The following is a 72089-nucleotide window of genomic DNA, read 5'->3' as shown; positions in this document are numbered from 1 at the left end:
AATCCATACTACGTGCAACCAATCCTTGCAAGTTCCACCCACCAAATCCCCAAAGTATGCCATAAAAAGTACACAAGACAATTAAAAAGATGGCGCGGCAAAAAAAAACCTTAGATATAACATGCAGGTAGTCATACAATCAAATACTAATTCTTGCTCTTAAACCCAGCCCACTGTTCTTTATAAAGTGGCTGTTATAGGTATTATTTATTTGCATTAATAGCGTCATAACCAACAAGCAACCAAATGGTCAGAGCCCAACAGCTTCTCAATACTTGGCTACTTGGCCCTCCAGCGAGTTTGGTTTGAAAAATTACAAAACCCGCTAGAGGGTGAAGTGGAGAGGAAGCTCTGTCCATTGGGTTTAGCGCACATTTGGTGGTTGTTTGATTATGACATTAAAATGGACATTACTTTGTACTAATGCACAGACACTTTATAACGAACAGTGAGCATGAGTTCGTATTTTGATTGTATGCCTCCCTGCATGTTATATCTTGGTAACGTAAGTTGTGGTGGGGGGTTTTTTTTTGTGGTTTTTTTTTGTTTTTGTTTTTTTGCCCCTCTATCTTGTCTCTTGTGTACATGAATTTTATGGGATACTCTGAAGATTTGAGAAAAATATAATTTTATGTATTTTTTTTGCAATTGGGGGAGTTTTTGATCGAACTTGCAACGATTGGTTATAGATATAAACAGCCTTTCGGCAGAGAACAATGGTTTTGGTAGTCTAATATAATACAATTGAAGTACCAGATTCTGTTGTATTGCTGAACAGTTTTGTTGTTAGTACAAAACAAATAGTTTCAAGGCTATGTTCACACAATGTCCTTTTTAAAGCTGTATTTTTGGACTGCCATTCACCAGGCCCAGGCTGAAGCACTGGAGGCGGGCCGACCCACCCTTAGTGGGAGGAAACCCCGCCCCTCTAATAGGGTTCCATTGATTCTAATTGAGTCACATCATGGAGGGGCTGGGGTTTCTTACCACTGGAGGTGGGTTGGCCCGCCTCCAGTGCTTCAGCCTGGGCCTGGTGGTAGTCACTTTAAGGCAAATATATGTCCATACTTAAAAAATTAGCCCTGTTTTTGCCTCGGTTCATGAACATACCCTTTTAAGCACATGGTAAGTAATACATGGGGAATGTACTGTGCTAAGTGTTTACAAATGACCCCCCCCCCCCCCCATTCCTACAGCTGTAAATAATATACACTGCTGTAAACAGTAATTCTGTTTTGTTTTCTAATAGAAAATGGACCTTGTCTATCATACATGTGATTCCTCAATGTAAGTATTCTATAACTTGTGTTCATTATAGGGTAATACTACAATCTGTAAAGGTTGTACTCTTTAAGCTACAGGTCTCGGTGTAAGCCAAATTATGCTTTGAAACACAAATATTAGGGGGTTAGGGTTGTCTGGGGAATATTATTGTGCTGGAGGCCCATTAAACATAAAGAAGCTTTACTCTCCTACCCTGATTCTGTCTCCTAGTCACTGCTATTTTCTGGTTCCTGTTGGTGCATTCTCGGCAGAAGCCGCCAATCATTCAGAGGTGTGACACCGCTGTAACCAGAACAGGCAATTCCTGCTGAGACTGCCAACAGGATCCAGGAGATGGCAGGGACCAGAATACCAGACTGGGAACTGCAGAAGATGGAGGTAGTTGAGTATAGCTTTTTTAACACCCCTACCAGAACAAATCATCTTTTAGGACGTTATGTTGCTGGCCAGATAAATTCTATGAGACAAACTGTCTTATTTTGTCCATAACCAATTGTCGCTCAGCTTTCATGTCTTGATGAGCTCTGGTGAAATAAAAGGTAAAAGCTACAATCTATGGTCTCCATTCTTCTCAGGGAAACCATAAATTTCTCTCAGGACTGCACTCTGCATATATTTGGAGCCATAGCCAGCATGCTTTCTCCCTTCCTTGACTAAGGACCTGTTCACACTATGGAATTGGCTTGCTGTCGGCTCATGTAATGGCACTGGCAGGGAACAAGGACCTGACAGGTCGGCACTCTCTTGCCCCTCCAGATCGGCCAGTGTAATAAGGGCTTAACTGACTTTGAGCTCTGGGGGCTCAACCCTGCACCTAAAGTGTCACTGTTATAACCTTCATAATCTTAATCAACTGTAGATGTAATATAATAAAAGTTTGCAAGTTACTTAAATTTTTTTTCCGATCATGCTGTAAAACAAAGCTATACTTGTCTGAAATCTAGGTCCAGTCTTCTGAGGGCAGCTTTTTAGTCTTGTGCTGGTTGAAAGAGACTAAACAGTCACGGCTCAATGTGTCCATCAATAAAATGACTGTCTTCTCTGAGCGTGCAGATGAACTGGGAAGCGCAGGACTTCCTGTGTTTAGAAAGGGTTTAAAAGTGTTATTTTTATGATGGGGGGGGGGGGGAATGAAAATTGCAAACTATTTTACATCTGCTTTTTAGATTTTGAAAGTTATAACTACAGGGAGGGTGTGGTAGTGAAGAGGCATGCATACTTTGGCTCAGCATCACTTCTGTGGCACTTCTGTAACGCACCAGATTTCACACTGCGAATTTGCAGTGAAATCCGCTGCGGATCCAGTCAGTGCATCCCTATGAGAACACTTGCAGTGGGATTGACATCCCACTGCGTGTATGCAAGTTAAGCCCGCCGGAGCATACATCACTTCCTCCCCACTCTGGCTTGCTTCGGGGTTTCTCGGTGTCTGGCTGAGCAGGATGTCCTGCCGAGAACCCCCTGAAGCAAGCCAGAGTGGGGAGGAGGTGATGTAGGCTCCAGCTGCCGGGGAGGAGGTGATGTAGGCTCCAGCTGCCGGGGGGGTTAACTTACATACTGGCAGCGATTTATGTCAATCCTGCGTGTGTTATGTAATATATCTTATTGGCAAATTTTCTGTTCCAACTCCATTTTTTTGTGTACTTCTAGCACAGCACAAGTTCCTGATGCTTTTCTAAGGTCAGCAGGGGAGTCCTTATCCGTTACAGCTAGGCAGAAAAAAGTGCGGGAAGCCCTTCGAAAAATAAATATTAATATCCAAGAGGTAGGTATTTTTTTTTTTTTTATAGTGCCTTTTTAAAGTGGGTTAAAGGGGAATCAGTCACTAGTATAAGGCTGTTGGAAGCTTCTAATAAAGACGCCAAAGCGTTTTCTTACCATACTTGGTGTGCCGTCCTCTGGTGGGGGGGGGGGGTGTAGAGAAGAGAATTTGCCTGTCAATCATCCCTGCAGAGAGCTGTGACTAGAGGCCGGCTCCACCCAAATGACTAGTTCTCGGGAAAATAAAACCTTACCCCTTAGGAGGATGGCACACAAAGTATGGTAATAAAATGCTTTAGCAACTCTACTAGGAGCGTTATACCTGTGACTGGTTCCCTTTTAAGGATTAGGGAGGCGGCATGTGTGGTATTCCAATTCACTTCAATGGAAAGGAGCTGATAAACCACACTCAAAATCAGAGCAGGAGAGGTGATGATCCTGGAGAAAGCAGCCAGGTTTTTCTAAGCCTGGACAATCCCTTTAATTGAGTGGGTGCTTTTACTTGAGTAGTAAGAACTGTAGGTAGGTCTGGCCATGTTGTACCTGAATTTGCAGCTTGACAAAATGGCCCAGGTGCAGTGCTCCGATAAGCAGTAAATCGCACAACTTCCACAACAGCTAAAACACATGTAAGAGCATGTCTTGTATTATAAAGAGGGACCAAGACCTATAATTACTGTTTTTGTTTTTTCATCCCGATCTAGAATGCAGAGCCTCCTGTAATCGCCATTTTAGGATCTGGTGGGGGTCTTCGGGCTATGGTTGGTTTTCTTGGTGTCCTAGTTGAACTGGCTAAAGAAGATATTCTAGATGCTAGTACATATATCTGTGGCACCTCTGGATCCACCTGGTAAATCTTTTTTACATTCCACCATTATGTTTGTAAAAGAGCTGCTGTTCTTGCCGGACAACCTGCTGCATGCTGTGAAAGACTTTCTAACATTGCTTGTCATTGCTCCTGGGAATTAGTACATTGAGCTTCCTGGTGTGGCACATATACAGTAGGCACGAGGGTATCGATTTAACATGTACAAAAAAATCATTTGAAAAACTTATATCGAATACATCAACTATCTTGTATTTAGGTGCATGTCGTCCCTCTATAATAATGACAAGTGGTCTTCATGCATGGAAGAGATGGAACGTCAGATAGCTGATCGCCTCTTAAACCCCTCATGGACTTGGGAGAAAACAAAGGGGAAGCTTAAAGAAACTTTTTCAAATGAAATCTATTCACTTACTACTTTTTGGGCTTATGTGGTTGTCCATAAAATCATCAATGAAGTAAGTAGTGACATTATACATGTTTACTTTGTATATAATGCGTACAACACAATGCAGCAGGAGCCATTTCATAAAAGGGTTGTCCAGAGAAGGGGGCTGTTAAGACAGGTAACTTAGTGATGAGCAAACCAGCTGAATGGAACACTCTGGTTTATCCGAACTTAAGCAGATGGCACTTGACTAGCAGCTGAGAAGTTGGATGAAGTCCTGGAAAACATAGATACAGCCAAAGGCTGCTGAGTTTAACAGGTTGAGTCATCACCAATAGTGATCCAATCGGCGTCTGAGGCAGGTCACTACTAGAGGCACTGATTGGCTGAGCTGGCAATGTGTCATGCACACCCCCAATCCAGAATAGCTGTGCATTTTCCCCTTTTAAGACAGATGCTGGTTGGCCGTCTGGTACTACTAACGGTATGTGCACACTTCCCATGGATCCTGCTACTCGCTCCGGCTTGAATCTCTGCCCATTCCATAGACTCCATTCTATGCTAAGGCAGATTTCACCGTCCGCCCAAAGAATTGATATGTTACAAGTGTGGGCAAGCGGCGGAATGTGCGGGAAGTTATGCACGTGGATTCCATAGTGTGCGCATACCTTAACATGGGAATATAATTTTAAGAAATTACCTGTGCACACTTCCAAAGATTTGTACACTCCATGTCTTTTTACTCCTTGATTTAGTTGCCATATACTGACATCTTGTGACAGTCACCTTCTGGGTCTTTTGTTCCTGCCGGTAAACTGTAGGTGACCTGATAAAGAAATGTCAGGTGGACACAGGGTTGCATTATCCCTGACCCTCTTTCAGTACAACAAATTGGCAAACCCTAAGCTCTGCCGATAGTGTCTGCAATCTTTCTTCAAACACCATTAAATTGCAAACAGTGGCTCTGATTTACATTTTGGCACCTAATGGTGACCCCATTATTCCTGTAGCTAGTGTTGAGCAGAGATGTCGAACTGTCCACTCCATTCTCTACAGTCTTTCCATTAGGCTTCATTTTGCCTCATAGTCCCTGCTCCTCTTACTATTAAACAGGTGATGTTACAGCTGCATCACTGCTCATGTCAGTGGCCCAGCAATCCCTATCACTGACTAGTGTGTATCATATAGGCTTAAAGAGGTTATCCAGCACTACAAAAACATGGCCACTTTCTTCCAGAGACGGCCCCACTCGTCTCCAGCTTGGGTGGGATTTGCTGCTCAGTTCCATTGAAGTGAATCGAACCTGAACTCGAGAAAAGAGTCGTGTTGTCTCAAAAAAAGCCATGTTTTTGTAGCACTGGATAACCCCTTTAAGAAGAATGTGCTTCCTCTTTCCTGTATGAGCAGCATCACAGCTTGGCGTTAAGGGTCTGTCCACATGTACAGACTTGCAGCATAAATCTGGCTGCGAGTCTGTCAGGTCCTGGCAGTTCACTTTCACTACATACTCGCAGTTGTCTGAACGACCGCTGCGTGTATGTAATTCTGCCGGCCCCTTAACCCCTTCTGCTGCCGCCCGCTGCTAAAAATCCCCACTTCCTGCTCCTGGACTACTCTGGCTCATCTGGGATCATTTGTAGAAGTTTGAATCTGGGGCTAGGAGCAGCGTAGACGGGTGGGAAAGGTGTAATTGGTGGGGGATCGGTGAGTGCACCTATAATGCTTGTGCACTAACTTTTATGGGATCCCTGAAGTTATCTTTAAGAGGCCACGGCATATGTTATGTGGCAGCAGCATCCTTACCCCTTAGCTACTTATAAATGATGCATTGTAAAATATACTCAACCTTGTCTTTTTTAAATGGTGGACTAAAATGATTTAAAGTCAGCCTTCATTATACGTGCAAACATGGTTATTTACACACACTAGATTGTGAAAATTGCCAAGACCGCTTTCTATTGTGAATGATGAGCCCTATTGTTACTGCAGTGTACTGATTATCCTGTTTTTTTATTTCTGCAGATAGATGAGAAAACTTTGCCCAACCAGCAGGCATCTTGTGAGAGTGGAGAAAATCCTTACCCCATCTACTCTGCTGTGGAAAAAACCTTCTTAAATTCAAATCACACAGGTGAGGTCCACAAAATAACTAGTTTGACTGTGTGGGGTTCTGTTCTGGCCAGAGGTCTCTTGCTTAGCTCCATGCGCGCCAATCTTTTGACCTTTTACACATACAAGTGTACCTGTCGTTATAACTTTTAAATCAATAGATGTGATGTACAGCAAGTTTGCAATATACATTTATCTTGCTGTAAAACAAAGCTATACTTACCAGAAATCCAGCTCCAGTCCCCTGAAGGCAGATTTTCTGACTTGTCAGACTAATCAGATCAAAAGATGCCATAAATATACAACTTCATCGTCGTTTGCCGCATTGAGGCTACTTTCACACATTGGCAATTTTGCGGACCTTACGGAAGAAGGCAAGTAACTGATTTGTTCCCTACCCAGCATGTCATGGGCAGGGGAACTTTGTTGCGGCACTAGGGACAGCTGCGGTGATAGCGTTACCCCGATGCTGGCATGATATTGACACAAATCAATTACTTGCCTTCCCGTCTGCAAAACTACAGACTAGTGAAAGGAGCTTTAGCCCTTAAAATTCAAACCATATAACTATTGCACAAAAATCGGGCTATGTAAAAGGGTTTTTAGTAGTCTGCCCCTCTTATCCTTGATGGTATCAAACTGCATAGGAACATATCCTATTGAGGGGCAACACCCATTGCAGATTAGACCTGGGCCACACTGAATCTGTGTACAATGGGGGACATTTATCAAGAAGGGCCAGTCTTATATAAAGCCCGCCTCCTTTTTCTTTGGCCGAATTTACTAAGAAGTACACGCCTTAGTAAAGCCGGCTGGCCCATTGAGGACAAATCTACATTTGCTGGGGAGAATGTGTAAATTTGTACCATTTACCCCTGTGGGTGTAAATCATGATCGGGCATGGGAGGACATGCCTCTTCCCCCAGGTTGTTGTGCTCCCTTATCTGCCCATCAGGCCATGACAAGTGACATCTTTATCCATTACAGACCACCATGATTACATTACATCTCTATCTATTACAGACCTAAAGATTACAAAGTTTACTGCCAAAACATCTTTAGCCCTTTTACTTCTGCAGCCATCCCTAGCTTTTATAACAAAGCCAACAACATCCAAAAATTCAGGCTTCAGAACACTAAGGGGGCATTCCCATGCTTAGATTCAGATGCTACAAAGAGAAGCTGTGTCGGCATTAATCGTTATGATGCCAGAAGTTTCTGAATCGTTCAAATCTTCCCGCTACTGTAGTGCCACAGCCGCTTGAAGACTTAAACAGGTTCATAACTCCCAGCATCATGCCACGAGTTTGTGATGCCAACCCACAGCTTCACTTTGTAGCAACCATGATTTACTGAGCATGTGAATGCCCCCTAGTGAATTCAAACCCAGCTTAACCTTAAATTTAATGCAGATGGCGTGTAGCGATGCACTGGCATGGTGGTCGACACGTCAAGGTTTTATTAACCTCTTAACAAAGGACGAGTTTGTCATCCTGCCGCCATTAAGGGGGAGCAGAGAGGGTTCACAGCATTGGCCCTCTCTGCAGCATGTGGCTCCTGGCAGCTATTTACATATGGCGACCGCATGTATTAGCCAGTGTGGGCGATCGCCGCTCCTGCCTAATTGGTTATTTAAATGCAGATGTCACAGCTGACAGCTGCACTTAAATAGCGTTTGTCCCCATATCCCTGGTGTCTAGGAGATCTCTCCCTGTGCAATGGGATTGTGGCTGGGCTCAGTCACACTAACTCTGATCCCAGCTCTGCAATCTGTAGAGCTGGGCTGCAGCAGCCCAGACTTATATTAGATCGGTGCTGTATTATGTATACTACAATGATCCATAAGATTATTGCAGTAATTTTTATTTAAAAAAATCCCCTCAATCGCCTCCCCCTTTTATGAATAAAAGTAAACATTTGGTATTGCCATGTGCAAAACAAGAGTCTGTGGAGCCTTGGTTGCGAGTCTCAAAACATGGGATAGCCAGATATCTCTAGCCTGTTGCCACGGGGTGCCTCCATGATGGCCCCAACCAGACAGAATCCTGCTCCACACTGAAAAGGGGCAAATACCCCGAAACGGCTGTCTGTGGATGGATGCCTGCCTTGGCAAACACTTGTCATGATCGCAATACTCACACCTTGAGTTAGATGTTGACAAAAAGGGGCCACCCTGTTTCCCTACTTATGCTCCAATACTCGCAACAGAGTGGGACTTAAGGGGCTACCTATCAGGGTGGTGTGGTGCTCTCCCCATCATGGTCACCAGGCTAGAGATATCTGGCTATCCTGTGTTTTGAGATTCTCAGAGGCTCCACGGACTCCTGTTTTGCATATTTAAATTTTTGGGGGCATCAGTGGAGACTCTTGAGTACTTCATTGGAATTTTTCACTGATCTCCTTGAGTTCAGTGATTACCGTGTTTTGTTGGTATTGCCATGTGCCTAATCACCAGAACTAATTAAAATATGACATTCCTGATCTCATAAAGGGCATAAGCGCAAAAACCCGCCAGTGCAAAATTGATGACTTATGGTCACATCAAATACCAAAAAAATTGTAGTAGTAAGTCTCTAATACACAAGCAGGGTACCAATAGAACAGATCATGGTGCAAAAAATGACACCTGACACAGCCCCATAGACTGAAAAGTAAGTATTACAAGGATAGAGCAATTTGAACTTTTTTCATTTTTAAGACCCCCAAATAAGTTGCACAATTTGCATATAATTGTAATTGTACAGAGCTGTATCATTGTACAGAGTTGAGTAACAGATAACATGCCAAATTTACCATAGGACGAACAGCATAGTTAATGAAAAAATTAAGTCTTGTTATTGCAAAGTATAATTTGTGTTGTAAAAAAAGTGCTCATGTGGGTCTTTAGGTAAAAAAAATTGAAGCGCGATGGCCTTGTAAATACAAGGACAAAGAGTGCAAAAATTTAAATTGGCTTGGTCCTTTAAAGGAGAAGTCTGCCAAATTTTTATTATGGTATGGTATTGTCCCCCAAGTTATACAAATCACCAATATACACTTATGGGAAATGCTTATAAAGTGCTTTTTTTTTTTTTTTTTTTTTTTTTTTTTTTCTCTGCACTTACTACTGCATCAAGGCTTCACTTCCTGGATAACATGGTGATGTCATAACCAGACTCCCAGGGCTGTGGCTGCTGGAGAGGATGATGGTAGGGGGACACTGAGCATCATCCTCTCCAACAGCCTGTCTGCAGAGCTCTGGGAGTCTAGTTGTGACTTCACCATGTTATCCAGGAAGTGAAGCCTTGATGCAGTATTAAGTGCAGAGAAAAAAAGCACTTTATAAGCATTTCCCATAATAAGTGTATATTGGTGATTTGTATAACTTTGGGGACTATTACAATACCTTAATAAATTCACCTGATTTCTGTTTTTTAACCCCTTAATGAACATGGGCATATATATGCAGCCTGGGACAGCAGCTGTTAGCGGGCATGGTCTGATCGCCGTGCCCGCTAATTAGCTTTTTAAATGCAGCTGTCAAAGTTGACAGCTGCATTTAAAATGCAGGGTTTTTTTTATAAAAAGCGATCAAAGTCTCATATGCACAATCAAGGTACCAGTAGAAAGTACAGATCATACCACAAAAAATGACACCTCACTCAGCCCCATAGACCAAAGGATAAAAGCGTAATAAGCTTGGGAATAGATCGATTTAAGGAACATGTGTATTTTTTTTAAAGGTTAAATTTTAAAAGCCGTCAAAAAGTTACACAAATTGTTATATATGTTCCTAAAGTCTGTACAATTACAAGACTGTTTTACCCCTGGCGTAAACCCCCGCCCAAATAAAAATGTGGTTTTGGGGTTTTATTTTATTTTTTCAATTTCACCCAATGGTTTTTCCTGGTTTCGCAGTGTACTTTATGCAAAAATTCAGTCTGTCATTGCAAAGTACAATTAGTGGTGCTAAAAATAAGGGCTCATGTGGGTTTCTAGGTGAAAAAAATGCAAGTACTATGGCCTTTTAAGCACAAGGAGGAAAATACAAAAATGGAAATTGGTCCGGTCTTTAAGAAGTTAAGGTTGGTTTTATTTATTTTTTATTTTTTTCTTACAGGGGCCTGGTTTGAATTTACACCACACCTGGCTGGATTTCCAGCATACAGGGCATTTATCAAAACTGAGCACTTTGGCAGTCAGTTTAAAGAGGGTAAACTGGTGAAGAGTCATCCTGAGAGTGACCTTTGTTATCTCCAAGGTAGGCCTTAAGAAAAGGAAATGTGAAAATCCACTGACCATAAAGACACTAGGTTTCATTTACAAAGTTCAACTATGAATGTCTTACTAGTGAGAAAGTATGTAAACATATATTTTTATGTAAACCTGCCTGGGATAAATATATCTATCCTATAATATGAAGGGTGATGTTAAAAGGGCAGACTAGATGGGACAGAGCGGCCTTTTCTGTTGTATCCATCCACCTGCAACAGACAAGCATTACAGTATTTGTAGCGTTCGGATGGGCATTTTTTGGAGTTGGCATTGGGCCTAGTGAGTCCATAGCTCTCTTTTATTTAATTCTGCATTGCACCTCCATGTTGAGTGAATCTTCTATGCCTGTTAAAAGCTACCCCAATAGGGCAATACCATCCCAAAGCAGACACATGGAGGATTAGTGAGTATCTCACAAATGATACACTTTAAGAAATGCTTGTACATTGGAAATCTGTTCTAATTAACATAATGCATCAGTATGGACCTAACTTTCTTTAAGCTACCCAAATTTTGGCCCTCCTGGACATGGATCTCAAATGTGGAGTAAATATGTGCTGGCAGGGATAGACTGTGCCATCATCCATATGGTTGATGCATTCTTTACAGCACACCCTTTTGATGCAGTGTGATGAACAAAGACAGAGGGCTGAAACAATGGTGGCCTGGTTACTGTGCTCAGTATGGAATTCCTTGCCTTATTTTCAATTCTACTAACAATCACACATTTAAAGTACATTGCCATATCTACCAGACACACAGCAGGCATTAATCATGCAATGATCCGTTCTCAGCTGAGCAGTTGCAGAACAAATATATGAAAAGTTGTTTGTATGTGGTGTCCCACCACTGGCTTTCATGCACCTGTTGTGGATGAGGTACTTCAGTTCCCCACTAGTTGTCAGTAGTATTTCTGTGTTCCATGTGTTATGTGCTGGCCACAAGGAGGTGATGTTTTCCTTTATCCTATCCTCTTCTGTCTTCTGCACACTCATTCACTCTCCCTGTAGGAGTTACTGGTGGAGGAAGTTCAGTTCTTACCAGATTCTCAGTGAGAGGACACAAACCATTCCGGCAGTAGCTAAGCCATGTCCTGGCTCATGCCAGGATCACTGTCAGGGACACAAGTTCAGTCTAGCTACCAGAGTGAACTGATGCAGCTAAAGCCAAAGGCTTCTTCTAAGCAAACAGTCACTTTCACTGTGCAGTGCGAAGCACAAGCAAGGGAGAATAGCCACCAAGGAACACCCTAGCCCATGCCAGGAATACATCTAAAGAGGGCAGGACAGACTCCTGAAGAGAGAGCTCAGTAGGACAAAGCCACCGGTAAAGGTCTACATATCCTACTGCACAGTGCAGGTAACTAACATCTCAGACTCCTAGCTACACCCAGATGACCACGGCTTGGGCTCGTGCTACCCTCCTGGGACTGGTTATATACCAGAGGGCAGAAGTCTGACAGTCTAAACATGAGTGCGAGTAACACTTCACTACTGAAGATATCTTAATTTCTGAACAAGGCTACACTGGGTTAGGGTTTCTCTGGCAAACTCTTATCCTCTACTCTCCAAGCACTTCTACAACTACTATTCAACTCCTCTACAACTACTATTCAACTCCTCTCAAGCACTAAGTTCAGCACTAAAGTTATCAAGATTTTCTGAGAAGCATGTACTGTGAAACTGCAAAGCCTTACAGTAAAGTTGTTATATTTTTACACAAACGCACAGGACTTTCTGTTCGCACCTCTACACACACCACTGCTCACCTTGGTTTATTTTTTCCCCCTTCTGTGGGTGGTATCCTGAGGTGGGTCAGTTGCCACTTGAGGTGGCTATGACAAGAGCCTAAGGGACCCACAACAACCTGCAAAGTTACCGACCATTTTGGGGAATACAGCCAGCTATACACAACAAGCAGGTATCAACATCACACCTGTGTGCTGGACTAGCACTGGCATCACAACGCATCAGTGGCTGAGCTCCACAAAAACAACCAGTACCTCACCACATTTACCTGTATGGTGGACACATGTCTTCCCCCTCATTGAACTGGTTAACAGATTACAAGTTGAGGAATGTATGGCATATGTACATGACTTTAGAATGTTTCTCCTTACCAATGTATTGAATTGTATATTTCAAACTACAAAAGATAAGGTGCAGATATAAATTTATATTTTTGAGAAATTGGATGGATATGAAGTAACCCTGCTTTTCATTACATTGTATAGTTTTTCCTTTTTTCTTACTAGGTCTGTGGGGCAGTGCACTTGCAGATGAGACTTCTATTAAAAATGTAATCAAAGGCAAGTTATTGCTTATAAAGCTTCATCATTGTATGTCTGTTAATAGGCACTTGGCAAATAGCCTAAGGTGTTGGTTTACCACCTTTTTCTAGTAGAAATATGCCACCCCAGGTATGTGGCAATAGGATAGCAGTTACATTTGGATATATATAGGGGAGATGTATCAAACTGTTAAGTACAATTGGATTAGTTGCCCCTAGCAACCAATCAGATTCCACTTTTCATTATCCAAATGATCAAAGGAATGAATAGTGGAATCTGGTTTCTAGGTGCAACTGAGCCAGTTCTACTTTACACCAGTTTAATGTCCCCAATAGTATGTATAAAGGGTCCACAGAAAATCTTTCAAATCAACTGTCAGAAATTTGTATAGATTTCAGTCTGATAGTGTTTGTGGGCATCTGTCCAAGACAGTAACTGCCCTGAGCAGGAGAGGTTTTCTAAGGGGATTTGTTACTGTTCTGGACAGTTCCTGTCCTGGACAGATGTCAGCAGAGAGCACGGTGTAAGGGCCAGTTCACATGAGCAAAAGCGGCGAACGCTCAGTCTGAATCCTGCCTCAGTGTGACTGTTTCTCTATATAAAGGTTTGTGCACCTCTGCTTCTGTTGCCCTCCACTTAAAGAATTGACATGTCAATTCTTGAGAGCAGAGGCATGCAAGCCCTCCCATAGAGTTACACCTGAGGCAGGCATGGAATTCCACTGCTTTTGCTCCATGTGAACTGTCCCTAAGACTGAAGAGAACTTTTCCTGCAGGACAAACAGCAGACATTGCCAACATCTTGAGAGATCATCCAGTTCCTGTACAATTTTTCTTATGTATTTAATTGCAAGATTAATTTTTTTAACTTAATTTTTTTAACAGACAAAATTCAAGAACTTCTACCAAAAACTAGAACGAAAGGTAAGAGCTAAAAATGTATCCACAAAAAAACTACATAACTGACTCTCAACAGGAGCCTACCACTTAGCTTCAGGACTATAATTGCCCACCTTATTAACACACTTAAATATTTCCGAGCCTAGGCAGTGAGGTCTATATTGGATCCAACTAGAGACTAATGGCCCTTTTACACGGCGTGTTCATCGCTCAAATTTTCGCTATAACTTTTCGCTATAACTATCGCATTTGAGCAATCTGCTTGTGTAAAAACAGCGAACGATCATGCAATGAGTGAGCAATTCATCTTGGTCTTACAACATGTTGTCAAATAGTTAGTCGTTCACTGAAAATTCGCAGATCGCTTTGTGAAAAGTCTTTCACAGATTCATCCTAATGTGTGAGATGGGCTTATGCGATCTTAAAACGAATGCAATAATGTTTTGCAAACAATTTATCTCCTTTTAAATGATTGATCACTCCATGTAAAAGGGCCATTAGGCAACTTAAGCTTGCATGAGTCCAATCATTTGGCATTTGAATACTGGTGGCTAAAGTTGTATGCAGCCCTAGGGAGTCCTGGAAAACCTGAATACAACCTTGCCCTTGCACACTAAGGAAATAACGCGGATAACTTGCCACAGATTCCGTGCTCCTGCTTGAACATCTGGCTGTCCCATAGACTCCATTCTATGGTCCAGTGGATTCCGTCCAAAGAATTGACATGTCAATTCTTTGGGAGGACGTCTGAATCCACCAGACCATGGAATGGAGCCTATGGGACCGGCGAAACTTCAAGTGGGAGCGTGCAAGGAATCTGCGGCAAGTTAGCCACGTGATTTCCATAGTGTGCAAGGGCCCTTTGGCTCCCTTAATCTTCAGCCACAAATATTCAAATGCCAAATGATTAGGCTCAAGTTGTGCTGATCTCAACCAGACAGATTTCCCCTAAAGAAATAAATATGCTGTAACTTTTTAATATTTTGTACTATTGTCTGTAACACTTGCACATTCCCTAAAATTTTGGTACTTACAACGTATTATATTTCTTCAGGGCCCTTAACTGAAGATTGTTTAATAGAAGGCATTGGTGAGTCACTGGATCCATGTTACTGTCACGTTTCCAAGCTTGTCAGAAATTTGCCTTGTATACAAGGTCACTAGTATAACTTTAAGGAATAATTAGGTAATAAACTGCAGGTAAAGCCCATGAAATCAAAGTTCCTATCACTGTAGGCATGGCCTAAACCTTCCTGTTTCCCGTATAGACAGTGTAACACTACACATCTAATTATCAATTGTGTATGATTGCAGTGGCTCGGAGGGGGTTTACCTAATATCATATTCCAACTATATCCCTTTACTGGAAACCAAACATTAACTTTGCAATAAAAAGATCTGTCCTGAGGTCCGTTCGGCAGGGGATGCAGTTATTGTCATAAACTTTTTTTTTTTTTTTTTTTTTTTTTTTTTTTTTTTTTTAATCCTACAACGCTGTGTCTAACGGCCGGGGCTTAAATTTGCATATGCATTAGGCTGGCACACCCTCTCCGTCCTTCCTCCCCACCCTTCTCATCATTAGGAATGCTCCAGGCAGATTGCTTACTATTCCCCACCTGCGTGTATAATGAACATGGGCTGGATCGTTAATACAGTGAAGAAGAACAGACCAGATTCCTTCAGCTCACGTTAAAAAATATTTCTTTTTATTTCTTAATTCATTAAAATAGTAGCCGACGCGTTTCGGACCTAACCTGGTCCTTAATCATGGCATCTAAACATTGATTTTACAAAACAGACATGATATTAGTGTATGTACATACAGAGTGATTAAAAAGCTATACATAACAAGAGATTAGTAACAAGAGCATTAATCACAAAGACATGCTGCTATATATATGGGCCACATGCTTGAACTGTAATATGTGGAATATGAGGCTAGTAAAAAATGAAAGCAATCACATTAAAGTATTTTTATCAGTCAGAGCATGGGCTTGGTGGCTATGTGTATACAAGGCAAGGACCACTATATATGAGACAAAATGTGACCCAGAATAAGGTGACAGAAAAGGATAAAGTAATCAATACATGTTCACAGGTTGGTATGTATATAAATCATATGCCTAAATCACGGTGCGACCTGCCTGTGTATTAATTTATGTGAGAATTAATCTCCCTGCAAAGTTACCATGTTTAATGTATATGCAAATGCAGAGATGAATGTGTATGAGCAGCATAGGAAAGAGTTAATACAAGTTGTATGACACAAGTCCCCATATGTCTGTCTCCAATGAATTACCTTTCTATTTGAGGAATCACATGGAGGGGAAAATATTCGCTCCCATAGTAGAGAAGAGTCCAAGAGACGGGTAGTCTCTGTAATGAACAAATAAAGTACATCATATGCATATAATGATGCAAGTTTGTCCATGGTATCAGCATAAGTGGCAGGAAGTGAATGAACTAAGGCAATCCATTGGTGTAGGATAGAATATAAGTAGTGTCACTTACCCGCAGAAGCCGGACAACAGGGGAAGCATAAGTACCGCTGCAGAGTGCTGCAGCGTATGGAGCAAACAAGTGTGTGTCCCACTAAATACCCGGCAGAGCCGGAAGTGACGACACGCGTCACTTCCGGTTGGTGGAACGCATGATGCGTGCCACCAGCGGACAACAGGGGAGGGGAATCAATGACAGCGTGTCATATCCGGTGGGTGAACCGCAGCATGCGTGTCACCCAGGAAGCAGTGTTTATAATCAATGAAGTCTGCACTGGATTCATGTAATGTGATGCGCTCCACACTGGAACGCATCGTCAAAAGACATGAATGCGGGCAAAATACCGATGTGGAATTGAGTGCGTTCCAGCCTGGAACGCATCACCAGCAGACACTAATTTAATTATGGGAAAGATGCCGATGTGAAGTTGAGTAGGAGGGAACAAGGTCCACAGATGAACAATTAAATGGAAATAAATTAAGAATGTGTATAGGGTTAAGCTGATGAAAAAGGGGGAGAAGAAAAACAAAAAACAAAAAACAAAAATGAAAATGAAAAGGCAAAAAACCAAAAAAAACACAAACAAAAAAGACAAAAGACAGAAACAGACAAAGAAACATCAAACAACAAACAGCAGACAATAGACATCAGACAAACAAAAAAAACAAACAACAACAACAAAAAACAACAAACGGATAAACAACACATAAATAAAAACAAACGGCAACAACAAACAACAAACAAAAACAACAAACAAACAAAAACAGTAAGAGGGAGGAAAAAAAAAAAAAAGGGGGGGGGAGCAACATGGATATTGGAGAGACGGACATGACATATGTCATATGGTGAAAGGTATATTCAGGCGCTATACAGTGCTTAATGGGGAAAATAGATGAAAAATTGATATAAATTAATATAAAAACATCAGATCACTTCTGATATTTAGGCCTAGAGGTGATCGTGTGCCCAGTCTAAAGATCCATTCCGCCTCTTTTTTTAGGACCTTTCTTCTCCAATCACCTCCTCTTTTGGGCTCAAAAACTTTGTCGATGGCAAAACAACTAAAAGAATTTAAGCTACCGTTGTGTGTGGTACAGAAGTGTCTGGCAGCTCCAGAGAGTTGTAAGCCCGCACTTTTAATGCTGTGCACATGTTCTGCAATTCTGACTTTAAGCTTTCTGATAGAACAACCTACATACTGTAGGTTGCACTCTGTGCACTGAATAACATAGATAATGTGGTCCGACTCACAGTTTAAATTATGATTAATATCAAAAGATTTAGTCATGTCGCTGGAGTGAAAAGTTTTATACTTACCTGTATACCTGCACATGCCACACCGTGGTTTGCCACATGGGGTGAAACCTACTAGTTTGTTGGGTCTGAGGTTTTTGGTGGGTTTGGTGCTGATGAATAAACTAGGGGAAAGTAAACTGCCTAGTGATGGTCCCCTTCTTGAGACAAAGTGGCAACCATCGTCTAGAACCCTTGCTAGGCCCTCATCTTGTCGTAAAATGCCCAAATGTTTCTGGACAATATTTTTGATCTTAGTAAATTCCTTGGTGAAAGGGGTACAGAAATATACTCCTTTCTGAAATGTGGTGTTATGAGTTTTTATACTATCCTTGAGAAGGTCCTTTCTGGATTTATTGGTTGCTATACCCCTAGTCCTATTGAGAGTAAATGGCGGATAGCCTCTGTCCCTTAATCTTTGTTCTGTATCGTAAAGTTGGCGTTGCGTAGCTTCTGGTGTGGAACATGCTCTGATTGATCTGATGTATTCTCCTACTGGTATGGATTGTATAGTATGTTTCGGGTGTTGGCTGGTGGCATGCAGGACAGTGTTGCCTGCCGTGGGTTTTCTACATAAGGCAGTGTCCACTTTGCCAGTTGAGGGGTTGCCCGTGAGTTCGATGTCTAGGAAGGATATCGTTGTATGTGAGGTGACGTGTGTAAAATGTAGATTAAATTCATTTTGATTGAGCATCTCGACAAAGGGTGGTATGGACGACACATCGCCCGACCACACAATAAGTATGTCGTCGATGTATCGCCCATACCACCCAATGCTGGTCCCAAACACATTATGGTCAGAGTAGATGCACCGTTCCTCCCACCAGGCCATCACCAAATTTGCCAAAGAAGGCGAAAATTTAGCACCCATCGGTGCGCCTACAAGCTGTAGGTAAAAGACATTATCAAAGGAAAAAAAGTTGTGAGAAAGCAAATATTCAATCACCTCCAGGATGAACTCACAGAGGTCCGCCGTGTAAGGGCTATACTTATACAGATGATGTGCCACTGCTGTTAAGGCAATATTGTGTGGTATCGAAGAGTACAAAGCAGTGACATCGCATGTCAACCAAGTATGGTTGGCATGCCATTCAAATTTATCGAAGACACGGAGGACCTCTTTACTATCGCGTATATAACCTGGAACTCTGACCACCAAAGGCTGCAGGAGAGAGTCAACCCATGTACATAAGTTTTCATTGAGGGAACCAATACCTGCTATGATGGGCCTAAGAGGAGGGGGTGACACTCCCTTATGGACCTTTGGAAGTCCATGAAAGATAGGCATTATGGGATTATTAGGTACCAAAAACTTGGCTTCTTTATCTGAGAAAAAGCCTTCATTGACACCGTGATTAACTAGGGAGGTAAGTGCTCTACTGCATTCCCCGGTGGGATCAGTGCCAAGAATTCTATACGTGTGTCGGTCGCCAAGGACAGCAAGCACACATTCTTTGTACAGAGTGCTGTCCATGACGACCACCTTACCCCCCTTATCTGCATTTTTTATGATCAGATCCTTGCATTCTCTAAGCTGTTTAAGGGCGTCATTCTGTTTGGTGGTGAGATTGAAACCTGTGTGATCAGTTTTGGTAGTCTCATATAGTTTAGTGAGTTCTCTCTCTATGATATTCTGAAAGACATCTACACATTTGGATCTGGCTCCTACAGGATAAAAGTCTGGATTCTTAGTGTTGATGTCAGGATGGTATCTCTGCAGAGCATTATGCGCCCCTCGGCTCGTGCTGTTCGGCCGAAAAGGCACTGATTTTCTTGTATCCTGTTTCTGTGTTTTGTTTGCAGTGTGTGAACACTGGTTTATTTGCCCACCTTTGTTGGGAGACACACCCGACTTCACCTGCTGAGTTCTGTCTGGCCATGTCATGGTTAATCTGTGTTTGGGTTCTGCTGTGACTGACAGGTCATCCTGCCAGTGGATCTGTCTTGTTCTCAGGTGTCTGTGCTTGGAGATCAGGGGGATGGTCCAATTACATTCTGGACCAGAATCCTGGCCTCCTATATAACTAACCCAGTCTGTGCTCTCATTGCCGGATATTGAGCTTGTCTCTGCCTGGTTCTGTGGTTCTATTCTTGCTCTGTTGATTCTGACCCTGCTTTGCCTTTCTGACCATTCTTGTTTGCTGCCTGCCCCTGACCATACTGCCTGTATATTGACTTTGCCTTCGGATTGTGATTTTGTACTTTTGCTGCCCGTTTGTTGTGACCCGGACTGTTGGCCATTCGTTATTGTGTTTTGTCTGTCTGTCTTGTCCTTGTGTCCCACCTAGCCAGCGCAGGGACTGCCGCCCAGTTGCTCGCCGCCATTTTAGGGCGGATTGTGGCAAATAGGTAGAGGACAGTGGGCGGGGCTGAGCTTAGGGCTCACTGTTTGTCTTGTCCTGCTGTCCGGTTCCTAACAGAATATCCGGCCTTACTTTTTTTTTTCTTTCTCTTCTCTCTCTCCACCTTGCTATGGACCCCATGAAAGCTCTGGTTGAGCAAATGCAAAGTCTCAACCAGCTTGTTCTGGACCTTACGCAACGGGTGCAGCAGGTAGAGTCTTTCCTGGGCCAAAATGCCATGCTATCTGCTGCTGTTCCCCCAGAACCTCCAGTGCAGCTTCCTGATAGGTTCAAGGGCGAGAGAAGGGCCTTTTCGGATCTTCAGAGAGGGATGTAAGTTGTTTTTCAGACTTTGTCCCCGGTCCTCTGGGGATGAGAGCCAGAGAGTGGGCATTATTATGTCACTCTTACAAGGACCTCCGCAGGAGTGGGCCTTTTCTTTGCCTCCAGATGCCACTGAGTTATCTTCTGTGGATCAGTTTTTCTCCGCATTGGAATTACTGTATGATGACCCTGACAGGGCAGCAGCAGCTGAGAGGCAGTTGACAGTTTTGAGACAGGGCAAGCGACCAGTGGAGGAGTATTGTGCCGAGTTCCGCCAGTGGTGCGTTCCATCTGGATGGAACGATCCTGCGCTTAGATGCAAATTTAAGCAGGGGTTATCTGATGGCATTAAGGATGCCTGGACAGGACATCCAGATCCTTCCACCCTAAAGCAGGCCATGAATTTGGCTATTCGTATAGACCGCAGGCTCCGTGACAGACATAGGGAGAGAGTAGGCTCTGACTCTTCTAAGACCTCTGTCTCCTATTCTGTCAAAAACCCTCTTGTTACCCCTACTATTCCTGAGGACGAGCCCATGCAGCTGGGACTATTGGACGCCAGGACCAGGCGAGAACACCGGAGACACAACGGTCTATGTTACTACTGTGGTGACAGCAGCCATTACATCAGTTTCTGCCACAAGCGTCCCAAGTGGCAAGAAAACCTGCACCCAGATCATCGGCGTCCAGGTGACTCCCAGGAAGGTCACTTGGGCGCACAGGTACCCTCCGGCGAAATAAACATTGCTAGTTCTACTGTAACTGATTTGCCTGTATCTGATGCCAATTTATCATGTTCTTCTGCTCGTCCTGTCAGTAAGCCTGTTCTCCATGCCATGGACTCTTCTTCTGATGAATGGGAGTCAGATGGCAATCTTCTAAGTGAAGTTGAGTCCTGTGAGGGTCCTGAGGCCCCTCGTAAAAGGGGGGGTACTGTCAGGATGGTATCTCTGCAGAGCATTATGCGCCCCTCGGCTCGTGCTGTTCGGCCGAAAAGGCACTGATTTTCTTGTATCCTGTTTCTGTGTTTTGTTTGCAGTGTGTGAACACTGGTTTATTTGCCCACCTTTGTTGGGAGACACACCCGACTTCACCTGCTGAGTTCTGTCTGGCCATGTCATGGTTAATCTGTGTTTGGGTTCTGCTGTGACTGACAGGTCATCCTGCCAGTGGATCTGTCTTGTTCTCAGGTGTCTGTGCTTGGAGATCAGGGGGATGGTCCAATTACATTCTGGACCAGAATCCTGGCCTCCTATATAACTAACCCAGTCTGTGCTCTCATTGCCGGATATTGAGCTTGTCTCTGCCTGGTTCTGTGGTTCTATTCTTGCTCTGTTGATTCTGACCCTGCTTTGCCTTTCTGACCATTCTTGTTTGCTGCCTGCCCCTGACCATACTGCCTGTATATTGACTTTGCCTTCGGATTGTGATTTTGTACTTTTGCTGCCCGTTTGTTGTGACCCGGACTGTTGGCCATTCGTTATTGTGTTTTGTCTGTCTGTCTTGTCCTTGTGTCCCACCTAGCCAGCGCAGGGACTGCCGCCCAGTTGCTCGCCGCCATTTTAGGGCGGATTGTGGCAAATAGGTAGAGGACAGTGGGCGGGGCTGAGCTTAGGGCTCACTGTTTGTCTTGTCCTGCTGTCCGGTTCCTAACAGTTGACTTTAAACGAACTAATGGGTTTACTCACTGTGGTGGTTTCTAGATGTAAATTTGTCAAGGACAACAATGTGCATTGTTCGGTAAAATTGAGGTCCATGAATTCGTTAGATGTGGCCTGGTTGGTTAGGATGTTCCTATTTGTATCATTTTTGGTTCCCAACACACCAAAATGTTTTTTGACCACCAGGGTCCTGACCATGCGATTGACATCTAGTAAGGTTTCAAAAACTTCAAAGTGTTTGGTCGGTACAAAATTTACTCCTTTTGACAAAACATCAAGTTGCTCAAATGATAACACATGTGAGGACAAATTTACAATATTCTCGAAATTACATGATGTGATGTTAGAACCTACCAGTGGGGATGAAATGGGTTGGGAAGTAGTAGGAGAGGTGTTGGCACAGGACAGATTGATCACTTGGCTTTGGGGGGACGTCCTCTTTTTGACGTCTGTGTTTGCGTCCCGCCCGCCTTGTCCGTTTTTTGACGGTTGTGGCTGGTTAGATGGCCCTTGGGAGGTGGACTGATTTCCTCTTGTCCTATTCTCAACTCTAGCAGGGGATCTGAAGTCCGAGTCCGAAGACTCGGCTTCAGTTGTGGAAAAAGTTACTTTCTGTGGATCTCTCCTACATTTGTTGTGGGATGATCTCTTTTTGTTCCTCATAATAGACCTGGGAATGTTTGGAATTACTCATTTCTCTCCAATTATATACTTTATTATTCTTGTAATCATCCTGATCTCTAGAAAATTTAGTTTTTTTGAGTGCAACAATAGAGTCCTCGAGTTTTTTAAGAGACTCTCGCACTCTATTGTTGAAATCCTCATAGCTTTGTAAGGCCGAGAAGGAAGAGAGATCCTTTTGCACTTCATCTAGTTCAGCTTTTAAGTTGATTAGTCTTTTCCCCTCATACTCTACAATAAGGTTTATTATTTTATTGGAACAGTCCGTCATAGCTTCCTCCCATCTGTTTAAAAAGATCTCATCAAATATAAAGGTGGGTTTTTTGTATATCCTGAGCCCTCTCGGAATCATGTTTTTTTTTCTAGAGATCAGGATGATTACAAGAATAATAAAGTATATAATTGGAGAGAAATGAGTAATTCCAACACCCCCAGGTCTATTATGAGGAACAAAAAGATCATCCCACAACAAACGTAGGAGAGATCCACAGAAAGTAACTTTTTCCACAACTGAAGCCGAGTCTTCGGACTCGGACTTCAGATCCCCTGCTAGAGTTGAGAATAGGACAAGAGGAAATCAGTCCACCTCCCAAGGGCCATCTAACCAGCCACAACCGTCAAAAAACGGACAAGGCAGGCGGGACGCAAACACAGACGTCAAAAAGAGGACGTCCCCCCAAAGCCAAGTGATCAATCTGTCCTGTGCCAACACCTCTCCTACTACTTCCCAACCCATTTCATCCCCACTGGTAGGTTCTAACATCACATCATGTAATTTCGAGAATATTGTAAATTTGTCCTCACATGTGTTATTTGAGCAACTTGATGTTTTGTCAAAAGGATTAAATTTTGTACCGACCAAACACTTTAATGTTTTTGAAACCTTACTAGATGTCAATCGCATGGTCAGGACCCTGGTGGTCAAAAAACATTTTGGTGTGTTGGAAACCAAAAATGATACAAATAGGAACATCCTAACCAACCAGGCCACATCTAACGAATTCATGGACCTCAATTTTACCGAACAATGCACATTGTTGTCCTTGACAAATTTACATCTAGAAACCACCACAGTGAGTAAACCCATTAGTTCGTTTAAAGTCAACACTAAGAATCCAGACTTTTATCCTGTAGGAGCCAGATCCAAATGTGTAGATGTCTTTCAGAATATCATAGAGAGAGAACTCACTAAACTATATGAGACTACCAAAACTGATCACAAAGGTTTCAATCTCACCACCAAACAGAATGACGCCCTTAAACAGCTTAGAGAATGCAAGCATCTGATCATAAAAAATGCAGATAAGGGGGGTAAGGTGGTCGTCATGGACAGCACTCTGTACAAAGAATGTGTGCTTGCTGTCCTTGGCGACCGACACACGTATAGAATTCTTGGCACTGATCCCACCGGGGAATGCAGTAGAGCACTTACCTCCCTAGTTAATCACTGTGTCAATGAAGGCTTTTTCTCAGATAAAGAAGCCAAGTTTTTGGTACCTAATAATCCCATAATGCCTATCTTTCATGGACTTCCAAAGGTCCATAAGGGAGTGTCACCCCCTCCTCTTAGGCCCATCATAGCAGGTATTGGTTCCCTCAATGAAAACTTATGTACATGGGTTGACTCTCTCCTGCAGCCTTTGGTGGTCAGAGTTCCAGGTTATATACGCGATAGTAAAGAGGTCCTCCGTGTCTTCGATAAATTTGAATGGCATGCCAACCATACTTGGTTGACATGCGATGTCACTGCTTTGTACTCTTCGATACCACACAATATTGCCTTAACAGCAGTGGCACATCATCTGTATAAGTATAGCCCTTACACGGCGGACCTCTGTGAGTTCATCCTGGAGGTGATTGAATATTTGCTTTCTCACAACTTTTTTTCCTTTGTCTTTTACCTACAGCTTGTAGGCGCACCGATGGGTGCTAAATTTTCGCCTTCTTTGGCAAATTTGGTGATGGCCTGGTGGGAGGAACGGTGCATCTACTCTGACCATAATGTGTTTGGGACCAGCATTGGGTGGTATGGGCGATACATCGACGACATACTTATTGTGTGGTCGGGCGATGTGTCGTCCATACCACCCTTTGTCGAGATGCTCAATCAAAATGAATTTAATCTACATTTTACACACGTCACCTCACATACAACGATATCCTTCCTAGACATCGAACTCACGGGCAACCCCTCAACTGGCAAAGTGGACACTGCCTTATATAGAAAACCCACGGCAGGCAACACTGTCCTGCATGCCACCAGCCAACACCCGAAACATACTATACAATCCATACCAGTAGGAGAATACATCAGATCAATCAGAGCATGTTCCACACCAGAAGCTACGCAACGCCAACTTTACGATACAGAACAAAGATTAAGGGACAGAGGCTATCTGCCATTTACTCTCAATAGGGCTAGGGGTATAGCAACCAATAAATCCAGAAAGGACCTTCTCAAGGATAGTATAAAAACTCATAACAACACATTTCAGAAAGGAGTATATTTCTGTACCCCTTTCACCAAGGAATTTACTAAGATCAAAAATATTGTCCAGAAACATTTGGGCATTTTACGACAAGATGAGGGCCTAGCAAGGGTTCTAGACGATGGTTGCCACTTTGTCTCAAGAAGGGGACCATCACTAGGCAGTTTACTTTCCCCTAGTTTATTCATCAGCACCAAACCCACCAAAAACCTCAGACCCAACAAACTAGTAGGTTTCACCCCATGTGGCAAACCACGGTGTGGCATGTGCAGGTATACAGGTAAGTATAAAACTTTTCACTCCAGCGACATGACTAAATCTTTTGATATTAATCATAATTTAAACTGTGAGTCGGACCACATTATCTATGTTATTCAGTGCACAGAGTGCAACCTACAGTATGTAGGTTGTTCTATCAGAAAGCTTAAAGTCAGAATTGCAGAACATGTGCACAGCATTAAAAGTGCGGGCTTACAACTCTCTGGAGCTGCCAGACACTTCTGTACCACACACAACGGTAGCTTAAATTCTTTTAGTTGTTTTGCCATCGACAAAGTTTTTGAGCCCAAAAGATTGGAGAAGAAAGGTCCTAAAAAAAGAGGCGGAATGGATCTTTAGACTGGGCACACGATCACCTCTAGGCCTAAATATCAGAAGTGATCTGATGTTTTTATATTAATTTATATCAATTTTTCATCTATTTTCCCCATTAAGCACTGTATAGCGCCTGAATATACCTTTCACCATATGACATATGTCATGTCCGTCTCTCCAATATCCATGTTGCTCCCCCCTTTTTTTTTTTTTTTTTTTTTTCTCCCTCTTACTGGTTTTTGTTTTTGTTTGTTGTTTGTTGTTGCTGTTTGTTTTTATATATGTGTTTATCCGTTTGTTGTTTTTTGTTGTTGTTGTTTGTTGTTTGTTTTTTGTTTGTCTGATGTCTATTGTCTGCTGTTTGTTGTTTGATGTTTCTTTGTCTGTTTCTGTCTTTTGTCTTTTTTGTTTGTGTTTTTTTTGGTTTTTTGCCTTTTCATTTTCATTTTTGTTTTTTGTTTTTTGTTTTTCTTCTCCCCCTTTTTCATCAGCTTAACCCTATACACATTCTTAATTTATTTCCATTTAATTGTTCATCTGTGGACCTTGTTCCCTCCTACTCAACTTCACATCGGCATCTTTCCCATAATTAAATTCGTGTCTGCTGGTGATGCGTTCCAGGCTGGAACGCACTCAATTCCACATCGGTATTTTGCCCGCATTCATGTCTTTTGATGATGCGTTCCAGTGTGGAGCGCATCACATTACATGAATCCAGTGCAGACTTCATTGATTATAAACGCTGCTTCCTGGGTGACACGCATGCTGCGGTTCACCCACCGGATATGACACGCTGTCATTGATTCCCCTCCCCTGTTGTCCGCTGGTGGCACGCATCATGCGTTCCACCAACCGGAAGTGACGCGTGTCGTCACTTCCGGCTCTGCCGGGTATTTAGTGGGACACACACTTGTTTGCTCCATACGCTGCAGCACTCTGCAGCGGTACTTATGCTTCCCCTGTTGTCCGGCTTCTGCGGGTAAGTGACACTACCTATATTCTATCCTACACCAATGGATTGCCTTAGTTCATTCACTTCCTGCCACTTATGCTGATACCATGGACAAACTTGCATCATTATATGCATATGATGTACTTTATTTGTTCATTACAGAGACTACCCGTCTCTTGGACTCTTCTCTACTATGGGAGCGAATATTTTCCCCTCCATGTGATTCCTCAAATAGAAAGGTAATTCATTGGAGACAGACATATGGGGACTTGTGTCATACAACTTGTATTAACTCTTTCCTATGCTGCTCATACACATTCATCTCTGCATTTGCATATACATTAAATATGGTAACTTTGCAGGGAGATTAATTCTCACATAAATTAATACACAGGCAGGTCGCACCGTGATTTAGGCATATGATTTATATACATACCAACCTGTGAACATGTATTGATTACTTTATCCTTTTCTGTCACCTTATTCTGGGTCACATTTTGTCTCATATAGTGGTCCTTGCCTTGTATACACATAGCCACCAAGCCCATGCTCTGACTGATAAAAATACTTTAATGTGATTGCTTTCATTTTTTACTAGCCTCATATTCCACATATTACAGTTCAAGCATGTGGCCCATATATATAGCAGCATGTCTTTGTGATTAATGCTCTTGTTACTAATCTCTTGTTATGTATAGCTTTTTAATCACTCTGTATGTACATACACTAATATCATGTCTGTTTTGTAAAATCAATGTTTAGATGCCATGATTAAGGACCAGGTTAGGTCCGAAACGCGTCGGCTACTATTTTAATGAATTAAGAAATAAAAAGAAATATTTTTTAACGTGAGCTGAAGGAATCTGGTCTGTTCTTCTTCACTGTATATACCTCGGTATCCAGGGGATATACCTTCGTGCTCGGTTACCTACATCATAAGAAGCTTCTTCCATTTCTCCTGGGCGCTGACCAACTTTCTCTACAAATTTGGATCGTTAATACGCCTGTGCAATGCTCAAACAGCAGTAAATGTTCCTGGAGCATTCCTAATGATGAGGAGGGTGGGGAGGAAGGACGGAGAGATGGTGCCAGCCTAATGCATATACAAATGTAAGACACGGCGCTGTAGGGATTAAAAAATTTTATGACAATAACTGCATCCCCTGCCGAACGGACCCCAGGACAGATCTTGGCTTAAAAGCAGCTATCTGAAGGTACAAGTGGTTTAGGGGGGACAGATTGTGGGTACAGAGTTGCTTTAAGATGCTCATCTGATGTGGATTTGATGCTGCAGATATCAATATAAGTGGCTTACGTTTGCAGCCAGATGAAAGGGGTTGTCTGTCAGGACTCGTATACACTGAATGCTTGTGGAGGGAGTGGATTAAAAATCTCAGTTGGCTCCTGTGCTGCGGCCTGTACTACACTGCTTTTGGTTCCTATTTCTGCTTTTGCTAAAGGGGGCATTCCTGTCGTGTCCCCAAACCAGACCAGCAACTGAACTATCTTTTTCCCGCCCTCCTTTGGCATAGAGCCTTAAGGTACCCTTCAGATGTGCCGCAGACTCGTGCTGCGGATCTAATTTTAAATAGGTCTTGTTTTTGGGTGGAAACCCTGAACAGTAGATCTGCGGCAGATACGGTACTTTTGAAATGTTCCCTAATGGCACATTAGTCAAGGATGTAAGAAACTTACATGTGTGCATCTCGCATAACTAGACAATGTTTATTAGAGCAGACTTTTTTTTTTTTTTAAAATACTTAGAGGGAACATGCTCATGTGAAGGATGCCAGAAACTGGGGTCCTTCTTCTCAAGCCATGATCTTGATGGGATTACCGAAGCGGATATAGAAACGCTGTTTGAAGATGGTAACTGGTTTGGTCTTTACTACTTCTCAGAATGTTTAAGATGCTGTTTTTTTGTTTGTTTTCTTGTTAAAACAGCAGGTTAGACTCCAACCTATGTGTTTCATAGTGCTTGGGACACTGAATTTCCTTACCCTTTAAATCCTCTGTGCCTTTTTTCTGTAATCTTAAATATAATATGTAAATGAGGCAGTTTGGCACATTCATCTGCCCCCCAAGAATACATATCTGGTGCTCTGCAGTGATGAGGGCCCCGGAGTGGCATTGCTGCAAAACTCTGCTTCAGAATTCATCAGAAGGGGTGGGCTATGATGGCGGATCAGCGCATTAAGTGGCGGTATTTTGTTAAACTTTAATAAAGATAAGAAATGTTATCCCTGGCATTCTGTGTACTAATGAGTCTTCTAACCTGCTGTTTTCCTTTTAACAGTTATAAAAACATTTAGTAGTTGATACATAAACATTTCTGCATTCTGACCACTTCTGCACCAAAATGCCCATACTTTGGGTTTGGCCAAAATATACCCATCAGGCATGTTCAATCTCCCCCGCCCACCCATTGAAAACACATGCATGTATAGAGGGTATTTGGAAGGGGCAGCTGTTGGAAAAAGGGGCAAACCTATCTGTGTGGGCAGCTAAACGTGGTAACTGCAAATTGGTATCTGATACACTAGCATTTATAGATTTCCTATGATTTTACTGCATGCCCAGGCTGTGTATATGTACATTTGGAAACTCCTATAATATCCAGGACCAATAAGTTATGACCCTTGTTTGGTACATGGATACTCATGAATAATACACTGAATAATACACCTACATGCATTATGCAGTACCACAAACATAAATCAATTACAAGAATATAGAAAACTAACAATCTTTTAATTAATCACCAGAAAAAGACATGATTAAAAAGACCTGGAGACCATATTTTTGGGACATGGTATGTTACACTAACCCCTAGCCGCACCAGTCAGTTATACATCCTTGTAGGTTAGTTTCAGCACCAGGATGTACTATTACTGACCTGCTTCAGATGTTAACGGTGTACACAAACAGTGACTGGGAGCCACAACTAACCTGTCGGCTGATGGTTAATAGTCTACTGTAACTGCCACTGGTGCCCCAAAGAGTACAGCACCAACAATTACAGGCATTGGGGGATCGGCAATGGTAATTGGTGTGGTAAATACTTAGGATTACAATTGGAATCTCTGCAAAGAAAATGTTAATTTAAACTTTTCCCTCTTTGTGGTTGTTCCTGTGAAATGCCCTAAGGGTTAATCTGTGAATGTAAATTTGAATACCTAAAGGGTGAAGACTTCAAAAAGGGGTAAATTATGGGGGTTTCTACTATACAGGCCTCTAAAATATACACCCAAACGGAACTGGTGCCTAAAGAGTTTGAGTTTGGAATTTGAAAATTGCCACTAACGACTTACAGCCTCTAACATCCTAAAGTAAAAGCATGATCACCAAATTCTGTAAATATAAAGTAGACATGTTATAGATATTAATAAATTTATGTAGTATTACTATTTTCCTTATTGACACTTTTAAAACTTGGAGAAATGTTGTTTTTAAACTTTTACAACATTGTGAACTTTTTTTTTCATTAATTCTAAAGCTATCCATCCAAACATACCACTAACGCAAAGTAGAATGTCACCAAAAAACATACCACTAAAGCAAAGTAGAATTTCACCAAAAAATCTTGGAATCCCAAGGATTGGTAAAAGCACTCCAGTTATTGATGCTTAGTGACGTGTCAGATTTGAAAAACGTAGCCAGTTTTGGCGTTTATGATATGGGGTTAAGGGGGCGGGTGAATTTCAGACCGCTGCGAGTATATATTCACAGGGACCTTCCAGGACCTTGCCTCGTAGCGTATGTCGCTGAAAAACTTGCAGTGAGATTACTAATGCGAGTTGTCCTATGTGAAGGCACCCTTAAAGTAACAAGTTGCAAAAATATGGTCTCCCAGGTCTTGGGTTTTTTTTTTGTTTGTTTTTTTTTTTTTTTTGAATTAAACAAGCATATTTCAGCAGACTGACATATTGGTTTCTAAAGCAGGGGGTTGGTAGGGCATTAACCAGGACAAGTGTCATCAAGCCACTGTCCTAGCAAAAGGGTAATAAACTACTTGGCTAGAGTAACTGATTCTTTGGCTAGAGTAACTGATTCTTTGCCTTGTGTTAAAGTAAGCCTGCCTTGTGTTAAAGTAAGCCTGTCTGATTTCTTTACTGTATCTTACCAATTAAGCATTGATTTTATGAAAATATTGTATGACTTTTTTATTTTATTTTTTTTTTTAGATCCACCAGTAGCCACAGGAAAAGAGCCAGAAGGAGCAAGACTGCCTGCTATTGGTATTTTACTCAAGTATTCATTTTTTCCACTGTACAAAAACTATTGCTAAAGCGTCAAATGCTCTTGATGGTTAAGGGCCCTATTACACCAACAGATTGACAGTGTTTTTTTTTTTTTTTTTTTTTTTTTTTTTTTTTATTTTAGTCAGGCATCTGTTGGCGCAATAGGGCCCTAAAGGCTGTATTCCACTGGGCGATGCAGAGAAGCAAGGAGCGCTGTCAGCGATTTGTTTGCTCCCTGTTCCCTGCTCTCTGCCGCCGCTATTACACACTGTGGCGGGTGAGTTCAGGGGGGGGGGGCTGCCTAGGTGATGACTAGATCGTCCGGGAAGCCCATGGCAAATAGCAGCTGTCTGCTGCCGCTCCTATTCCATGGAGTGATGACAGCAGATCGTTGCTATGAGTGGTTTGTCTTTACACATGTTGAAAGATGAACTATGTCAGGTGTTCATTGCTTTCTATTACACGGGACGATTAATCATTCCGTGAAATAGGGCCTTAAGTCTTACCTTAGTGGCACCTGATACTGTAGATCACCAATTTCTACTCAATATGCTCTACTCAATTAGCCTTAAAGGGGTACAGTAATTTTTCAAAACTTATGATGAGTGGCTATAAACCTACCAGAAGTTGATTGGTCTGGGTCTGAAAACTCTGCAAAAACATAGTGAACCCAGCCTAATTTTACAATCTGTTTTTTGCCAAAAAGATACAATTGTGTGCATCTGTTTTGATGATTTTTTCCATTGACTTACATTATAAAAAGGATTCATTTTTTAACGTGCACAAAAACTTAGTCCACCTAATTTTTGTGTCTGTTTAATAAAAAAACTGTTTTTTGAATAATGGAAGTCAATGGAAAACTGATCAAAACGATGCACATAATTGCATCTGTTCATCCTTTCCCCCCCCAACCCAGCCTTACTAAAACAAGTTGACACACTTGGGACATGTCAATGTGTGTTTTTATTTTAAGTGCGTTTAAAATCATTTAACACCTTTCCATCTGGTCTACGCTGCTCCTATCCCAGATTAAAACTTTTACAAATGACCCCTGTCTTACATCATGACACAGAACTACATCTCACAACATGCATTGTGCCAACTGACTGGTACTCAACCACCACTAGCTGTTTTACTTCTGCTTTTGACCAGGTGATCACAGATTGTGATGGTAATTATAGTGCTTGAAAAGCACTATATTATAATCCGTATTCTTCTGTTTCTTCTTCCAGCCATTTTTCTGCGCATAATACAGCCCGAACCGCTTTGCGCACAGACTCTGTTAAAATTGCGTTTCGAAGCCCTCGGCGCTGTGTGGTGTGCTATCTATTTTTCGTTTTGATCGGATTTGTCGCTTTTAAGAAAATTACGTTTAAAGACCCCTAATTTCCCATAGAAAATAATGGCCCATTGGAAATAATGGGCACACTCTAACTGCTAACAGCCAATCACAGCACATATGCAAATAGCTAAAATATAGCAGCCAATAGGAATTCTAAGGTCTTGTCAGGCAATGTATCACATCCACAGTCACATGTCCACTATTGGACAATAGAAGATGTAATATATGGAAGGTCCTTAACGATTTGTCTCCCTGACATGAGTAAGATTGTCATGGTAACCGAGCAATGATCTTTACTAGAGAGGAGCGAACCTCGAGCATGCTTGAGTCGATCTGAACACTAACTTTCGGCATTTGATTAGCGGTGGCTGCTGAAGTTGAATAAAGCCCTAAGGCTATGTGGAAAACATGGATATAGTCATTGATAAAGCTCTAAGGTTGTCTGGAAAACATGGATACGGCCAAAGTTCAGCAGCCCCAGCTAATCAATTACCGAACGTTCAGGTTCGGATCGACTCGAACCCTAACCCGGTTCGCTCATCTCTAATCTTTACCATTATAAGTAGCAGAGTTCAGTCAAATAGCAGAGCTGAGGCAGCCATGTGGCGGGGACGGTGCCCAAGCCGCTCTAAAGGGGACGGTGCCCAAGCCGCTCTAAAGGGGACGGCACCCAGGATTGAAGTTTCTCTTAAAAGGAAGTCACTGGTAAAGGGGTGCTCTTTTCAAGCACTATGTATTTCCCTGGAAATGCAAATCTAGTTTTGGTTATAATCCCAAGATATTAGGGATTTCACTTTTTTTTTTGTCTGAGCTTCCAGCTCTTTTCAATACCCTTTTGGGGAAAGGAATGGGGTGCTGGCCGGACATAGATTGGCAGACCAGCTGGTCTATCTAGTCTGCCGCTATATCTATTGGTAGAAGAACAATTGACTAATCTGATTTCATTTATCTCTTGTAGATTGTGAAACTGTGAAGTTGATCCGAAATATACTGAAATGTTTTTTCAAATGGCAGTGGGGAACCACTAATAACTATCTCTATGAATGGAACAGTAAGTCTTTAAAGGTTTTCAGTTGCTAGGATATTTCACTAGTTTTAAGGAAACCTGTCTATTTTTCTATGCATTAAACCATACAGTACTGCTGAGGACTAGCACTCAACTGTCAAGTTAGATCTAAAGGAGAAGTCCAGTAGAGGGCAAAAATATTATTTGGGGGTGGGGGAACATAAAGTTGAAGTCACCTGTCCAGGTGCCTGCACAGATGGCATCCCACTCCTGGAACCCAGCCTGGACCAGGCTAACTGATGCCCACTCGGTCAGTACAGTGAGTGATTGGCTCAGTGAGCTAAATCCCACCTGTCTGACATTGAACCCGGGATAAGTCTACGGGGTCCGGGAGCTCAGTGATGCAGTGCGTCATTGGTAGCAGTAAGCGCATTCTTTCCCTTCACCCACTGCCTGTACCTTTTTTTTTTTTTTTTTTTTTTTTTTTTTTTTTTTTTTGCCGCCCCCCCCCCAAAAAAAAAAAAATAGGACTTAAACAGTGTGTAAAAAATATATATATTATATAGTGTGCATGGTATACAATCTACTTGGATACAATGTCAATATTTTAAGCCAAAACCAGAAATCCGAAACACACAACAGGTACATGTCTTTCCATACTTAGTTTCACTCCTGGTTTTGGCTACAAATACTGATCAAAGCCTGCCAATAGCTGCTCCTCACTTTAGTTTGAATCTGACTCTTAAAAGCATTAAAGGGTCACTTGCTTTATGTTGTAATGTAGCAAATAAGGGCCAAGCAGTCTTTACTAGGCTCAGTCATTCTTACGACCAGGCAGCACAAACAACTTTTGCATCATTTGGGCAGCCCATTAACTTCTTGCACATTCTGGTTTATACAGGAAGATGTGTGAGCATTAGAAGCTCCAGTATTTGCCCACATAAGGTGTGATCAAACAAATAAGCAGTTAGGGTGTCTGCTGATCGACCAGGGTAAAAGTACCATTATTGTGCCAGGTGACTTTCTGCTATTTTCTTGTGTCTTCATGCTCCTACCTCTATGAAGACTTTAACCCACCGATTGGATTCCTTACCATCAGTCACTAGATAATACAATAACTTTCAGAACCGAAGGATATGTCAGAATAAATCCAGTTCTAAGGTTATCTTTTCAGTTTGTCATTTTAAGAAATAGAAGGCAATGCACCATGTTTTATACTTGCTGTCTAATGGTGGTGGCCGAAAGTTATAAAATTATAGTGCACTGCTGGTTTGTGTAACTTTAAGAATTATTTAAAGGGGTTTTAAGTCTAATATCAGTGCAACATCGAAAATTACAAGAAAACCAACTGATTATAGTAGAGGAGCAACTCTAAGTGAGCTAGTATTCTTTAGTACCACAATAACCTAGCACCAGGTTTATACTGTTTGATACGACTCTGCTTTACTATTTGTAGTATTAGACGTCATGTTACCAGATATATGAAACTTATTATTTTAGGTGAGATCCCTGATGACGTCCGCAAGAAAGAACTCTTGTCTCTTATTGATGCTGGGCTGGAAATAAATACTGCATACCCGTTAATGTTACCACCCAATCGCAAAGTCGATCTTATTTTGTCTTTTGACTTCAGTGAATTGGAGCCATTCTTGGTAAATATTACAATCTATATATTAGAAATCTTACACATCTTACTGTGTGGTGTTTTGTTGTTGTTTGTTTTTGTCCCCCCCCCCCCCCCCCCCCATCTTATTGTACAGTCAATATTACAAAGATCAGAGCATGATTCTCCTCAACATTCTACACTTGAAGAGCAGTGTGTGACCCATGTAAATCTGTGTAAGACTTATTGCACTATGCATCGCCATAAGACTGCAAACAACCTCTGTATAGTCTGATACTGAAGTAATGTTATGACTGGAGATGAGCAAACACAGTAAATTCATCCAAACCTCTTGCTGTTTGAATGCTGCCTAGAAAAGATGGATCCAGACACAAATGCAGCAGCAACCTGCAAGTTCTGGGACTTGATATACCTCCGAATTCTTGGAAAATAATTTCTGCAAATGGTGTACTATTTCGCCATGTTAAGGTGACCTCAGAGGTGGTCCTACACTAAAATGGCCTCTTGGGCTCACACTAAGCCCACAAACTGGGCACGCAGGATACAAATAGTCTGTTTAAAAGACCCACAAGAGATGGTGGGTAAGCAAGAGGTAGCCACATCACCATATAACTGAAAAAAACAAACAAATGGCCAGCACTCCAATACCACTATTCACACTATGCAGGTGCATGCTGTTGGGGCTAATATAGACAAAAAAATGGGGAAAGTGGAACAGCAACCTAAAAGTGTTGGGAATAGTTGGATCCCACATGCCCGGGTTGTAGGATGTCGTAAGAGGCCATTGTTAGTGTAGAACAATCTCTCAGAAGTCACCTTAGAATACCATCTCACGTTGCTATTTGATCACATGCTTTAACGACCTCCATATTTTTTTTTTCTAAATTTTTAGTTTTTTGTGCGTATACAATGGGGAAGTATATGCGATAAGTCCCAGCACTTGCAGGTTGCTGTTGCACTTTTCTGTTTTTGGGTTTATTATCTACAGCAGCGTGCACCTGCATAGTGTGAATAGTGCAATTGGTGTGCTGGCTGTTTTCTTTTAAAGGATTCAGCCCTAGAGTAGTGTCCATATTTAGTGCAGTACTCAGGGGCGTAGCTAATGTCTCTTGGGCCCTGGTGCAAGAGGTCAACTTGGGGCCCCCCCCCCCCTTTCTCGATGCTATTGGTAGATATATATCTCAAGACTGATATTACCAATAATACCAGTATACAGGAAATATTATCACCGTACATATTACCGCCATACTGTTACTAAACAAATCCTGTTTACTGAGACCCATATTACCAGTACACAAGGGGAAATATTACTGCCACACCACAACCCTCACCACCATATTGTTACTGACCAAATCCAGTATACTAAATCCAATAAAACACAGTACCAGATAACAACAAATAATACCACCACATACTGACTAACACCACTGCTGCTACTGACTAATACCACCACTGCTCCTGAATATAATCCTCTGTACATAGACCAATATCACCTCATCCAGTCATATAGAGGTGGATGCAGCTCCACACAGGCTCTATACACCATATAAATTACAGTGCAGTTATATCAAGTGACTCACAGGGGACGTCTTCTCTGATCGGAGTTCTTCCCTTTTCATCTTCTTCTCCATCTGCCCTGGGCCATTATGAGAACGTCTGAGCCACGAATCCACAGAATCTGCCAGACAGACATATTAGTCTCCTCACACTGACACCATCCTCATCTCTATACACACTGCACATCTGTATTGGCCCCTTTACACCCTCATTTAGTAGCTAGCCCTGACACTATGTGATCCCCTTATAGTACATATCCCCCTCTGTGCATGCCCTATTGTATACACCCCCCATGTAGTCCACCTTATAGATGGCCCCCCAATGTTTCCCCCTTATAGATGGCCCCCCAATGTTATCCCCCTTATAGATGCCCCCCCATGTTATCCCCCATATAGATGGCCCCCCATTTTATCCCCCTTACAGATGCCCCCCATGTTGTCCCCTCCTCCTGCCCCTTCATCACCATACTACTACCCCTTTCATCCTCCTGCCCTCCATCATCATACCACTACACTCTTCATCATCCTCTTGTTCCTTCATCATCATACCACTACACCCCCATCATCTTTTGTTTCATCATCATACCACTACACCCCCATCATCCTCTTGTTCCTTCATCATACCACTACACCCCCCATCATCCTCTTGTTCCTTCATCATACCACTACACCCCCCATCATCCTCTTGTTTCATCATCATACCACTACACCCCCCATCATCCTCTTGTTTCATCATCATACCACTACACCCCCCATCATCCTCTTGTTTCATCATCATACCACTACACCCCCCATCATCCTCTTGTTCCATCATCATCATACCACTATACCCCTCATCATCCTCTTGTTCCATGATCATACAACTACACCCCCATCATCATACCACTACACCCCCATCATCCTCTTGTTCCATCCTCATACCACTACACCCCCATCATCCTCTTGTTTCATCATCATACCACTACACCCCCCATCATCCTCTTGTTTCATCATACCACTACACCCCCCATCATCCTCTTGTTTCATCATCATCATACCACTATACCCCTCATCATCCTCTTGTTCCATGATCATACAACTACACCCCCATCATCATACCACTACACCCCCATCATCCTCTTGTTCCATCCTCATACCACTACACCCCCATCATCCTCTTGTTCCATCCTCATACCACTACACACCCATCATCCTCTTGTTCCATCCTCATACCACTACACCCCCATCATCCTCTTGTTCCATCATCTTCATACCACTACACCCCCATCATCCTCTTGTTCCATCCTCATACCACTACACCCCCATCATCCTCTTGTTTCATCATCATACCACTACACCCCCATCATCCTCTTGTTCCATCATCTTCATACCACTACACCCCCATCATCCTCTTGTTCCATCCTCATACCACTACACCCCCATCATCCTCTTGTTCCATCATCTTCATACCACTACACCACCATCATCCTCTTGTTCCATCCTCATACCACTACACCCCCCATCATGTCCTTTAAAACAAAAAAATCTTTACTCACCTGAATGGTTCCTCTAGTCTTCTAGTCACGCGCGCTGGCGGGCTTCTCGCGGCGGGGGCGGGGCTTCCCGCGGAGGGGGCGGAGCTTCGCGGGACCTGTCTTTTTGCCTACCTGATGCTCCCAGCCCCGCACGTCAGCCGGCCCCGTCCCAGCCTGCCTCTTGTGATCGCAGGCAAAACATTGCTTGCGGTCACAAGAGGGAGTGGGAGGGGAGCAGTGCAGTGGCAAGGGGGGGCCTCGCGGGCCCCCCCTCGGTAGCGGCCCGGTCGCGGCGGCGACCGCCGCGACCGTGGTAGCTGCGCCACTGCAAGCAGCTTCGGGGACACAGCAAGGTGGCATGGGGGGCCCAGCCGGGCCCCCCTGGCTGGCGGGCCGGGTCGCAACTGCGACCGTTGCGACCCCTGTAGCTACGCCACTGGCAGTACTAACAAATAGCTGAAGGTTTGAATGAACTTGGTGTAAGCTTGCTCACCTCTGGTTACGACTAGAGATGAGCGAAAAGGGTTTGAGTCAATCTGAACCCAATCATTGGGTATTTGATTAGCGGTGGCTGCAGAACTTGGATAAAGCTCTTAAGGTTGTCTGGAAAACATGGATACAGCCAATTTTCCACATAGCCTTAGGGCTTTATCCAACTTCAGCAGCCACCGCTAATCAAATGCCAAAAGTTCGGGTTCGGATGGACTCGAGCATGCTCCAGGTTAGCTCATCTCACGACCCATCTGTTTCCAAGCTCTAGGTAACCTACCACATGTTAAGAATCTGGGATACGTATAATTATGGCATCAGATAAAAACAAACTCAGTGTAGTCCAATTTGATTGAGCTTGTTTGGCTAGCTTTACATCTGCACCAGGGGCGCTATTCAGATTCCATTCAGTGCAGAAAACCCAAGCAGGGCAGTCTGACCCCACTGGATCCTGAAGGCTCCCATTGACTTTAGTAGTGTCCATTTATTTAACAGGATTTGGCCCAGTCGGATACTGCTAAACAATCTGCAATAGAGCCCTCTGAGCATAGACCAGTAAATTAATACATTGCTGTTAATGTATATCATACTGATCCTGAGATCTGTGAATGTGGCATAGGACTGTATAATCCCAATAATACATACTTGATCAGTAGTAACTAAATTCTGTCTGCAAAACATGAAGTATACTTAGAGGTAAAAGTTCTGATCAGAGGTCTTCCTACATGTGTAATGAACCATCAGCATCTGACTCCTGCTGTCTACACGTTCCGTGGGAGAAGGTGGAGACTCCTGTATCCCTATTTTCCAGGCAGGACTCGGGCTGTCTCCCACCTTCGCCATGGAACTGGAAGACATCAAGAGTCAAATCCTGAATCATGTTTGTACCAACCCGAACCCCAGCCCGGTTCGCTGATCTCTGTGGCATAACTTGAAAATCTGACCTATTTTGTTTTCACTTTCAGACATTGATTAATACAGATAAATATTGTAAAACAAATGGAATCCCCTTTCCAGAAATAAACATAGATGAAACAGAATTGGATGTGCCATCTCAAAGTTGCTATGTGTTTAAAGGAAACAGCCAAGGGGCTCCTGATGTGATGCATTTCCCTCTTTTCAACAACCAGAGCTGTGAAGGTTGGTTACAGCTATATATATCTCATAGGCTCATTGTGGTAGTTAATACAGGGGACACTTTAGGGGAGGAGAGGTCCAGTCTGGTCAGTGCTCTGGTCCTATGGCTGATTTTTAAATGGATTCATCCTTTCTGGAGTGGTACACTGTAGCTGCATCTTTTGCATGTACTTATAGCTCTGACAGCCTCTTGCATTTAAAGGGGAGCTTAGCTCAGCTTTGAGAGGAATGGTTGTCAGTATAGTGATATTATTGGGGGTTATTTTGCCTTGGGTCCTATCATTTATAATGAACAACACTTATCTCAAGACAGAAGGCCCTAAAGTTGTTTTTGCCCACCTTTCTTTGCGCAGTTTCCCCCTCTCCAAATGCGATACTATCAAGAGTCACACAACCGTATAGATGCCAGCTTCATGTTTGGTTTAGTTTTAAACATATTTCGACATGTCAGGCCTCATGTAGTCTGTCAATTAGCAACCTTATAAGCTTACCATTACAAGTTTGTTGCTTGCACTGGGAAGCATTCACGCAGTCCGTGCACGGAAGATGTGCAACAAATCGGATTCACAAACCACCTGCCATGTGTCATGATGCTGGAGCACTGCAAGTGTTGAAGTCTTCACTGTACTGATAGCCACACGGCTTACAGTACAGTGAATATTTCAACTCTTGATGGTGTGAGAATCGTGAATCCAGTCTGCACATCTTTCGTTCACAGCCCGTGTTAATGGAACGTGTGAATGGGCCCTTAGACTCTATTCATTGCATTGGGCCTGGAGTGTATTTCAATAAGCACAAAATATCATTTTCTGAAGACAACAGGGTATGGGACATGTCTGTGTGGTGTTCTGTGCCCTTCTCACCTTACCAATTGCTACACACAGACCTTTTGTATCGCATGTCAGAAAATGTTTAAAGTGAACCTTTCCCTTTTTACATTGTCAAAATACAAGGGTCCCATTAACTAAAATAACAGCATCAATGAGGTGGTTAGAAACAAGCCATGTATTCCACTTTAATTTTGTTCCTTTTTATTTCCAGGTAAAGTCCATGAATTAAGGAAGAAATATGCTACCTTCAATCTTTCTTACATTGAACCAGAGCTCAGAGCTCTTCTGGAGATATCAAAACTAAATGTGAAGCTGAATAAAGATCTGATCCTTCAACACATTCAGCAGCTTGAATGTAACTCCTCTGCTTGATATCCAGTTTGCTCCTTCCGTTTGTTATAACTACTGAAATAAATAAATTTGAAACTTCAAGCCTAGTTGTCTCCAATCTTCTGGTATTTACAAATGTTTTATATATATATTACAAAATCCTGCTTTTTTTGTAATACATGAACAGGTTTAATGCAACTAAATTGTACCGCTTAAAGGCTATGTTCAGACCTTGTACAAACAATGGCTGTTCTGCCGTGAATGGCCATTTAACGCTACCTCCAGCTGGAATTAATGTTCATGATGAAGAATTTGGGCTGTTGGCGCGTCTTAGTACATAGTGGGAGCATAGCCTAAATCTGTGTCAAAACCCTCAATGTGTCCTATTGACTTAAATGATTAAAGTGTTCACTACAGCGCAAATTAAAGGGGAACTATTGGCAGGTTAGACATATCTAATGTGCTGATATGTCCCTATTGCACAGGACTTGAAGGAGGAAGGTGTGGCTCTTTCCTTCCTTCCTTGGTGAGGTTAGTAGTTTGCTCCATGGTTTGGTGCAGAACCGGGTCTAAAGGAAGATGGTTCCCATTGCGAAATACTTTACAGCATTCCTCCCCCTCCCCCATGCTGGAGCCACAGGTTCACAAGAGCAGCAGTCTAGGTATGCTGGGAGTTGTAGTTTTACAGCAAGGGCAGTAACGCACAAACAACTATCCAGCCCCCCCCCTTGAGTTTCACCTGGGTCTTCCTTCAAAAGGGGCATAAGGCCAGCCAAATGCTGTTAACATTTTACTGAAACCATGTGACTCTTGGCAACTCTTGTGGCCACTTTTTTTTTTTTAAGGTGGTACAAATTTATGAAAATTGGGGGAGATTTATCAAACATGGTGTAAAGTGAAACTGGCTCAGTTGCCCCTAGCAACCAATCAGATTCCACCTTTCATTCCTCAGACTCTTTGGAAAATGAAAGGTGGAATCTGATTGGTTGCTAGGGGCAACTGAGCCAGTTTAATGTTACACCATCTTTGATGGAAGGCATTATACCCTTACTATGCTGCACACATAGGAATGAGCTCCTTAATATACACACCCTTTTCATGTATGCCTATTGAGATTTACATGGTATGCCCTAGCTCACCTTTTTTTAATTGGACCTATAGAGGTTTATACAAATCGGGCACTGAGAATACACGGATTGGAATTTAAGTGAGACTACTCTCCCAGGCTCTTCACATTTGCCTGTCTGGCACTCTCTGCTGATAAGATGTTCGGTGTATAACTACACTTATCAGCAATGTATTTTATGCTATCTGTGACTGAATCAACATAAGGTAACCCTTCTCTTCCAGCTAAGGCTATGAAACTACAGTACTCTAATGCTAAGGTAACATATACAATAGTCCAAAAAAAACATTTGTAGAACCTCTTTGTCCAGTGAAAATCTTTCGCTTTCAAATCAACTGGTTTCAAAAAGTTATCTAGATTTTTAATTCACTTCTACTTAAAAATCTCAAGTCTTCCCATACTTATCAGCTGCTGTATGCCCTGCAGGAAATGGTTTTAATTTTCAGTCTGACACACTGCTCTCTGGCCGCGACACAAAACCTTTCCTACTCTGGACAGTTCCTATGGGAATTTGCTACTGCTCTGGACAGTTTCTGTCTCAGCCAGAGATGTCTGCAGAGTGCTGTCAGACTGAAAAGGAATTTTATTTTTCCGCTGAACATACAGCAGCTGATAAGAATGGGGAAGATGAGACTTTTAATGAAAGTGATTTACAAATCTATATAACTTTCATAAACCAGTTGATTTGAAAGAAATTTTCACTGGACAACCCATTTTTAAGACTTTGTTCAGTATATGCTGTACAGCATCCAGCCGTAAATTTTTTTTTTTTTTTTTTTTTTCATAATTGTAAAATGAACTCTATGGTCAATGCAGGTATGGATATAGTCTACTCAGAAGTGTAGTTTTAGGCCTCTTAGGTATCTTTGGGTAACCTGTTGTATTTTAAATTATTACCTCCCAACTTTTTGGACGGCCAAAGAGGGACACTTGTGGTTCAGTCTAGGGAAAACTTTAAAGACATTGCATCCTTTAATTAAAAAGTATAGAAATCGCCCATACAGAACCTGCTGCAGATTGATGCATCCATTTAGTTAAATTGATATCTGCAGCAGATCCTGTATGTGTGACTGCATCCTTGGGTCCCATTCACACTTCAGTAGCCCTGTCTGTAATTCCCACAACTGTGAACAGGATTACGAATGTGTTTCAGTAACTCAGCATATGCAGGGACCTACTGTCATATAGATGGCATGAATGCACAATGGCTCAATAGTTATAACATATGGAGATGTTATAGCAATTGCAGGTAAACAAGCGTATTAGTGATACTTGTTATGCATACCCATGCCTACTATAAACATACATATTTACTTTAAAGCATACCTGTAACTTCATAATCTTAAAAACCTCTGTCACATTTCTGAATGGTAATGTAACAAAACAAAGTGCTTTTTGGGCACTTACTCCTGATATCGAGTTCCTGAAAGAAACTCCATGGTGTACAGATATTTATTCTTTGAGGGGTTAGGGCCTGAGTTGGGCTGTGTAGCACTCCAGTAATACATCAGCAGTACTCACCCCTTGTCTTTTTTTTTCTCTTATTTGACCAATCACAGGACAGCACCTGCAATGACAGCTCTGAAAAACATGCACAGGCTGGCACTTTTCTGGGGGATGATTAACAGTACTACATGTACACTGGTGGGCCTAGGGGAGCCTTCAGACCTCCAGCTGTTCAAAAACAACTAAAGGAAGGGAAAAGAGTGAGATTACATTCAAGAACACAAGTATTTACACAAGGGACAGCTGCAAGGAACTTTATAGGTCATAGGGGGTCCTTGAATTAGTTTTCAAACACAGCATGGTCCATATTAAAGGGTTTATCCCCTGTTTAAAAAAATAAAATAATAAAAAAAATACATGCACTGTTGTCAAACGCAACAAACATTTTAAGCTTGCCTCTCCGTGCTCTAAGAAGTAGCAGGTCAGCAGGGGACACAAGGGGAGCATGAATAAGTATGGATGTTTATTATGCTTACCAATAGTACAGCAATATATAAAAAAAATATATATGTATATACCAACAAAACACAACAATCACTGAATCCAATGGAGTACTCATGTCAGAGTCTCCACTGATTGCCCCCTACAAAATTTGAATATGCAAAGAAGGGGTCTGTGGAGCCTCAGTTATGAGTCTCAAAACACTGGAATACCCAGATATCCCTCTCTCCAGAGAAGAAAGCCCATCGCCAAGGGGTGCCTCCTAGCGGGGAGAGCACCAAACCACCCTGATACGTAGTCCCTCAGGTCCTCACTCTGTTGCGAGCTTTTGGGACCTTTGGAGAAAGGGATATCTGGCTATTCCTGTGTTTTGAGACTCTTAACTGAGGCTCCACGGACCCCTTCTTTGCATATATATATGCCGGATAAGCCCCTTAAAACACTCCTCAGAGTTGACACTCAAAAGCAGACATATGAAGCCTCAGCTTGCATGCAGATGATCAAGGCCCTCTCCCCTACATAGCAATATCTAAGCCCCACCCCAACTTCCTGTGTTCTATCTTGGTCTCTCTGCTGCTAACAGAAAGACTTAACAGTTTTCAGGAAAATAAGCCAACTAGTGGCCAAGACTTTAGAGCTTTTTTTTTTTATTATTATTGGAGTAAGGCGTCATCTATGGTAAGTGATGTAATTTACACGGATGTGGAATGCCTGTAATGGACTCTCCCCTCCGCCCGGGCAGCATCTGTGATAAGATGCTGGGAGCAGGGGAACTGTACAGATATGCGCTGTACTGACAGAGCCGCGTGGCTGATTCATAACAGCGTGGTGCATATCTGTACAGTTCCCCCGCTCCCAGCATCTTATCACAGGCATCATCATCTGGAACGGGCCGGATGCAAGCTTCGTGAACTTTGTACAGGTCCTGAACACCAATCAGATAGGCCTAAAGTTCACCTATGACATTCATAGGGAACAATTGGCATTCTTGGATGTACTAATTAGGCAGGATGCAATGGGCAATATTAGTACTACTGTACATCGAAAGCCCACAGCGACTAATTCTTTACTGTCATGGCAGAGTAGCCACCCAAGACCACTTATGGTGGGCATACCTAAAGGCCAATTTTTGCGCATGAGGCGCAACTGCTCAACAGATCATGAGTTTTAATTACAATCTGATGACCTAAGGAGACGATTTCGGGCTCGCGGGTACCCCGATAGGGTGTTGAGACCTGCATATAGGGAAGCAAGGAGTAGAGACAGAGCGGAACTGCTTACGCAGCGACCTAGACCGATAAGTGATAACGTAACCCGTATTATAGGCACACATGACTCGGGAGCCACACAGGTGAGACAGATATTACAAAAGCACTGGGGAATACTGAGACTTGACCCGGACCTTAGGGACAAAATAGGGACAACTCCCCAAGTAACCTATAGGAGGGGACGGAACCTCAGGGACTGTCTTGTGAAAAGTCATTTTATACCCCCAAACACAGGAGAAACATGGCTAACCCGTCAAATACCAGGATACTACAGGTGTAGCGGGTGTGTAGCATAGCAATGTAACGGGGCAGCAGTATGAAATTAGAAATGTCATTAACTGCCGGTCCAGCGGGGTAATCTATAAAGCTACATGTGAATGCGGTATGGAATACATTGGCAAAACGATAAGAGAATATCGTAGAAGAATAGGGGAACACCTGAAAGATGTGGTAAACAGGGCAGATAAACCCATAGCCCGCCATATAAATTCATCACATATGGGCAAAGTCACAGGACTGTCCTTTTGTAGGTTTGGAATTAGTGCGGCCCCCTTTGAGAGGGGGGAATTAGGAAAAGCTGATATTGAAAAAGGAGAGCGAGTGGATCTACAGGATGAAGACCACAGCTCCCACGGGGCTCAATGAACAATTGAACTTCGCATGCTTTTTGTGAGTTGCCCCCCCCCCCTTACCCTCCCCTCTCTGCCCTACTGCAAACCCCCTCCCCCCCTTCAATGAATAATCATAGAAGCCTGTGCTTATAAATAACAACTTGCTTGGGGAGGGATGTAGCTATCAGATCCAGTGCTGTCGTCTCACTCGCATGTAAATATTGTACATATTGTTAGTTTTGTTCTTTAGTAATTGTTGTAAATAGTTATCAAACCCTTCTGAATACTCCCAGCATTAAATATCTACTAGCGTTGTTATTGATTTGACACCTCTATGTTCTTTCCCTTCTATCTGTGTTTAACAGTGATTGGGCTTTGATACAGTATGTGAACCACCATGCTAATCCTCCTTATCTAAGTCGTTTACAAGGGCCCAGGAACACTGCTGCATTGTTTGCAGCGTAACCAGGGCAACGCCGCTGCGCTCAGCTGACCGGCGTGACATGTCACATGACCGGAAGTGACGTCGCGGGTGGGCGGAAGCGCGTGGCAATGGAGGATATCATCCCCCAGACCAGGACTGCAGACGTCTGCAGCCACTGCTCCCAGACACACACTCAGCGTGCGTACCTGCACGGAGTGTATCACGGCTTGTTTCTGCCACTGCAGCAGCCGGTGAGTGTATCCCGTTTAGACATGACACTGTATGTCTGTTCCTTATGAATAGAGTGTGTTTATTTTGTCTTTGTCTTTGTCTTAACAGTTAAGCCCAGCTTTAACTATTCCCTGTATTGTACCTTACCTCCTTGAGAAATCCGGCAATCTGGAGGAAACGCGTCGGAGGGTAAGGGACCAGCGTTATTGCTTTAGGGCATAACAGGGTTTTGTTTTTCCAAGGGGTAGACCAGGGTAGGGGTTGCCCTTCTTAGGGCGAGTGCCCCGCTCCCCCCTGTGCGAGAAGGGGTAGTATACACATACCACTCGGTTAGGGCGCAATAGGGTTGAGAGGTCCCTACCCCGAGTGTATCCTTCTACCCTGGTGTTGTCTTTAAACCTATGACCAAAACTAATTTGAGTACTATAGACAATAGTTTATGGTCTTAGGTTGATATCGTTTATGACAGTGACTGTAACTATACTTTTTTTGTTATGTTCTGTGTATTGGTCCGTTTACGTGGAGTATAATTTTTATACGTATTTAATAAAAGTTAGGTTTTATAGTTATGTGCACCCCCTTCTGTGAATTCTATGAAATTACCTATGGGGTGCAGTTGAACACATTCCCCTAGTGGATATGTGCACTGTGTTTATGTTGTATTATACATGAATTTATATGTTATCCTGTGACCTGTAGTCCTTCATGATTGTGGAAAGATTTTTGGTACCGGATTCCCCCCATTGGTTTTTAACATGTCTTTTGTGTTTATGGTTTTATGGGAGGGCTACTTTTTATCAAATAAATAAATAAACATATTGATTTAATTTATCAGGTGTTATTGTGAAGATTTTTTGTAGGTTCATAAGTTACTGATGAAATCTCAAAAGGTATATATATTGAGTTTGATGTTCTTATATCGGTTATATTAGCAATATATAAGAATTTGTTTTATAAATTCTCTTTTTATTATTTATAGAAGGTGGAGTACAATTACTTGGGATAACAATGTATAACACATTTTTTGAACCCTGGATAACCTCTTTAGAGGGTCTGCTTTTTTGCAACTAGATGTTACCACTATGGGTTTGTTGGCAGTTTTAGGTCAATGCCATATTATTAAAGGGGTACTCCAGCGTGAGGGCACTTTTTTGGGGGGACCGGGTAGGAGGTGGCTGAAATAAAAGACGTCCACTTACCTCCTCGGTTCCAGCGGCGGGTCCCGCATCACAACGCTCCAGTGCCCGCTTCCGGTTCCCGGCCGTTTCCTGGTGTCTGACGCCGCCCTAGACGCTACGTCTCAGGGCCACTCAGCCACTCAGTGAAGGAGGCGGGATCAGAGCGGACTTCAAACGGATCCCGCCTCCTTCACTGAGTGGCTGAGCGGCCCTGAGACGTAGCGTCTCGGGCGGCGTCAGACACCAGGAAGCGGCCGGGAACCAGGGACCGGAGCACCGTGATGCGGGACCCGCTGCTGGAACCGGGGAGGTGAGTGGACGTCTTTTATTTCAGCCACCTCCTCCCCGGTCCCCCCAAAAAAGTGCCCCCACGCTGGAGCACCCCTTTAAAATTAAAAAAAGAAGCTGTATGGTGTTTTTTCCCCATAGACTTCAAAAACACCAAGAAAAATGCTTATGGAGAATGTCACATAATAAAAAGAACACTAAAATCATTATTAAACAGTATATTACATAAAAAATGGCATTTTAAAATGTGTAAAAGGACTGTCAGAGGAAAAAAAAAAGCATCCTTTTTATAAGAGTGACAGACTCCTTAATAGACATATTGAGCAAATTCATCACTTGTATCTTTTCCGACTTTTCTAGCCAACACATTTTAGCTATTATGAAAATAATGAAACCTAACATACTGATGCTCGATGCACAATGAATTTGGGGCTTTTTGCAAATCCCTTCTTTTTGCCATGTGTTTAAGTTACAAAAAAAAAATTACAAAGCAATGCCCCTAACTACTGTCAGAGGGCAAAACTGGTGAGCAAGGTTCAAATGTACCTAAAATAGTACAAATACATTTAAAAAGAGTCAAAGTTATGTCAAAATATATTCAGTAATAAATTTCCATTGTATAACCAGCCTAATAACTAGCATCTAACATTCTACGTATTACACGTTCTCTTCACAGATGGAAAAGGGCCTCTTGTATTTAAATGAAACTAAAGTCACATTTTTTATTTTTCTGGGATTTCCTGGCACTTTCCAAATGCAACTGTTTTACTTTTCTATCTTTTTGGTCATTTACATCCTAACCGTTCTGACCAACCTTCTCATAATCACAATGGTCAGCCTAAATTCTCATCTTCATATCCCCATGTATTTCTTCCTAAGTAACTTTGCTGTACTGGATACCTGGTGCTCAACTGCGGTCATCTAAAAAAAACCTCAGTTATCTGATCACACAAAACAAGGTCATCTCACATTTCGGTTGTCTCGCTCAGCTTTGTATTGTCTGTAGGACCTACAGAATTTTTTTTACTAACCGTTATGGCCTATGACCGATATCTTGCCATTTGTTTCCCTTTACAATATGCTACAATGATGAGCAGTCGGATCTATAAAACGTATGTGGCAGGACTTTTTTGGAGTTGTCTGTCTTATTTTTCTTGTATCATTACAGGTATTCCTGCATTTTTTACTTTGGTTAACAATGGACTTTCGTAGTCATGAAGCCGCATGGACAGAACGCGCATCTAATTTATTTTCTATGGGATCTACACAGACGTCTGATTCTACTCAGAGAGCTTCCACCTTGAAAAAGTACAAAGACCTTCTCCATAAAAGGATGAAGATCTGGTGGAATCGCGCTTCATTACAACAGTATGTCAATAGTAATCTGATACCAAGGGGTTTGAGAATTCAAGTCTTCCCCAGTTTTCCAATCGATGGTGATGAGTTCAAAGGGAAATGGGAGGATGCGTGCAACATTTGCTCAAAAACCTTTCTGGAACTATTAATTGGCCATAACCAACAAGCCTTAACACGATTGGAAGCTGAAATTGAGGAAGTACAAAGTACTCTAAATACTGAATACAGCGCCGAAGAGATCACTACTATTAACCAAGAAATTGATGAGTTGAGCCAAACCTGGGAGAAACAAATCCAGGTCATAAAAACCCGGAAATATCAAAGGGATTCCCAGGACTTTCAATTAAACAAGGTGTACTGTTGGCGCCACAATAGAGAAAGTGGGCTAACCAGGAGTGTGTCCAATACATCTTTAACATCAGTTGGAGCAAGCTCGGTGGCATCATCAGTGCAAAGCAGACTATCAGTGCGCGGGCCACAAATCAAAAGGAAGTCTGATTACAATCACCATGATGACCGGAGTAAGAAAGGAGGTAGCCGACAAGGTATCCAAAAGGTAATTAACCTCTCTAATCATGTTTTGTCTGATGTCTTCCATCTGAGCTATATCCAAAATCTAAGAAATTTCCATCATTTTCTCAGGCCCCTGAAATAGATATGTTCGTTAGGTTGGTGAATTGTGACCTTAAAAAGATCCCAGAAATAAAACGATATGATAACTTGACCATGAAACAGAATGTTGCCTTAAAGGAAATGTGCAAATGGAAAGACGTGGTATTTAAACAATCTGATAAAGGTGGTAATGTTGTTATATGGCCAGTGCTTTTGTATGAACGGGAGATGTTTCGCCAATTGCGTGTCACTGAATGCTACCGCAGATTGACATTTAGTCCCCTTGACAAATTTAAAGCGGAATTAACCACTCTTTTGGATGACGCATTTGAAAAAGGGATCTTCACGCAAAAAGAAATAGAGGCCCTCATTCCCATTAACCCAACAATCGCCACCATTTACCTATTGCCTAAAATACATAAAAATGAGACCACTCCACCAGGTCGATGTGAACCAGTCAGTAAATTGATTGACCATTATCTTCTCCCTCTGGTAGAAATACTACCCTCGTACATCAAGGATACCAATGATGTCCTGAGAAGACTGGATGGCCTTCAATTGGATGACAACATGATACTTGTAACATGTGATGTGGAATCACTTTATACTTCAATCAGACATCAGGACGGATTAAATGCGGTAAGACATTTCCTTTTAAGCAGTAGTCTCTCAAGGGATCTTGGGGACTTCCTACTACAAGCTCTTGAATTTGTGCTAACGCACAATTTTTTTGTCTTTAAAGAAACGTTCTACCTACAGCTCCAGGGAACGGCAATGGGGGCGTCATGTGCGCCCTCATATGCCAACCTTTTCCTGGGGCTGTGGGAGAGATTTATTTTTCTCACCGATCCCGTGCCGGGGATTGAGAACGTCGCCTTTTGGGGTCGGTACATCGACGACGTTCTCATGATCTGGCAGGGGTCGGTGGAGAGTCTGGAGTCCTTTATTGGCTTTATTGTTTCGTAAGAAGACTGCTGCTAACACAATACTACATGCAAAATCCTCACACCCAGGGCATCTTGTGCGCAACATCCCAGTGGGGCAATTCCTACGTGCACGTCGTTTATGTTCGGATGAAGCCAGTTTTGAAAAACAGGCAGCTGATCTACGGATGCACTTTGCAGAGCGAGGATACAGTAGGAGGATCATCAACCGGGCTTACCTGTAGTCCTTCATGATTGTGGAAAGATTTTTGGTACCGGATTCCCCCCATTGGTTTTTAACATGTCTTTTGTGTTTATGGTTTTATGGGAGGGCTACTTTTTATCAAATAAATAAATAAACATATTGATTTAATTTATCAGGTGTTATTGTGAAGATTTTTTGTAGGTTCATAAGTTACTGATGAAATCTCAAAAGGTATATATATTGAGTTTGATGTTCTTATATCGGTTATATTAGCAATATATAAGAATTTGTTTTATAAATTCTCTTTTTATTATTTATAGAAGGTGGAGTACAATTACTTGGGATAACAATGTATAACACATTTTTTGAACCCTGGATAACCTCTTTAGAGGGTCTGCTTTTTTGCAACTAGATGTTACCACTATGGGTTTGTTGGCAGTTTTAGGTCAATGCCATATTATTAAAGGGGTACTCCAGCGTGAGGGCACTTTTTTGGGGGGACCGGGTAGGAGGTGGCTGAAATAAAAGACGTCCACTTACCTCCTCGGTTCCAGCGGCGGGTCCCGCATCACAACGCTCCAGTGCCCGCTTCCGGTTCCCGGCCGTTTCCTGGTGTCTGACTCCGCCCTAGACGCTACGTCTCAGGGCCACTCAGCCACTCAGTGAAGGAGGCGGGATCAGAGCGGACTTCAAACGGATCCCACCTCCTTCACTGAGTGGCTGAGCGGCCCTGATCTGGCAGGGGTCGGTGGAGAGTCTGGAGTCCTTTATTGGCTTTATTGTTTCGTAAGAAGACTGCTGCTAACACAATACTACATGCAAAATCCTCACACCCAGGGAATCTTGTGCGCAACATCCCAGTGGGGCAATTCCTACGTGCACGTCGTTTATGTTCGGATGAAGCCAGTTTTGAAAAACAGGCAGCTGATCTACGGATGCACTTTGCAGAGCGAGGATACAGTAGGAGGATCATCAACCGGGCTTACTACAGAGCAAAAAATAGTGATCGACTAGAACTCCTGCGCTTGAAACCCAAGGTAAGAACACAGCAAGATTCACAGATTAGGTTGATCACGGAGTACAATACCAGGATTGGAGAAATGAGGGAAGTGGTTGATAGATACTGGCCTATCCTACGCAGTGATTGCACACTCGCATCTATCCTACCAGAAAGAGTGGCTATGACCTTTAGGAGATCCAGGAATTTAAAGGACACTTTAGTCCATAGTTACCATCAAGGTAATATCCCTGCAAGAGCTTTTGGGAGTAAGGGCCCCAAATGGGGTAGTCGGAATTGTGGACAATGTGTGGCCTGCCCAAACGTAAATAGGTCTGAACATTTTTGTGATGCGGGGGGCACAAAATCTTATCGGATTACCCATAGCATAGACTGCAGCACGAAAGGTGTGGTGTATCACGCCACATGCCCGTGTGGAAAAATCTATGTTGGTATGACCAGCAGGGAACTCAGAAGGAGAGTTAGGGAACATGTTTGTGACATCGTATCTGCCCAATATGATGACACGCCTCTTTCCCTAAAACCTCTGGCATGACACTTCAAGCTTAAACATAATTGCAATCCCTCCCTCCTAAAGGTGAAAGGAATAGACCGTGTCTATCCGACGATCCGGCGAGGTGAGTGGAAGAAGATCTTGGCTCAACGTGAGTGCATGTGGATTGAGAAGCTTCAAACTCTTGTACCCCTAGGATTAAATGAAATCAACAGCTTCGGTGCATTCCTGTAAGTATTATTGTATTTAACATCAGCAGTTTATCATCAGTATTTGAGTAGTCGATCCCTTGAATGATATAATGACTTTTTTATTTTTATTTTTATATTTATATTTATATTTATTTTTATTTTATTATTATTTTTTCTATACGTGTTGGTACCATACATATCTGAGGGGTGCAACACTATCGTACCTCACAAGAGGCCATAAACACAATTTTTTCATACTCTGAGTAGTTTTCCCTTCTGGTTTTATCGGGTTTATTCCGTTTTGATTAATTTTAATGTAAATTATTTTTAACTTGACACAGATATATGCGCTCATAGGACACGGATGCATTAGACACCTAGGCATAGGATTTTTTATGCCCCTAATATGCAATGAGATCATTCACTTACAACTTCTTGCTTCTTGTTGTTGTTTGTCTCTTTTCTCTTCTTCCTTCTTTTTTCTTTCCTTCTTTGTGCTTTCTTCTTTTTTCTTCTTCTTCTTTTCTCTTTTTTCCCTCTTTTTTCTAATTCTTCCTACTACCCTATACCCATCCCAACCTCCCCGTTTCCCTTTCCTTTTTCCTTTTTTTCCCCCCTTCCCCTTCCCCCCCCCCCCCTTTATTTTATTTTTTCCCTCTCCTTTTCTTTTCCCCTCCCCCTTTCCTTTTTCCCTTCTTGTTTTTTGTTCTCTTCCTCTTCATGAGTATATCACCAATATTACTATTTTTGGTATTATTTAAATGTATGACTGTTACTGTAATCTGTACCTTTAGGTTCTTTGGAGTACACGGGGATGAAATATACGAGATCTGTTCACCAAACGGTTATGGATTTTACCCAAATTTTTGGGATCCTATGGTATATTCCCTATGATGTGGATTCTTTGAGGGCTGATGATTGATTCCCATTATGAATGACTATAATGACATGGCCATTATTTTTAACATGACAGTGATTTAATATGTATATTGATATTATGCAATTTATATGAATTACACTTCACAGTTTTCCTTGCACTTTTTAGTTTTTTACCCTCGTTCACCTCACACACGTGCGCACTACTCACTCATTCACTTTTTTACACGGCAAGCTCTATTGATTAATCTATTATGTCACTTATATTTATATAAACTGCTGATTATGCAGCAATGTATTTTTTCACCGTTTATTGTTTATATATATTTTTATATATATTATTTGCTTTGTACAAATGATTTTTCTATTATCACTATGTTTAGTGTATATTATTATTAGGGTTATTCATGTATTTATATATTTATAACTTTGGAATCATGTAATCAAAATTGCACGTCTGCACTTTATTATTGTATGGTATTAATGTCATTAAGGAATAATGTTTCATCGATTATTATGCGGAATCATAGACATTGATTATACTAGATATTGAACCTCCGGGTATTATGCATGAATGTTGATGAATTGTATTTTTAAGTCTGATCATAAGGGTATTGGAATGACAATATGTGATAGGGCTGTAATTAACCAGGCGTGTCTTGAGTGACGCACACGTAGGCGGCTCCTACTATACGTCAGTACGTGTGATGTCGGCGCACAGTTGAAGCGCAGTTGAGACGCACGTAAGGCCATCTTAGATACGCCATTACGCTGACGTGGGCCGCACAAGGTGGTTGCGTCACGACGCTGTGACGTCGGGACGCTCCTATGTATGTAATAACGCGATAATACAGCGGAGACAGCCCCCAGACACGTCATATCCCTTTCTCCTCCTTTTTTTATTCCATCAGCAACTGGGAGAATAATCTCCTTCCTGCTGGGAACAGTCGCCATCTTGGCACGCCAGATTCACAAGCCTAAGCACTGCCAGTGTAAGTGATTCAGGTTACTCTGATGACCGATATCTTGCCATTTGTTTCCCTTTACAATATGCTACAATGATGAGCAGTCGGATCTGTCTCTACTTAGCCATTGGTTCCTGGATGAGTGGCTTCTTTACTGGTTGGACATTGACAATCCCAACAGCCTTGTTGGATTTCTGTGGACCCAATCTCATAGATCATTTCTTCTGTGATTTTCTTCCTGTGGTGAAACTGTCCTGTTCTGACACATCCGTCAGCGAGATGGTTTTCTTCGCCTTAGCCTGGGTAGTTGTGCTGACATCACTTATATTTATAGCCATCTCTTATTTCTCCATAATTAAAACTATACTCCGAATACCATCAAGTCTTGGTCGCCAGAAGCCTTCTCCACATGCGCGGCCCACCTAACAGTGGTGTTAATATTCTATGGAACTGTTATCTTCATGTATGTACGTCCCAGAGCTTCATGCTTCTCGGACAAAGATAAAATTGTATCTTTATTTTATTCTGTTATAACCCCGCTTCTAAATCCTCTAATATATAGTCTTAGGAACAGAGAATTCAAGAAGGCCATGAAGGCCGCTCACAAAATGTTTTTTAAATCGATTACCAATGCATACTATGAAAAAACACTAAAACCTATAGGGCCTCATCTATCAAAAGTGGCTAAAACAGTGACAGTCGATGTCGCTGATAGTACAGAGATGCAGAGAAGAGTTAATCCTTCTTGAGTTCTTAATGGAGGTTATGGACAACAAGGACAGCTTTATTCATATCCCCCCCCACACACACACACACTAATCAAAACTTCTTATGTGTCGCTATAACATGTCATACGTTTTTGAAAACTTTAGGTACTCTTATGTCTCTGTGATAGGATCAGGTTGTCCTAATGACTCTTTAAGTAAATGAGATCTCCAGATCTCATTAGTTTGTTTTTATTTATGATTAGCTCCTTAATTCATCATTTTCGGGGGCTGAAAAAAGTTACACCTGGTATTCACCTGGTACTGACCAGACATAGGCTTGCACCTGTTTGTGTGACTTATTAAAAAGTCGCAAATGATAGATTGGACGCTTATCCTGGATTATGTGAACCTTTGGGGGAATACTCAAAACTGGCAGATTAAAATAAAGTCGCCAATCGAATACTGGTTCATAAATAGAACTTAGACCAAAAATGGGTGAAAAATCCAATTTTTCACAGAAAAATAGGTGCAAAGCCCTTGATAAATTTCCCTGATAGTGTCTTTTAACCAACAGATCTTTTACATTTTTGACTCTCTTAGTTGTCATCATTGGGCCATCACTATGAGCAGGGGCTCTTGTACATGTTTGCCATCACGACTACTTCCCGCACTATTAGTTGACTGCAACAGGTCCTTCTTTTCTACTCCTTTCGCATGTCTATATCCTTTTTGTATACTCTGATTACTATAACCTCTATCCACAAAATTTCTGATCTCCACGGGCTCTTCTTTTGCATTGTCACAAAATGGCTTCCTGAGGTCAACAGTCATTAGGTAAGAATGAGTTTACTTCACTTCCTGGTGGGGGATGAAGGGGGGAAAAGATAGGAAAAGGGGGCAGATAGATGATTGAAGCTTATTACAAGGATATATAACTTTGTAATGTGTTTCAATTAGTGGGAAAAACTTTTTGCTGGAGTACCCCTTTAACCCTTTGAGGAAAATTTTGATCTTTGCGTTTTCGTTTTTTCCTCCCCCCTTCTAAGAGCTCTAGCACTTTCAGTTTTCTATCTACAAGGCCATGTGAGAGCTTGTTTGTTACAGGAATAGTTGTACTTTGTAATGGCGTCTTTCATTTTACCATAACATGTATGACGGAATCCCAAATATATTATTTATGAAGATATAAATTGGTGAAAACGTAAAAAAGAATGCAATATGGTAACTTTTGGGGGGTTCCTGTGTTTACGTAATGCACTATATGGTAAAAGCAACATGTTACAATTATTTTACAGGTCAGCCGTAACACAACCATATGCAGGTTTACACAGATTCTCTAATGTTATTATTATTTTTTTTTATGAAATCCTTTTTTTTGGAAATTAATTATTAATAAAATGGGCCTATTGTGACACTTGTAACAGTTTTATTTTTTCCCCTATGGGGCTGTATGAGATTCATTTTTTCCACCATGATCTCTAGTTTTTAATAATACCATATTTGTGAAGATCGGACGTTTTGATCACTTTTTATTAATTTTTTAAAAAAATATATAATGTAACAAAATCGGTAACCCGTGCACTTTTTCTCCCTCTTTTCGTGTACGCCGTTCACCGTTCGCAATGACTTTTGTTATAGTTTAATAGATCGGACAATTACGCACGCTATGGTATATTATAAGTTTATTTATTTATTTATTTTTATATGTTTTATTTATATAATGGGAAAGAGGGGTGATTTAAACTTTTATTGGGCGAGGGGTTTTGGGGTAGTGTGTTAGTGTTTTTAACTTTTTTTATACATTTATACATACAGTACATTAGATTCATTTTCTACACTGATCATTGCTATGCTATAGGCATAGCATTGATCAGTGTTATCGGCGCTCTGCTCATTGAGCCCACCTGTGCAGGCTCAGTGACCAGAGCGCCAATCGGACCGCGCGGAGGCAGGTGAGAGACCTCCGGCGATCCGTTTAAACAATCGGGACCCCCGCAGTAACACTGCGGGGGTCCCAATCGGTAAGTGACAGGGGACTCCCCCTGTCACTTACACTTAAAGGCCGCTGCCGCGCCACGATTGCGGCGTTTAAGGAGTTAATGTCACGCTGTAGCGAGATCGCTGCAGCGTGTCATTAACCGTGAGGTGCCGGCTGCTGATTGCAGCCGGCCCTCACCTGCTATGAAGCGCGCTCCGCTCTGGAGCGCGCTTCATAGCTCAGGACTTACCGGTACGTCCAGGGTCGTCTGGGCACAGAATTTCAGGACGTACCGGTATGTCCTAGGTCGTCTAGGGGTTAAAGGAGAAGTCTGGTGAAAATTTTTATCAAAGTATTATATTGCCCCCCAAAAGTTATACAAATATACACTTTTTGTGGGATATACACATAAAGTGCTTTTTCCCTGCACTTACTACTGCATCAAGTCTTCACCTGAATAAAATGGTGATGTCACGACCCGACTCCCAGAGCATTGTGGGCTGTGGCTGCTGGAGAGGATGATGGCAGAGGCCAGAGCCCTGTGTCCCCCTGCCATCATCCTCTCCAGTAGCCACAGCCCGCACAGCACTGGGAGTCGGGTCGTGACATCACCATGTTATCCAGGAAGTGAAGCCTTGATGCAGTAGTAAATGCAGGGAAAAAGCACTTTATAAGCATTTCCCGTAATAAGTGTATACTGGTGATTTGTAGAACTTTTGGAGGGCAATACAATACTTTTGAAATTTTCCCCAGACTTTTCCTTTAAGTTTTTAGTTTAGCTGGTGGTTCACATTTTGTGTTTCTTTTTTAAAGCGAATGTAACATGTGAGTAGTTAGTTAATTTCTTTTTTCCGTTCCCTGCCCGACACTGAAAACCTGGTGGCATGGTAAATTTTTCAAAACATTCTTCATGTGCACTGGCCCACTCTATGCACTGGAGGTGGGCCCACCGCTCCCATTGTAACCAGCCATACTAATGGAGGCATCAGAGTGGAGGGGATATCATTACACTGGAGGCACCAGGCCAGCCTTCAGTGCATAGAGCAGGCCGGAGCACATGAAGAAAATGCACTACTCCAACTCGTATATTCACTTCAATATATAATTGTGGGACAAAACATTTTATCCAGTTGTCTCCAGTTCAGGTGCGGTTTGCAAATAAGCTCCATTTACTTCAATGGAACTGAGTTCCAAACTCCACCCAATATGGAGACAAGAGAGGGGGGAAAGTGGCCATGTTTTTGTAGCGCTGGATAACCATTTTAAAGATGAGTTATTACATTCAATGTACAACACTATAGAGTAGGTTGGTTAAAGAACTCGGACTAGTAATAGCTTTCCTTCTTTATTCCCTTTAAATAATTTCATAACCATGAGAAAATGTAAACAGATTTATCTAACCTGTCACACAAGCAGTTCAGTGTTTTTGCCTTTAACCTTTGGCTGCAAGATTACAATGTGTTACCATTGATTGATTGTAGCAATTGATTGTGCATGAGTTTGCAATTAACATTATTCACTTATCTGACTTTTATCTATTGTTTATACATTTAGACACACTTCTAGGAACCAAAGTGACAGGGTTTCACTTGGCACATTGACTCGCATGTGTTCTATAATGATATTGGGACGTATGATCAGATCATTCACTGTTCTAACATAACACATTGAGGTCTGATACAAAGAGGTTGAAAGGGTAAGTGTTTTTTCTATCTGGCCCCATGGATCACATGACATAATTGTAGATGCATTATTATTAACATAAAGTTGTTCTTTATGGGGGAGATTTATCAAACATAAAGTAAAACTGGCTCAGTTGCCCCTAGCAACCAATCAGATTCCACCTTTCATTTTCCGAAGAGTCTGTGAGGAATGAAAGGTGGAATCTGATTGGTTGCTAGGGGCAACTGAGCCAGTTTCACTTTACACCATGTTTGATAAATCTCCCCCTAAATTTTTATTTTTTAAGGGCTTCTGAAAAATAAGTAATACAATCTGATATATTTGTGGGAACCTATTTTTTTTTACTGGTTAGAGACACACATTAAGGTATGTTCTTTCAAATGTTTCTATTTTATGATTGTAATTTTTTTTTTTGTACATTTTTATGGAGGTAGCCATCTTGCCTGGGCTTCTATGACAGCATTTTGATATATGCTTTACAGCAACTCCATGAAACGTTGGCACAATCAAGTGAAAGGAACCCTAGAAGCATAACAATGAAGAACTGTCTATGCCAGATCCACTGCACAGCACTCATTGACTTTTTTTTTACATTAAAACAAAACAATATTATGAGGTGAAGAATCATTTTCACTGTTCAAATTCTCATAAATAATGTTTTCAACTTTTTCTGCTTGTATATTTAGTTTTAGGTCTCTTTTTCCAACTAATGAATTCAAGTTAAATCCTATATTTTGTCTCATGCCAACAAATGACAACCTTGTGAACAATTATAGATATTTTATATGATTTTCTTACTACAAAAAAACCTTTTTATTATCACTATTGTAAAAATATAACCGTTGAATTGTATCTATAAAATGTTTTCATCAAAAAATGTTCATGCTGCTCAATAAGCAGTTATGGCTTTAGGCCGGGTTCATACAACGTGAGACACCGGCCATTCTGTGACCTGACCGTGTCACAGAACGGCCGGTGTCAGTGAAGTTCATCCCGACCGATACTGCAGTACCGGCTGTATATACTTAATTTCTATAGAAATACGGGTGCATTCGTGTGTGCTCACATCCCAATTACCCATAGCCGACAATGTACAGTGCAGCCGGAGGTGCACTCTACGTTGTGTGAACTGTCGGTGCCGGTGTTGCAATTGGAAACAACGGCCGTGATTAATTGAAAATTTACGTTGCGTGAACATAGCCTTAAAGTGTAACTACCATTTTTAAACATCTTTTCAAAAATCAATAGTACAAGCGAATATAAGAAAGTCTGTAATCGTTTTTATTAGGCAAAAGAGCTTCCTTCTGTACTCACAAGACTGCACCTACCCCTTTGCTTTTTATGTGTTCATTATCGAGGGAAAACCTTCTACAACAGAGAGAGAAGCAGTGTGAAAAATGTTTGCACTGCCCAATATAGCCTATGAAGGGGGGGAGGAGGGATGGGTGAGCAGGAAGAGGAGAGAAGCAGCTTGTGCAATGTGCAGACTTTATCATCACAGAAAACGCTGGATTCACATGTTAGACTGCTCAGTGCTGGACTGGGAACTTCTAAAGGTTTGCTACAGTGAGGTAGTATTGCAGGATGCTGTTTTTGGATTGTGTATAGTGTATACTGTAGGACCAAGCACAGAGGCTAGTCTGCATTCACACTGCAGATGAGCATTGGGAAAGCAGACACAGATGGAGTTTGCAGGGTGGACAAGGAGTCCTGCTCCTCATATAAATTCACAGGATAGATTATCCTGAAAAGACAGATGCACTTTAAGCCTATCTCCAACCAAACATTAAAAATCACCAGTCCCCTCTTCTAGATAATGTTCAAATTATTCTGAGAAACTGAGATCTGTGTAGCTGTATGGCTTCTGTTTGTCTCTATACAAAAAGGTATGAATTGGGGAGGGGGGGGGTACAAATAGTAAAAGAAAAATGAAACTGCGACAAAATTCAGCGGTAACCACCTTTTCCATTTAGCAAATTATCTACTAGCATGGTATCTACTTTCATGATGGAGGGGATTATAGGTTTTGGGTTTAATCTCTGTTGAAAACCTGCATATTGAAGGTTTGGATAGAGATAAGCTTTTAAGGAAAATGTATATACTGTATTATGTCTATTACAAGAATTCAAAGTATACCAAGGTTGACTCCCTGTGTACCCCCCCCCCCTTCCTTCCCAATATCCTGTAACATAAGAAGCCAAAATATAAATTATACCAAAATATACACTACCGTTCAAAAGTTTGGGGTCACATTGAAATGTCCTTATTTTTTAAGGAAAAGCACTGTACTTTTCAATGAAGATAACTTTAAACTAGTCCTAACATTAAACAAATACACTCTATACATTGCTAATGTGGTAAATGACTATTCTAGCTGCAAATGTCTGTTTTTTGGTGCAATATCTACATAGGTATATAGAGGCCCATTTCCAGCAACTATCACTCCAGTGTTCTAATGGTACAATGTGTTTGCTCATTGGCGCAGAAGGCTAATTGATGATTAAAAAACCCTTGTGCAATCATGTTCACACATCTGAAAACAGTCTAGCTCGTTACAGAAGCTACAAAACTGACCTTCCTTTGAGCAGATTGTGTTTCTGGAGCATCACATTTGTGGGGTCAATTAAATGCTCAAAATGGCCATAAAAAGAGAACTTTCATCTGAAACTCGACAGTCTATTCTTGTTCTTAGAAATGAAGGCTATTCCATGCGAGAAATTGCTAAGAAATTGAAGATTTCCTACAATGGTGTGTACTACTCCCTTCAGAGGACAGCACAAACAGGCTCTAACCAGAGTAGAAAAAGAAGTGGGTGGCCGCGTTGCACAACTAAGCAAGAAGATAAGCACATCAGAGTCTCTAGTTTGAGAAACAGACGTCTCACAGGTCCCCAACTGGCATCTTCATTAAATAGTACCCGCAAAACACCAGTGTCAACATCTACAGTGAAGAGGCGGCTGCGGGATTTTGGGCTTCAGGGCAGAGTGGCAAAGAAAAAGCCATATCTGAGACTGGCCAATAAAAGAAAAAGATTAAGATGGGCAAAAGAACACAGACATTGGACAGAGGAAGACTGGAAAAAAGTGTTGTGGACGGATGAATCCAAGTTTGAGGTGTTTGGATCACAAAGAAGAACGTTTCTGAGACGCAGAACAAATGAAAAGATGCTGGAAGAATGCCTGACGCCATCTGTTAAGCATGGTGGAGGTAATGTGATGGTCTGGGGTTGCTTTGGTGCTGGTAAGGTGGGAGATTTGTACAGGGTAAAAGGGATTCTGAATAAGGAAGGCTATCACTCAATTTTGCACCGCCATGCCATACCCAGTGGACAGCGCTTGATTGGAGCCAATTTCATCCTACAACAGGACAATGACCCTAAATACCTCCAAATTGTGCAAGAACTATTTACAGCAGAAGCAGGCAGCTGGTATTCTATCGGTAATGGAGTGGCCAGCGCAGTCACCAGATCTGAACCCCATTGAGCTGTTGTGGGAGCAGCTTGACCGTATGGTACGCCAGAAGTGCCCATCCAACCAATCCAACTTGTGGGAGCTGCTTCTAGAAGCGTGGGGTGCCATTTCTCCAGCTTACCTCAACAGATTAATAGCTAGAATGCCAAAGGTGTGCAATGCTGTAATTGCTGCAAAAGGTGGATTCTTTGACAAAAGCAAAGTTTGATGTAAAAACAATGTTATTTCAAACACAAATCATTATTCCTAACCTTGTGAATGCTCTATTTTCTATTCATTTTACAACGAATGGTGGTGAAGAAGTGTGACTTTTCATGGAAAACACAAAATTGTTTGGGTGACCCCAAACTTTTGAACGGTAGTGTAAATGTGGTATTGTAGTTATACTGACCGATAAAATTACCATGTCAGGTTTTACTGCATGTTGTTTTTCTAATTTAAACCCACAAATATTTTTCTTCTGTTTTTTTAATATTGTGTGAAATAAATGGCAGTCAATTGAAAGTACAACTCTTTACACAAAACATAAACCCTGCGACAGCTCTTTTAGTTGAAAAATAAAAACATTATGGGTCTTAAAAAGGGTAGAGTGTTGAGGGGGGTTAATGGGGTATTCCACTCAAACACAACCTTTCGTATATTGCTGCCCATGTTGAGACTAGCAATTCATTCAATACATGCTATTATCTATTTAGTCTCCTTCATCCAGTTCTGAGCTACTTCTTTCTGCTAAAGACACAAAAAAACTGTACGTGAGCTGCTCTCTCAGCCTCCCCCTCCTCCTTTTCCCTTCCAAGACGATGGAAACAAATCCCTGGTAGGCTTTATCTAATTAACCCTCCTGGCATTACAAAGTTGCAGATAATGACTTGTTTACATGAGCCATCTCAGAAGGGAAGGAGGGGCAGGGATGGACTAAACAGCTCAGGCACCGTTTTTTTCGTGTTTTCAGCAGAAAGCAGAAGCTCAAAACTGGGAGAAGGAGACTGAAAAGATAATAACAAGTATGGAAGGAATTGTTAGTCTCCCCATGGGCAGCAACCTATGAAAAGTTATTAATTACAACTGACCCCATTTTTGTTAATACACTGTATTTTTGATAACTTTACATTCTGCTTGATTCAATTTTGTTTTTATATCAAGAATATAATTTACAGTAAGGTACATAAAAAGTCATAGCCGCTGTACTCATTAGGAAAGTAACACCTCTACATTACAATGAACCAAGATTCTCAGGCCCAAATAGCTATGACCGCCATTATGGTAAAACCAATAACAATGAAAAAAAGCCTGAGAAGTGGTCTTGTTCCTGAATTGAGTTCTGATGGAAGAATTTCCAAGAAGGTAACATACACAAAAGTTCCTGACGAAATGCCTTCTAGAACAGCCTGCACTAGAGTTACAATAGCACTCTTCTTCAATGTAACAACAATGCCAATTGTAATTCCGATGGGAGACATCAGCGAGAAGATCACTATATAAATTATCAACCAGACTTTTGTAGTCCTACTCTGCATAAGCTTGAGTGAAAGGCTGAAGACAATGATGCCCTTGTGGATGAGCACAGCAATTGAAATTTGGAGAGCGCTGACGTAGTTTGATTGTAGACCAATAGCCAATCCTTCAAACACCGAGTGGACAGAAAGGGAGCAAAAGAGAATCAAGGAGCGAAAAGAGGAAAGAGAATACATATTGGGATGGATGTGATTGTGTGGGTCCTCAGGGGGTATCGCTATCTCACTTGGAGATTCACATTTTTCTGGGAAATTTGTATCAGGGGATGTTGAAACAGATGGCAGTGGAACTTCATCTTGATTTGACCTCTGAGAGCACATGGAAATTTGTAGAACAACACGTTCAATGAAAAGGACAAAGAAGAAGCCCAAAGACAGGATCAGCTCTCCCATAGGATAATTAATCTGTGGAAAGAAACAATAGTTCATCAAGATTATGGCATTTGTATAAATTATTTGTTGACATATGGAAATGTTACGCTTGTAATGTTTAAGTTAATGGTGCCTAAAGGGAACCTGACACCAAGACAATGCTATCTAATATATCATCATCATGTTATAGAGCAGGAAGAGCTGAGCAGATTGATATAGATCTTTTGGGAAAGTATTCTGTATAATCTGTAATTTGTTGAGTAAAATCCCTGCTCATTCTGTGTTGAGGAGTCCAGTGGGCGGGGTCACTCAATGGACTGGACTCTTAAGCAGGGAATTCAGAGATTTCAATCAATAATTTAAAAGTTATACTCAGTCTTTTCCCATAAAGATGCATATCAATTTGTCCAGCTCCTTCTGCTCTATAACATGATGCTGGTAGCTTAGGATGTCACTGCCAGAGGGTTAATCTGAGGTCAAGTTGCTGGTGACTTCACTGTGGTTAACCCTCCCAGAATTACAAAGTCCAGAGACAGCAGGCCAGATATGCTGTTAACATGAGCTGTTTCAGAAGGGATTGGGGGGGGGGGGGGTTGAGAGAATGTCTCATATACAGGTTTCTGTGTCTTCAGCAAAATGCAGCAGACTCAGAACTGAGGGAAGGATTATATTTTACCTAACCCCGTTAATTAATTCCTTAGGAGAGTGTAATTAAGTTTGGTACGTGTCTCAATATATTTGGTGCACCTTTGGATTTTCATGCATTCTACACTAACCAGGAGTGGGAATAGATCTCAGGCTTAAAGAGGACCTGTCACCCCCCGTGCCGGGGTGACAGGCTCCCGACCCCCCGTTAGATCCCCCTATACATACCTCATCGCACCGGGTCCCGCTTCCTGAGCCGGTCGGTTGACTGAAATTTCAGCGCCCGAAGCCCAGAGAGTCAGGTGCTCATAGAGAATGAATGGGGAGTCCAATGCTCCGTCATTCTCTATGGGTATCGGACTCTCCTGTGAGCGCATGCGCCGGGCTTCGGGCGCTGAAATCTCCGTCACCTGACCGGCTCAGGAAGCGGTACCCGGCGCGATGAGGTAAGTATAGGGGGATCTAACAGGGGTCGGGAGCCTGTCACCCCGGCACGGGGGGTGACAGGTTTCCTTTAATTTATACCAACATGTCAGGTAAGTGCGACATAACAATTCTGCACATTTTGCATACATGAGGTTTGTGTACATTATTTCATAAACTACCCCATTTTTGCACTACCCCATTTTTGCACTCCCAAAGTAAAAAAAAAAAAAAAAAAAAACTCTCTGGCTACTAACACTTGCTTGTTCTACCCTAGGCCAGCCTGATTGTGCTCCTTCACTGAAAACAGTCTGTACCTGGATGACTAGTTCCCGTGTACATTCGAGACTTTATTTATGCTGCTATACCAAGTGTACACATATTTGGCATCTTAATATGTACGTGAAGGTTGTAGAATGTCTAGAAAACGATAGAAAAACTTTTAGGCTAGGTTCACACATAGTAAAATAAAATATAAGTAAAACAATGTGTGAACAGATGAAAAAACGTCCATATTTTTCAAAAGCATGGGGTAAATAATAAGCATGTTCAATATTTGGATGGTAATAATCAATTACAGCCATTATTCTATATGGTGTATGCACTGCTGTCCAATTTCCCATTGAGTTCAATGGAGCTCAATATTATATTGAAAATATGGCTGTATTTTACCTTTATTTTATTTTGTGTCAACATAACCACAAGCTGTTGTCACACAATGCAGTTTTTGAGCCAAAGCTATAAGTGGATCCAGTAGTTAGGGCCAGTTCACACTGAGTAAACACGGCATAATTCCGTGGCGGACCTCTTCACCGCGAAATCCCTCCGTGCTCAGTGTGCTACTGTAAGTGAATGAGAGGGCGCGCGCTCGTCTGCTCCCTCTCCTCTCAAAGGAGTAACATGTTACTTCTTTGAGCGGAGAGCGGCAGCAGCGGACGAGTGCGCGCCCTCTCATTCACTTACAGCAGCACACTGAGCACGGCGGGATTCCGCGCCGTGTTTACTCAGTGTAAACTGTCCCTTAGGGTATGTTTACATGGAGCAAAAGCGGTGGAATCCCTCCTGTCTCATTGTCACACAGTGTCTCCATGGGAGCACTTGTGGGCCTCCGCTCCCGTCAATTCTTTTAGCAGAGAGCAACAGAAGCGGAGGTGCGCTAGCCCTTCCATAGAGATACTGTGTGACAATGAGGCAGGCAGGATTCCACCACTTTTGCTCCATGTGAACATACCCTAAGAAGAAAGAAAAGTCCTTCCTTTATACTTCCAATTCCTTTTGAGTCCACTTCTAATTTTGTCTCAAAAATGTGTCAGTTTCCCAAAAAACACTACTGTGTGTTAGAGTGTAGCATGGCAAAATGTCCAAAACTGTACCCACAACCTGACCCCCCCAAACCACTTGTACCTTCGGATAGCTGCTTTTAATCCAAGATCTGTCCTGGGGTCCGTTCGGCAGGTGATGCAGTTATTGTCATAAAAAAACAACTTTTAAACTTGCAGCCCTGTGTCAAATTGGCGTGGCCTAGAGTGTGTATGCCCTACGATTGTAACGCCCCTCCATCCTACCTCCCCAACCTCCTCATCATTAGGAAAGTCCCCGGGCAGGATTTTTCCTTTTCATCACCTGAACACTGCACAGGTGCCTTAACGATCCAGCTCATGTGCAGTGTTCACACAGGTGATCATTAGGAGAAATTGTTCTAGGGGCATTCTTATGGTGAAGAGGGTGGGTAGGAGGGACGGAGAGGCGGTGCAGGCCTAGGGCACACACACTCTAGGCCACGCCAATTTGACGCAGGGCTGCAAGTTTAAAAGTAGTTTTTTAGGACTATAACTGCATCACCTGACGAACGGACTCCAGGACAGATCTTGGATTAAAAGCAGCTATCCGAAGGTACAAGTGGTTTGGAGGGGACAGATTGTGGGTACAGAGTCGCTTTAAGAGAAGCGGCAATACCAGATTTCTCTATAGTTTATCCTGATGTGTATCAACAGCTTACAGTAAGGGTGCCTGTACACACTGCAGCAGGTCCATGTGGTTACCTTATGTTTTGTCTGCAATTTGAAATAAACTAATTTACTATGAATGTCCACTGTTTCCTGCAAATTGCAGATGATTCTCGGCCTTTACAAAATGAGATACAGACAAAGCATACGGTGACAGCATGTGGCTATTGCAACGCGTATGAACACCCTTAGACACTTTGTACTTATTTTTAGAAAAGCTGGTATACTTGTACTTACATATGCCAGTTCTGTAGCAATATCTGAGAGTGCATCTGCCACAACATGAAGTAGGCAGGCGCCCAAAAAGATGCCGGCAGCAAATGAACTGATCATGCAAATGATAAATTCATAGGTACCTGTAAAAATAATGAGTAAAATGAGAATCTGAACCAAAGCATGTAAGCATTGTCAGAACATAATGTCTAATCTGGGACCCTTTAAGAATAGACTTCAATTTCTCCATTATATCATAATTGATGGACTATGATATCAACATTAAAATCTGTTGACACTGATCATTTTCCATTAGGCAGGGGCAGGGAGGAACTAATTCAATAATAATCCATGTTAATAAGGCAAAGGACATCAATGAAACCAAAATAAAAAATTTACGGTAATTTAAAGTGGACTTCCACTGCTGTAGGGCACTTTTGGTTCGATAAATTTTTATCGAAAATTTTATTAAATTTTTCAAAAACAAAATATTATTACATTATAAACTCAAGTATCTTGCAAAGTGTGTCAAAATATGCACTCATTAGTATGAAAATTACTAAAAAAAAATGTGCAATGTGCATGATTTTTTTACATCACTGTCATTTTTTAGATCAGTACTAGAAAAGATTTGTGAAAGCTCATTTTCCAGCACTGAATTCCAAATGACAGTGATATAGAAAAATGGGTATTCATGCACAGTGCTGTACAATAGTAAGTACTGTTTTATAAAAACAGTAGAGGTGCACTTTTAAAGAGGTTATCTAGGTTTAGAAAGAAAACACAGCACCACAACTGTGTGTGGTATTGCAATTCAGCTCCATTCACTTTAATGGAACTAAGCTGCAAAACCACACCCAAACTGAGGACAGGGGGGGGGTTCTGCTTCTGGAAGAAAGGGACCATGTAAGTTTTTGAAAGCCTAAACAACCCCTTTAAGAAAGGCCTTTAAAATACCGTATTTTCCGGCGTATGATACTACTGGGTGTATAAGACGACCCCCAACTTTTCCAGTTAAAATATAAAGTTAAGGATATACTTGCCATATAAGACTACCGATATTTCAAATAAAAACTTATAAAAAACAATAGAGACATTAATACAGGCAGGAAAAAAGGGGTGACCAGATGGGTGTTTTTCTGGGCACAGCACCCTCTATTTTCCATACCCCGGATGCCTGCAGCTTGCGCTGTTCTTCATATGGTCGCCGCAGATGCTCATCTGGTTCTGAAGTTTTTCAGCACCCGCCCTATCAAACGGCACCTGGCGTATAAGACAACCCCTGACGTTTGAGAAGATTTTCCAGGGTTAAAAAGTAGTCTTATACGCAGGAAAATACTGTAAATCCATTCTTGATCATGCTTTACCTTGAACTATCCTCTCACTTTTCATCCAATTAGCTCTTTGACCCCTGCAATCTGGCTTATGCCCCCCACCACTCCACAGAAACTGCCCTACAAAGACTGACACCCCAATACTGTGCTCCTTCTTCTTAACCTATCATCTGCCTTTGACAGTTGACCATTCCCTCCTTCTTCAAACTCTTTTGGTGTCTTCCTTTGGTGTCACCAGTATGGCCCTTTCCTGGATCTCCTCTTGCCTCTCCAAATGCACTTTTGTTGTCTTTCACACCACCTCCTCTCCTTGTCCCCTTACTGTTGGTGTCCCCCAAGGTTCTGTCCTCAGGCCTCTTCTCTTGTCCATCTAAACTTTTGGCCTGGGATACACCACGGCTTCAAGTACCACCTCTATGCAGATGACATTCAGATCTACCTCTCTGGTCCAGATGTCAACTCTTTGCTATCCAGGATCCCAGAGTGTCTATTGGCTTTATATTCCTTCCTCTCCTCCCGCTTTCTAAAACTTAACTGTCCCCCATCCCCCAAGTCCGCTGCCCTGGGGTCACCTTTGACTCTACCCTTTTTTTAAAACTGCACATTCAGGCCCCGACCACCTCCTGCTGCATCCACCTCAAAAACATTTTTGAATCCGCTCTTTTCTCACCCCTGACTCCACAAAACTGCTGGTACATGGTCTCATTATTTCCCGCTAGGACTACAGCAACCCCTTCCTCTCTGGCCTTCCATCTAACACCCTTGCAGTATGTGGATACAAAGTTAACTCCAATGACCATTTTCAGAGGTCCCATGGTTGGCCCCTGACTATAAAGACTAGTACAAGTCTTCACTGTTCTAAAGACATGTACAAATCTTAATACATGAAGAAATAATAAATAATAATATATTTATTATATTGCATGCTTTGCTATATAAGTAATTTTTACTCTGTACCTGAGATCCTGCTTTTCATAAACCAACTGAGAAAGGGGGGCACAAAACCACAAATCAAAGTCAGGAACAGAAGGGCCACCAGACATCCAACCTTCACATCCAGAAGCTGATCCATGGTGCTACTCGGTATGTCCTTAACACGTACTGTCGTCTTATCTTCTACAAAGGTTGTTCAGATAACGTACTGGTCCCACACTTTCTTGCTCCTCACACATTCACCTCAAAATTTCTGGTTTTCCATTTTCATTCTCCTCAACCTTCTTTTTTGATGTATGATGTTATGTTCCAGTATGATATCCTTGTTCTGCAATTTCCTCTTCACTTCCTCCTCCTCCTTCTCCTCCTCCTCTCCTCCACTGCTTTCCAATACTTTTAATTCTTTAAATACTATTACCAAGTCAACCACTCCTTATGTCAATTGCTAGACAAGTGACCTGTCTGTTCCCAATATTCCGTGACTCATTAAAGGACTTAGAAAACGAGTGAATGCCAAGTAGTTCTCCAGTGTCGATAGTCTTATTTGCTGAAGTCATTATTATATACCCATTAAAGATACACTGGCCTTTCTCTGCTGCTGATGGAGGTAGATAAGACACTGAAATGCACATGTATGGTCAAAGGTACAGTGAAACTTTTACTTAATTTTCTATTTTATTCATTCCTTACAGTCTATATAATATATAAAACATTTTGAAAACTAAATGAGCATTGGTATAAGCAAACATAATGAGGAACCTATATTTTTATTGTAAAATAAATAAGCATACAGGTAGCTTTAGTAAGCATAATTATACAATGTACATTCCAATGTGATAATGCCCTATTATTCAGCATTATAAGTGCTAGGTTCTAAAAATAAATTCATTAATGAAGCTTTTATACGTTTCCCTATTTGGAAGTCTTTCCTTAGTGCAGTTTTGTATAAGTGAACTGTTTGGTTGGTAATATTGGCCTGCATATCCTGGGCTTTGTTCTGGAACAGGATGGTCATCATATTTGTTGACCCTTAAAATGACCCAGATGCCTGCTGAATATAGCAAAACTGAATGGCACCACCAGGGACGTGGATTCACTGTGAACAGTCTCTAAAGGGCTGGCACTCTCACCCTGATGGTGCTGTAGCTCTCAGAGATTATGTAGAATGCAGGCAGCGGGGGGGGGGTGCAATACTTTACCAAATGAAGGCCACAGGCAGACTCTATGTACTGATCGCAGATAAACCCAGTCAATGCTATGCTATGGCATTGCATAGATCAGTGTGAGTAATCTAATGTAAGAATGTTAAAGTCCCCTAGGGGGACTTAAAAATTGTAAAAATAAAAGAATGAATGAAAAAAAAAATTACATAGCTGATCCCCCAATAAAAGTTTAAATCACCCCTTTCTTATTTTATATATAAAACATATAAAAATAATAAAAGAAATAAACATATATACCATAATGTGCGTAATTGTCCGATCTCTTAAAATAATACAATAATATTTCCACACCATGAATGGTGTAAACAAAGAGCAGTAAAAAAAAACAAAAAAACAGGATGGATTTTTTAAACATATATATATATATATATATATATATATATATATATATACAAAAAAAAAATTAACAAAAAGTGATCAATATGTCTGATCTACACAAATATGATACTAATGAAATCTAGCAATCATGGTGTAAAAAAAGGCATTGTTAGGACCAGTCACTCAGACAGACAAGATGGCGGACACAGACAGTGGACCCTAAGCTGAACCCAGCCCACTGTCCCTGCCTACTTGCCTCAATCTGCCCTAGGTGACAGCGAGCAACTGGGCAGTAACCCCTGCACTGGCTAGGTAGAACACAAAACAGACAAGACAAGACAAACAAAAACAATACAGAAGAGTCGACAGTCCGGGTCACAACAAACGGCATCACAGTACAAAACACAATTCAATAAGCAAGATCAAAGTCAGGCCATATAGTCAGGGGCAGGTAGCTAGCAGGGATGGTCAGAATGGAAGGCAAAAAAAATCTAAATAAACACAGAGAATAGCAGGACCACAAGCAGGCAGAGACAAGCTTAATATCCGGCACTAGAATGAGCCTCAGCCAAACATTTATAGGGAACAAGGAGACAGTCCCAGCCCCTATTGGACAAGGCTCCTGGTTCCAAACAAAATCACCTGTGGATCAGGACTGGCAGCAATAACTCCTTCATAGCCAGAGCACACAGCAGATGGGTGGGGCTGAACATAATGAAGGAACAGGCCAGTGTTCACACAGGGTTCAGGGTAACAGCGCAAGACATACAAAACACTGAATATCAGCGCCAACTTGGCCGCACAGCACAGGCATATTCATGACATTAATCCCCCCCCCCACCG

General features: G+C 41.9%; 1 protein-coding gene, 1 long non-coding RNA gene and 1 pseudogene across 2 annotated transcripts; 2 read left to right on the top strand and 1 right to left on the bottom strand.

Moving 5' to 3' along the window:
- Window positions 1-41953: 41953 nt before the first annotated feature.
- On the top strand, window positions 41954-59356 carry LOC138785510 (uncharacterized). Its single transcript, XR_011362113.1, has 3 exons — window positions 41954-42047; window positions 58667-58808; window positions 59230-59356. It is a non-coding gene; the product is annotated as an uncharacterized lncRNA (long non-coding RNA).
- On the top strand, window positions 51820-55176 carry LOC138787545 (olfactory receptor 5P64-like; annotated as a pseudogene).
- Window positions 59357-62715: 3359 nt separating the features above from the next.
- On the bottom strand, window positions 62716-70057 carry SLC39A2 (solute carrier family 39 member 2). The gene is made up of 3 exons (XM_069961540.1): window positions 69730-70057; window positions 67463-67581; window positions 62716-64184 (listed from the first exon to the last, which is right to left on the bottom strand). The coding sequence occupies exons 1-3, from the start codon at window positions 69842-69844 to the stop codon at window positions 63498-63500; spliced, it is 921 nt and encodes a 306-aa protein (XP_069817641.1). The 5' UTR covers window positions 69845-70057; the 3' UTR covers window positions 62716-63497.
- Between the last annotated feature and the right edge of the window lie 2032 nt (window positions 70058-72089).

This window comes from Dendropsophus ebraccatus, chromosome 3 (genome assembly GCF_027789765.1).
Source record: "Dendropsophus ebraccatus isolate aDenEbr1 chromosome 3, aDenEbr1.pat, whole genome shotgun sequence".
In the NCBI taxonomy this organism is placed as follows: Eukaryota; Metazoa; Chordata; class Amphibia; order Anura; family Hylidae; genus Dendropsophus; species Dendropsophus ebraccatus.
The sequence above is the reverse complement of the archived record's forward strand: the minus strand, read 5'-3'. Positions and strand labels throughout refer to the sequence as shown.

Bases quoted from the DNA above. Each gene is read 5' to 3' on its own strand.
- SLC39A2 (XM_069961540.1), bottom strand. From the start codon at position 69,844: ATGGATCAGCTTCTGGATGTGAAGGTTGGATGTCTGGTGGCCCTTCTG. The intron at 67,582-69,729 runs GTACAGAGTAAA...TTATTTTTACAG, and splicing joins TATGAAAAGCAGGATCTCAG to GTACCTATGAATTTATCATT. The intron at 64,185-67,462 runs GTAAGTACAAGT...TTCTTTCCACAG, and splicing joins TTGCTACAGAACTGGCATAT to ATTAATTATCCTATGGGAGA.